At 41.1% G+C, this 71,805-nt stretch overlaps 2 protein-coding genes across 2 annotated transcripts; one reads left to right on the plus strand and one right to left on the minus strand.

Annotated features, from left to right (window-relative positions):
• Window positions 1–1,497: 1,497 nt before the first annotated feature.
• PHAX (phosphorylated adaptor for RNA export) lies at window positions 1,498–18,327 on the minus strand. Its single transcript, XM_004420254.3, has 5 exons — window positions 18,182–18,327; window positions 16,056–16,669; window positions 13,496–13,616; window positions 11,857–11,940; window positions 1,498–2,763 (listed from the first exon to the last, which is right to left on the minus strand). The coding sequence occupies exons 1-5, from the start codon at window positions 18,275–18,277 to the stop codon at window positions 2,494–2,496; spliced, it is 1,185 nt and encodes a 394-aa protein (XP_004420311.1). The 5' UTR covers window positions 18,278–18,327; the 3' UTR covers window positions 1,498–2,493.
• Window positions 18,328–22,661: 4,334 nt separating this feature from the next.
• ALDH7A1 (aldehyde dehydrogenase 7 family member A1) lies at window positions 22,662–60,144 on the plus strand. The gene is made up of 18 exons (XM_004420255.3): window positions 22,662–22,883; window positions 24,177–24,230; window positions 24,788–24,853; window positions 30,150–30,230; window positions 30,562–30,685; window positions 33,935–34,067; window positions 35,954–35,998; window positions 39,192–39,269; window positions 41,334–41,431; window positions 43,560–43,601; window positions 46,065–46,159; window positions 48,184–48,268; window positions 49,486–49,592; window positions 51,301–51,417; window positions 52,486–52,583; window positions 52,800–52,873; window positions 56,073–56,148; window positions 57,774–60,144. Exons 1-18 carry the CDS (start codon window positions 22,692–22,694, stop codon window positions 57,826–57,828), a joined length of 1,620 nt encoding a protein of 539 aa, XP_004420312.2. The 5' UTR covers window positions 22,662–22,691; the 3' UTR covers window positions 57,829–60,144.
• Window positions 60,145–71,805: the final 11,661 nt, after the last annotated feature.

The raw sequence follows: 71,805 nt of genomic DNA on the forward strand, positions 1-71,805 counted from the left end.
GATCCAAACCTGCGAACCCTGGGCCGCCAGAGTGGAGCGCGTGCACTTAGCTGCTGCACCACTGGGCTGGCCCCAAACATCATCATTCTTATCATGAACAATTAAAAAATGAGGCTGCTTGCAGGCTTTGACATAGAAAATATATTGGGGCCGGCCCCGTGGCTTAGCAATTAAGTGTGCGCGCTCTGCTGCTGGCCGCCCGGGTTCGGATCCCGGGCGCGCACCGACACACCGCTTCTCTGGCCATGCCAAGGCCGCGTCCCACATACAGCAACATACAGAAGGATGTGCAGCTATGACATACAACTGTCTACTGGGGCTTTGGGGGAAAATAAATAAATAAATATTTAAAAATATATATATTGGATTAAACAATTATCGTTCACAAATAACTACTTCATATTAAGATTCTGTATTTGCCCTTAGCTGATTTCCCTCTATATATTGCCCATGGTTGATGTGTCCCATTTATGCTTCACCAACTATTTAGACACACACTTGAGTATAAATCAAATTTGCTTAAACCCAAAGCAATTCAACCCATTTATCCCCTAAGATTTGAGTTATATTGCAGAAGATTTTAGATTACAAAAATTCATTTTAATAAAGGTTATGAGTGAGGATGAGCACCTGAACTACTAGGGTAGAGAGGTGGAGGGGTATTGTTAATCTTACTAGCCAGCAAGTAGGAAAAAGGTTAGGGTGAGCAGAAATTACTGCAAGATATACTGGTTTGGTGCGAGTATTAACTGAATACAACAGTTTGGATAGGCATTCCTAGATTTGGATAGCCAGAAAGGTTTAGAAAAGTGATTTTTTTGTCGTTGTCGGTGAGGAGGATCAGCCCTCAGCTAACATCATTGCCAATCTTGCGCTTTTTGCTTGAGGAAGATCATCCCTGAGCTAACATCTGTGCCAATCTTCCTCTATTTTGTATATGGGATGCCGCCACAGCACAGCTTGATGAGTGGTGCATAGGTCCACGCCCGGGATCTGAACCCATGAACCCCAGGCCACCAAAGCAGAGTGCGCAAACTTAACCACTATGCCACGGGGCTGGCCCCAGAGAAGAGTAATTTTAATAGCCAAAATTTTAAAGAACTTTAAAAACTGAAGTGTTGGTTTCTATACACAACATTAGGGTTCAATACAAACCAGAAATCTGTGTGGTTTCCAAATGTTAAGGAAACTATTTATGAAAATGAACCAGGAAGGTACAGGGGTAGAGCAATCCATTTAATGAAGATAAAGTAGCCTCAGGCATTAATGCCCTTCAAAAACCATAATTTCACTAGAGAAATAAGCAGTATTTACATGAATATGTGGCATTCAGATTTCTAAATGTTGATTATCTTTCTAATGTACTATACCTTTAACATCACCTTTCATAAATAATTTCAGGAACAATATCCAGTTATCTATTTAAAAATTTTTTTTTCCTTGGTTACAGCAATTTTATGAAATATTTGAGATTAAAAGAAAGTCACTTGAAACTCATTAAGGACTGCCAAAACTCTAATTTTATTTTTGCATTCTTTATGAATAAAAAGCAACCAATAACCATTTTCCTCTTCTTTTCCCACTTAGATCCAACTTCAATGCCATTTCAGGAACTACTGAAAGATTTCAAGCACATTGTCTGCAAAGAATAGTTTATAATTGCTTCCTACATATTTTTTCTTAATCTATTTTATAAACTACAGTCAACTCTTGGAACATCTTAAGTAAACTACTTTTATTTCCTTCAATAAAAATGCATAATTTAAAACTTCATGCACATGTGACATTTTTAATACCTAACGTCCTTAACATAGGGTAAGACAGTCTTAGGCAGGCCTTCACTGGGAACTTTTTAAATGTCCATGGTAATTACAAAGGTATGGATCACACTCAGTATTTAGTATATGACCAAGTTAATTAATAAGAAGTCAAAAACAAAGTTAAAGTTAAGAAGCAATGCTTCTTTGAAAATCTTCTGATGTTTATTTACTTCTGGACATAAGTGGGAAAAGCCATCAGTATAACCCTATTTTAAAACTGCCTAAGAGTTCTTAGAGCACAGAAAACCTAAATTTGAATGCATTTGTAATAGCTTAACAATTTATCTATCTTATTAGGATCTTTTAATGGAATGTTTTGAAACCAATCATAATTCACTGCAAAGATAAATCAGAAAAAGAAAACAGACTTTTGAATGGCATGTTATAATGACCTGGACAAAAGTGATTATCAACTAGTAATAATTAGCACATGCAACAGATTGAGAAACTAAATCCTCCACTATGTACTTTTCACTATTTTATGAGACATAAGATTTTTACACGTTTGTATCAATTGCATTCATCTCCCCACATATTCAATTTTATTTAAAACAAGAAAACAGTTCTTTCTCTCCAGATTTTCATGTTTATCAGTGCAAAGTAAAATGAAGCAATCTCAGTAGAAATGGTTTATCACAATGTTATTTTAGAAAGCCTTATTCCTCAAAATGTACTAAAAGATGTCCAAATCGTGTGAATGATCAACCTCAATGGCTTCCTCTGCATCCAACTTTGTTTCTCCATGTCCTTCCTGTGATTCATCAAGAGAGGCCAGGGCCTCATTTGTGTCACTTGCAAAAGTTTCTCGTGATGTATCATCTTCTTCTTGAAAATTTAGACTTTTAATAGCTTGTTTCATCTTTTTCCCCAACACCTGTGTTCTCCTCTTCCTAGCAGCTTTTTTATTTTCATATTCCTTTTGATTTTCAAGGTAGAAAATGTCCTACAATAAAGGAACAACTTTAGTAAATAAGAACAATCATTTATTAGAAGTTTGTTACAAGTTACTACAAGTTTGTTTCTTTATATTCCACTTCTCACCAAAACCAAGCAAATATTATTAGACTTAGAGTCTAAGATACTAATTAAGTCCCCACTGCAAGTAGCAGATGAAGCTATGATTCAAACTCAACCTACTGTTAGGTCTAGGGCCCACGGTATTCTACCATAACACATCTCTGTAGTTAAAGGTTTTCTGAATGGAAGGATACAGTAGGAAAATCATGTTGTTTAGGATTTAAATAAAATATAATTTATCATGATAAAACAGAAGTCTTTGGAATAAAGATTTACTAACTTTGAAATGTCATCATAATCATAGGTGATTGCCCATGCTGAGAAAGTGAATTGTGTGACTAAGTATGATCACGTAACTGATAACAATGCAAGAAAAATTCCATTCCTTAAAAAACATTACTGTAATCAATGTGTGAGAATGTAAATCTTTTTCAAAAACTTTTATCACATGGCATAAAAATAATATAGTCAGCACTGGGATACATTCCAGAATGCCTGAAATGGGATTTTATAGCATGAAAATATGAGAGTCTTCTAGACACGGTTTCCCAACCTTGGCACTACTGAAATTTCCAGCTATATAATTCTTTGTTGAGCCAGTCTGCTGTGTGCATTGTAGGGGATGTTTAGCAGCACACCTGGCCTCTACCCACTAACACATACCCACCCACCCCAAATTGTGAAAACCAAAAATATCTCCAGACATTGTCAAATACACTCTGAGAGGCAAAATCGCCAGCAGTTGAGAACTGTTCAACTAGAAAATACATTCCATTAAAATATTACACAGAAAAATATAAAATAACACCTGGGAACCCTGATACAGAGAGATTAAGTATAGTTTCAGAGGGTAGAAAAGAAAGGAAAGTAGGGTAGGGACCTAAAGAGAAGGCCAAATGACCATGCTAAGGCAGAGAAGGTTCAAAGGTTTAAAATAAAAGCTAGAGGGCCGGCCTGGCGGCATAGTGGTTAAGTTTGTGCGTTTCACTTTGGCAGCCGGGGGTTTGCAGGCTTGGATGCCGGGCACGGACCTATGCACTGCTTATCAAGCCATGCTGTGGCAGGCGTCCCACATATAAAGTAGAGGAAATGGGCACGGATATTAGCTCAAGGCCAATCTTCCTCAGCAAAAAGAGGAGGATTAGCAACAGATGTCAGCTCAGGGCTAATCTTCCTCACACACAAAAAATAAAAAACAAAAAATAAAACAGAAGCTAGCATAGGCAGGACACACTTCTGACACCCTATTCTCTTCTGGGAAGGGACTCTTAAAAGCTGTAGCTAAGCCAGTACCTAGTATACTCTTAAAGTGCACAAAGTACAAATCTCTTGTTTATAAAAAGCATTATGGAGGACGGTGAGATGCAAGAGGCCCTCTCTTTCTAAAATTTATGCTAAATAGTCATAAGCAGCACACAAAATTGGCAGAGGAAGGAGTAAGGAGCCCTGAAATTAAGGGAATAAGGGACAGCTTCAGAAGATGTGCTTTGATGAAGAAGAGGAATAAAAGTATTTGCTACAGAAATAAGGAGGGATTGGGGGTGGAAGAGGGTACATATGTGAGAATAAAGTGCAAGAAGGACAAAAAAGGTGAATGCAGAGGAAAATGAGGCTACCTACCATTTACTGAATGAGCACTTATACGCCAGGCATTATGCTGAGAACTTCACACACATGTTAACTCTTTTCAATGTCAGAAGAACCTTATGAGGTAGGTATATTACCCTTGTTTTCACATGAGCAAAGTGAGGCACAAGATTACAGAGCTAACATGCGAAGGTATGAAATCTAAACTTATACATGATTTCTCCAAATCCATATTCTTAAACCCTATTATGTTGCCTTCACAAAAGTGTAATAATTCACATTTTTTTCAAGAGTCTACTTACCTTCAAGTGGAGAGATAAAAAAAGCTATAAGTAGAAGTATTTTCATTTTATATGGAAGCACATCCAAATATCTTGATAAAAACAATTCTAAGAAGTGAAATGCTTGGCAACACTAAGTAAAATTATGAGTTCTCCTTTTCCCACCAAATATGGCAAGCCTCATTAAAAAGGAACATCATTTCCATGGGTTATAAATTTAAATAGAAAAAATTGGGGAATGGCCCAAAGAAATGTTGTTGTAGCCTATTGTTAATGTTTTTACAACAAATGTGGACAACAGATAACTGGAGAGCAATTTTATTTCCCCATCTGTCTTTCTATATAATTAACTCTACAAGTTAAGAACTGAACTGTATACTATTTGCAGAGGAAGACCATTATAGCTGAGCTTTTTAAAAACACATGGCAGGGGCCGGCCCCGTGGCTTAGCGGTTGGGTGCGTGCGCTCTGCTGCTGGCAGCCTGGGTTTGGATCCTAGGCATGCACCAACGCACTGCTTGCCCGGCCATGCTGAGGCGGCGTCCCACATAGAGCAACTAGAAGGATGTGCAACTATGACATACAACTATTGACTGGGGCCTTGGGGAGAAAAAGGGAAAAAAAGGAGGAGGATTGGCAATGGATGTTAGCTCAGGGCTGATCTTCCTCACCAAAAAAAAAAAGCAAACTGAGTGATGTCGACATCATAGCACAGTGAGCTGTGCCCTTTGTTTCGCCCCTCTAAGTGACAACCAATAGGACACCCACTGACCAACACAGGCTTCCCTACACAGCTCAATAGGCACATAAGAGATCCACGCATCTATACAACCGAAGGTTGGAGTAATGGACTGCTGCAAGGTAGCGGAACTAGGGTAGCAGCCCCTTCTCCCTCCCGTGGCAGCAGTGATCCAGGGCGTGGATCCTCATGCTGACAGGCACACCTGCTAGCGGTTGCTGCAGGAACAAAAACAGCAGGAGCCACAGTTTGCGCCGCTGCAAGCGTAGTGGAGACAGCAGGCACCACAGCTCACACGGCTGCAAGGGGACATGGTGGGAGCAGAAAAAACAGGTACAGCTTGCTCCTTGCCCATCTCCCAGCAAATCCAGTGTGCACACAGCCTCCCCCTCCCTTGGCAGTGCCCAGGTCTTTCCAACAGTAGGGACAATATACAAAACTTGGATTTTCCTGGCCGAGGTGGGGCACCCTGACCTGAGTTTTCAAAACACACCAGCTAGTGCCAGAGACCAGAGGCAGCAGAGTGAGCAGTAACAACAACCTCTCTCTGCTTAGCCCCTGCCTCCCCAAGCCCCTAGTGGTGTCAGGGGAACCTGCGACCAGAGGCTTCAGGAACCACAGCAGAACCGATGACCCAGCCCCCAGTGATGGCACCTCTGATGGTGGCTCCACCAGCATCATCTAAGGGGGCTGCATATAAGTCCCTGAGTTCCTGGGCCCCCAGCAGCGACAGTTACACCTGTGAACCCAGCACCCCTGACAGCAGTGCAACCAGCACCCCCAGACAACCCAGGAGCAACAGCACAAGTGGTGCATGGGGCAGCAGTATGCAAACAGTGGAAAGCCCATGGAGAACCAGTGGAGGAACACGAGACCCAGGTGACCCCAGAAGCAGCAGAAGTGCTCGCAGCCTGGTGACCCTGGTGGTGACATGTGAGACTGCAGCGACATTATAGGCAAGGCACCAGCAACCTCAGAGGCACAAGCGATAAAAGGAGGGCACTGACAATGCCTCTAGCTGAGGCAGTGGAGGGTGGAAAGTGCAGGCTCTCAAATACAACCAGAAGCAGCTCAGAACCAAAGTAACCAAAGCCATACCCAAATAAGAAAGGTGTCTGCTTTCACAAACATGCTGGCAGAGGATCAATTCAACTTCAGAATACTGAAGTTCATGAAGAACTTCAGTAACATGGCAGAAAAGAAAGAGAATGAGAGCTCTCCAAAAACCAAACTTGAAGTCAAAGAAGATTGCAATCTACCTGACACAGAATTCAAAATAGCTGTTGTATAGAAACTCAGTGAGTTACAAGAAAACTCAGAAAGACAGTTCAATGCGGAACTGTCAGGAATAAAATTAAGATGGAATGAACAGAAGTACTTCACCAAAGAGATTGAAACTCTAAAAACAAAAAACCAAACAAATTCTAGAGATGAAGAACACAATTAATGAGATGAAAAATAATGCAGAAAGCATTAAAAACATAGCAGACCACATGGAGGAGAGAATTAGTGAGCTCAAAGATAGAAACCTAGAAATGATTAAGGTGGAGGCAGAGAGAGAACTAAGATTTTTAAAAAAATGAAAAAATTCTTCGAGAAATATCCAACTCAGTTAGGAAAAGTAACATAAAGATTATAGGTATCCCAGAAGGAGAAGAGAGGGAGAAAGAAGCAAAGAGCTTATTTAAAGAAATAATAGCTAAAAACTTCCCAAACCTGGGGAAGGAACTGGACAAGGAAGTACATGAAGCTAATAGAATTCCTAATTACCTCAATGCACAAAGACCTTCTCCAAGGCATACAATATTAAAACTATCAAAAGTCAATGACAAAGAAAAATATTAAGGGTAGCAAGAGAGAAGAAAATAACCTACAAAGGAACCCCCATCAGGCTTTCAGCGATTTCTCAGCAGAAATCCTACAGTGAGAGTGGCTAGAGGAGAGAGGCTACAGGAGAGTGGAATGATACATTCAAAATACTGAAAGAGAAAAACTATCAGCCAAGAATACTCTATCCAGCAAAATTATCCTTCCGATATGACAGAGAAATAAAAGCTTTCCCAGACAAACAAAAGCTGAGAGAGTTCACTGCCACTAGACCTGCCTTACAAGAAATGTTGAAAGGAGCTCTCCTACCTGAAACGAAAAGGCAAAGGTCTCCTAAGTTTTGAGCAAGGAGATAAATAGAATCAGAAAATTGCAGCTCTATAGCAGAACAGGTTAGTAAACATTTAATTATAACATAAAGGATAAAGGGAAAGAAAGAGTCAAAAATAACTACAACCACTTCAATTTGGTCACAAACTCACAACACAAAAAAGAATACTTTATGACAACAAAAACATAGAAGGGGAAGAGGAAAGGGATGGAACCTGCATAGGCTAATGGAGATAAGAGGCCATCAAAAAAAGGACTATCTCATCTATGAGATCTTGTATACAAACCTCACGGTAACCACAAAACACAATCAGAGCAGAGTCACAAATCATAAAATATAGCAAATTAACTTTTAACTATTCTTACTTTTTTATTCACAAATTTTATATTTTCTTTCTTTTTTTTTTTGTGAGGAGATCAGCCCTGTGCTAACATCTGCAAGTCTTCCTCTTTGTTTGCTGAGGAAGACTGGCCCTGGGCTAACATCCGTGCCCATCTTCCTCCACTTTATATGGGACGCCGCCACAGCATGGCCCACCAAGCAGTGCGTCAGTGCGCGCCCAGGATCTGAACCAGTGAACCCCAGGACGCCACAGCGGAGCGCAGGCACTTAACCACTTGCACCACCGGGCTGGCCCCGACAAACCTTATATTTTCTAAAACAAAACTTAAATAATTACAAAGTCACACACCAAAACAAAATCAAATGTAAAAAAGGGAAACAAGCCCACTCAGTTCAGTTCTGGCTTCCAAGTTCTACAGACTGTGACTGTTGGCAATATAGCGATTAAAATAATAACTATAACATCATCATTTGGATGGCATATAAAATTACCTATAATAAAATTCTGTTTGCCTTCAGGTTTTTTCCTCTAATAACAAAGGTACTCAATCCATGCACATGTAGGAAACTTGGAAAAACACAGAAAAATCTTAACAGCCAAAACATTTATAATCTCTCACAATAGACCAAATCACTGGTAACATTTTGGTGTTTTACATACCAATCTATTGTCTCACTCCTTTTTCTTTATAAATTTGTACTTTGCCTTAAAAAAAATTCATTATTATTGCATTTTCTCATTTTCTTAAAATTGCTTTACAAAAATAGAGGCTACAAGATAGTCCTTTTAAGAATGTCCCCATAGGGGCCAGCCCCGTGGCTTAGCGGTTAAGTGCGCATGCTCTGCTACTGGTGGCCCGGGTTCGGATCCCGGGCACACACCGCCGCACGGCCTCTCCGGCCATGCTGAAGCCGTGTCCCACATACAGCAACTAGAAGGATGTGCAACTATGACATACAACTATCTAATGGGGCTTTGGGGGGGCGGAAAAGGAGGAGGATTGGCAATAGACGTTAGCTCAGAGCCAGTCTTCCTCAGCAAAAAAGAGGAGGATTAGCACGGATGTTAGCTCAGGGCTGATCTTCCTCACAAAAAAAAAATAAATAAATAAAAATTAGAAAAAGAAAAAAAGAATGTCCCCATAAGTCAATATTCTCCCATTATTAGATATTCCAAATGTTTCTATTGTTTGTTATAATGCAATGTTTCTGGTAGTTTAACATAAAAACCAATGAACATTAAAATCCCCTTTTCCACAATGCGTTAGGAGAGTGGAATTTCAAGACGTGATTCAGTGAAAACAACATGGGTTTTAAGTCAGCATTCTGTGTAATCCCAGGCATATCACTTTTATTACTCTTCATTTGTATAACAGGGTAACACCCACTTTGATAGACTGTGGTGAAGACTAAGTCATAGAAATATTTGGCCTAGTGCCAGGCACACAGTGAATGAATGTTATTTTCTCCTCTCCTGCTTCTGGAAATTGTTTGTCCAAGGTTTTATTACTTACAAAAAGCTTTTCTAGATATTACTTTATTTAATCCCTTTATAGCTCTACTAAATAAGCAAGGCACATATTAAAGTCTCCACTTCATAGATGAAAAAACTGAGGCTGAGGGAGAGTAAGTGATCTGCTCAGTCATATGATCACCAAATGGCAAAAATATTAAAACCCAGATTTTGATTAGAATTCTTTTCATCATATCATGTCATTTCTCTGAAAAGAGTGACATTTTGCTATCAAACAAAAACTCATGAAGAATGTTCCTTCTAAGTACACACTTTTGTCAGGGGTTATACTGGGGAAGGAGGAGGAATATTAAGGTATAAACTCTGTTCTACCACTCAATAGTTGTGTTCCTAAGGAAATTTACATTGTTACAAATTTATGTTATCAAAATAATTGTTCCAATGAGGGAAAAAAAAGAAGTTATGAACTAGAGATTTCAAATGTGCAGTTACAGTTATTACATTTCCTGTAGGAATTTCAATAACAGATTTTAAAAACATGACTGGAGGGGCCAGCCCGGTGGTGCAAGCGGTTGGGTGCGCACGCTCCACTGCAGCGGCCTGGGGTTCACCGGTTTGGATCCCGGGCGCGCATCGATGCACCACTTGTTAAGCCATGTTGTGGTGGTGTCCCATATAAAGTAGAGGAAGATGGGCACAGATGTTAGCCCAGGGCTAGTCTTCCTCAGCAAAAAAGAGGAGGATTGGCATTGGATGTTAGCTCAGGGCTGGTCTTCCTCACAAAAAGAAAAAAAAAAAAACATGACTGGAAGTGCATAGCCAGAAAACTTAAGGCAAAAGAAACATTGAGCTGATGCAAAATATGATCACATAGAGCACCAGCTCAAGAGAAATGGCTTTATTTATCTGTCATCATTAGCATTATAATTAGCATAGCAAAAACACATTCCTATTACCTTTATTCCCCACTGTTATACTAAAGAGAGTACAAAGCTTCTCACGTAGAGCAGCTGTGTTGCACGTGCATCACCTCTTTCCTATGCAAGAAGCTAGTTCTCAATCTTGATTATATCTGCTAAATGCAAATCATGTTCCTTAACTAACAAATTAAAACATATCAATGTTGAATGTGAAAATCCACTGTAGAAAAGTTCCCATATAAGATACCCTAGTAACACAAAAATGATTAAGAATACCAACAAGCCTAGCTTCTAGTTTATAAGAAATATCAGAGGGGTCAGCCCCAGTGGCATAGTGGTTAAGTTCACGTGCTCCGCTTCAGTTGCAGGGCATTCGCAGGGTCGGATCCCAGGCATGGACCTACGCACCACTGATCAAGCCATGCTGTGGTGGCAGCCCATATACAAAAAAATAGAGGAAGATGGGCACAGATGTTAGCTCAGGGCCAATCTTCCTCGCAAAAAAAAAAAAAAAAAAAAAGGAAAAGAAATATTAGAGATAGAGGAATGAACGAAACAAATTCTTGAGAAGACAATCACCAGACTGTGGTACATTCTATAAGATAACCATCAGGGGGCTGGCCCGGTGGTGTAGCGGTTAAGTTCCTGTGCACCGCTTTGGCGGCCCGGGGATCACAGGTTCAAATCTGGGTGTGGACCAATGCACCACTCATCAAGCCAGGTGTGGCAGTGTCCCAGATACAAAACAGAGGAAGACTGGCAACAGATGTTAGCTGAGAGCCAATCTTCCTCATTAAAAAAAAAAAAAAGATAACCATCTTGGACTCTTGAAAAGGCCCAAATCATGTAGAAAAATGTAGGATTAAAAAGACCAAAAGAGATATAACAAATGAAATGTGGAAATCTAGATAGGATCCTGGTTTGGGGGAGAAAAAAGGTATAAAACACATTCTTGGGACAATTCAGGAAATTAGAATAAGGTCTAGATATTGGATACTATGAAAATGTCTTTATTTCTCTTAGGTGTACCTATGTACCATATTGTCATTATTGGGAGATCCTTGTTGAAATAATTAGGGCTGAGTGTCATTATGTTTGCCACTTATTTCCAAATGGTACAGAAAAAAAATTGTATAGGCAAAGCAGGAATGTCAAAATATTAACCAACCCTGCATCTAGGTGTAGGACATATGGGTATTCATTCTACTATTCTTTCATCTCTTCCACATGTTTGAAATTTTTCATTACCAAAAAGTTGTAGGAAGGCAGAAAAAATAATTACATGCTCAGAGACTAGGAAAAACTGCCATAAAAGAAATCTTGATCTTGGCTCTGAAAGGGAAGAAAAAGAGGAGGCAGAGCTTCACAAAAGGCCAAGTTTTACTTGAAATCAGACAATGACAAAATTGGTCAATCCAAGGCAGAGCAGGTGATAGAGATTAACAGAAAATGAAGCTAGAGGATGAGTGCAAGCCAAATTATGATGGATCTTAAAGTCAAAGACATTATCATTTTTACCTTAATTTGTTCCTCGCTGATACTAGGAGTGTTTTTCAGAAGATTCAGAAAAACTCCACCCGGTGTTCTTCTTCGACTACCATTCTACAAAAAGGAACAGAGAAATTATACTGTATAGACTCTTCCCATAAATGGTCCAAGTATCTTTTAAACAGAGAAGTGCCTAAGGAGATAATAAGGTCTACCCTGACAACTCTAGTTTAACTGCAATGTCCTCCTCTCCCCTCCTCTCTATTCTTCCATTTGATCTATTTCTTTCCCCAAAGCATGTATCACTTTCTAACATACTTGAAAATATTATATTTATTCTTTATAGACTATCTCCCTCCCACCTCCAACTACAACGTAAGCTTTCTTGTCTAGAACAGTGCCTGGCACAGAGCTATAAATAAGTGTACAAGGAAAGAATGCATCAAAAGAAAGTGAATTTGGACTTGCATCTTTCCAACATTCAGATTTGCATTAGCTCTCTGGAATATAAAGTTTTATTACTGTGGTATTAAAATATTGATGAATCTGTAACTTTGTGCTGAACTAAAAGAAAATCAAAGCACCTTAACAGTGACACAAACAAGGGTGCCAGTACCTTCATGATTATTATAATTTGTTTTCTTGTTAACTTCTGTTTTGACTTCTGTAATCTACGTTCACAGGCTGTTTCCTCAGCCAGTGCTATCAATTTTAACTGGTTTCTTTTCTCTCCATTTCTACAGCATAATATTGATTTACTCTCTTGTGATGTTACCATTCAGATTCAGGAGGAGCAAATAAGAAGGAAGTCCTTCAAACTTCATCCTCATCCTGTGGGGAAAGCTGGATTAAATGAGATCTGCAAACCAACTTTACGAAATCAACTGCCACTGCCTGCGATCTGGCCCTAGCCAAAGAAGGACTCTTTCTGCCATTCTCAAACAGTAAAGGGTTTCTCAACCTTTTTGTGTTCATTATTGCTTCCCTTACTCCAGGAGCCTTTTTAGACAATTTTTCTCCTATTCACCCCCACCACCCATGAAATTTTAATACTCAAAGATATACTGTATATCTACCTGTGCTTTACAGATAACAAGATTTTTTTTTTGCCCCCAAGAACCAACTGTCAAGAATGCATGAATCAAACAAACCACTGCTAAGTGCTGGGCACTGTGGTAAGTACTTCATGTGCATCATCTCAACTAATCCTTATGACATAGGATTAATCCCCATTTTACAGTTAGGAGGCTGAGGCTCCAAGAAGTCAAATAATTCAGCCAAATCTCACACCTAATAAGCTGTAGACTCAGAATTCAAAACAAGGCTCTCCAAACTCCAAAACCCACCTTCTCAAATCTGAGCTTCCAGGATCCCCCTAGACTCTTTTCTTAAAACTTCAGCCCCTACCCTTAACGAATCCTATAAGAAGTGTGTTGTTGACTGTACATAACAGGCTACAATTTATGTATGTTTTTTTGTAAGGAAAGGATTAATTGCAAAAATCATACTGAATTTTTTTCTTCAGTCTTCATTGTTAATGAAGTTTTTAAAAATCTGAAACACACTGAAATAATTTATGATAAATAAGATATCCAACAGAGACAAGTTTGTTTTGTAAAACTCACATGAAACAATACAAAACAGGAAATAACAGAGCAATTAGTCTTACCATTATAAAAAGGCCACCGTTTTGTTCAACTTCAGCAGTTTCCATCAAAAGTTCAATCGCCTTTTTGTTCCCAATTATCCTCACTACTCGGGCTATCAGATCTTTCTTTGGTTCCTGCAACCTGATACGGAACAAATAAAGTAATATTAACCACTTCATTTCTTGTATAAAGTTGAAGAAATCTACCTTAGTTTCCAGTTTAGTCCCTAACTAGAAGCAAAATCCTATTCTAACAACATCTTCTTTTTGAATTTTTTTTTTTGTGTGAGGAAGATCAGCCTTGAGCTAACATCCATGCCAATCCTCCTTTTTTTTTTGCTGAGGAAGACTGGCCCTGAGCTAACATCTGTGCCTATCTTCCTCCACTTTATATGGGACGCCGCCACAGCATGGCCTGACAAGCGGTGCATCAGTACGTGCCCAGGATCCGAACCTGGGCCACCAGCAGCGGAGTGTGAGCACTTAACCGCTATGCCACAGGGTCGGCCCCCTGATATCTTTAATATTTAACCTTGAAATCACTGACATGGAAACATTCCTATCTCGGATCCACCAAGCAGACAGTAACCTCAAGGTTCCATCTCCAGTCTCATAACTGGCCTCTTCACTTTGCCTTACTGGATTATGTCAGATTTCAAAATAAATGTGCACATACAGCAAGGGGAACGCAAGCATAAAAGCAAAAGGAGATAAAAGCAGTCCACTCCTGTTAACAAACATATACCCTGCTTTCAATTACTATGCCATAAAGTTAGCTCTCCTAACTCCAGAGATGTCTGGGAGCTTTAAAATGGATAGGATCTTTCCCTCACAGACTCCCTGCCTCAGAACAAAGGATATAGCTAATGTTTACTGACAGCTTATTATGGGAAAAGCACAATCCTAAGAACTTTATATGCATTATCTCAGTTAATTCTCTCAACAACCTTATGAAGTAGGTTCTATTATTTTCGTTTCACCATTGAGAGGTAAAAACACAGGCAGCCTAAGTAACACTTCTAACATCAGAGCCTACACTCCACAAAGATGAAGGAGGATTAATATTGCAGAAGTCTTACCAGTTCCCTAACCAGACCTGGTTTCCTCTGTTTCTTCTCAACAGAAGGCAGTGCATTACCGTGGAAAGAGCACTAGACTAGGAACAAAGGGACCAGAGTTTAGTTCCAGGTCTGACACTTAAATTTGTGACCTTGGGAAAGCCACCTAACTACTGGGCCTCAGTTTCCTTATCTGTAAAGTGAAGGCTTTGGTTTACAAAATCTCTAAGTTCCTTTCCAGCACTCAAATTCCAAACTTGCTCAGTATTTTAAAAATCCAGTACTAGTGTTGACAGGCTTGCCTGGAAAGTAAATACTAGTTTTCCTACCAGCTATATCGCTCTTGAATCGTATCTGTTTTCAAATTTGTAACACTGTTCATCAGTGATTTAGAGCTAATGACAAGTTAAACAAAATTTGAACTTGTTAAAAATACACGAAATATGGGCCGGCCCCGTGGCTTGGTGGTTAAGTGTGCGCGCTCCACTGCTGGCGACCCGAGTTCGGATCCCGGGCTCCCACCGGCGCGCTGCTTCTCCGGCCATGCTGAGGCCGCATCCCACATACAGCAGCTAGAAGGATGTGCAGCTATGACACACAACTATCTACTGGGGCTTTGGGGGGAAAAAATAAATAAATAAAATCTTTAAAAAAAAAAAAAAAAAAATACACGAAATATAAATTTACCATATATCGAGCAATTCTACTCCTGCAGTTACCCGAGAAATTAAAATACATGTCCAAAGATCTGCATGTGAAAATTCATAACAGCATTCATAATAGCCAAAAAGTGGAATAGCAAGTCAATATGAACATGTGTACACGTGTGTGTATGTGGGCGCATGCACATGTATAAGCAAATCAACAAAGTGTTGCTCCTGCTATAACACGAATGAATCTCAAAAACACTACACTAAGTAAAAGAAGCCAGGCACATGTGCCCACACATTGTAAGATTCCATTAATATAAAATGTCCAGAAAATGCACATTTATACTAACAGAAAGTAGATTAGCAGTCATCTGGGGATGGGAACAGCAATTAACTTTAAATGGGCATATGGGTACAAGGGATCTTATTGGGGTGATGGAAATGTTTTAAAAGAGATTTATGGTGTTGGTGGTACAATTAATAAATCTATTAACAAATCAACACTTGAAAAGGATGAATTTTATCATGTGTACAATATGCCTCAATAAAGCTATTAAAAAAAAAGTCACGGGTACTTGAAAACACTCAAAAAAACACATGACTAAAAAGACGTTTTTATCTAAAAAGCTCTATAGCACTAAATGGAAAGAGATGCTTAAAAGTTCATAAAAGTCTGCAAAATTATTTTATCAGGCCTGTCCAAATTTAAGAAAACCCAAATACATTCATATAACCAAGTAAGCCTGGAGTTCACTCCTTAAATTTAAAAAATCTCACTAAGAAACATCATTATTAATGTATCTGGAATCTATTTCCTATAAATGGAAGATAGTTGGTTAAGTGCTCATTTGTAGGACAAATTTAAATGCTCACCTGAAAGAAATTTCATCAGCCACTTTCTCTTGAGAATCGTCCTCTGTGATCTCATACCGGCCTTTATAGTTCATTTCTAGTCTGTTCCCTAGTCTGTCTTTGATGGGTCGTTTCCGTTTAAGATGACCTTGCCCATTTTCCTCTTCCTTTGATCCCATTTTTTTGCCATCATGCATATATTCATCAAGTTCTTTGTCTAATTCTTTTGTATGTTCTTGAGATTCCCTCCTCAGTTTCTTAGCAAGCAAATAATTGTAGGTCTCGGATTGTCTGCTTTTGTCAATAGTGCCCTCCATTCCCAAGATACCAAGTTCAGTGGCCACTGCATCCTGGTTCTGCTCTTGCAGCACAGCACCCCATATATTGTTAACCTTCTTTCCTCCAGCAACAGGTGCTTTCTGGCTGCTCTGGCCAAACTGAAAAGGCTCTGGTTTGGGAGGAGGGTTGAAACATTTCTGTCGCTTGCGTTTCCAAAGAGAGCTATCATCATCTGAATCGGAAAAACTCTCTTCACTCGAATCCACACTTTTAACAGTCCGATAATGTGATACTGGAGCACACGCTGCTGTAGCATCCTGGAAGGGCCTCACTGCGCTGTCCCCACCTAGTGCTTTCTGCAAGTGAAAAGAAAGACAATTCCACAAACACATTAACTCCACCCACTGAGCGCTATTTAAAAACAATTATCTAGGGATTCAGCCGGATCATTCTGAAGCAGAACTGATCTTCAGAAATCTCTGAAACCAATCTAGTCCCTACTTTTCTGAAGTTCCACATGGAATTTGCCAATTTTAAAGCCACAAATTCTATTTTTTAAAATTATTTTATTGAGGTCACATTGGTTTATAACACTGTGTAAATTTTAGGTGTACATCATATTTCGGATTCTATATAGACTGCATCATGCTCACCACCAAAAGTCGAGTTTCCATCCGTCATCCTACATGTGCCCCTTTACCCCTTTGCTCTTCCCCATCTTCTTCCCCTCTGGCAATCACCAACCTGTTCTCCTCATCTATGTGTTTATCTTCCACAAGTGAAATCACATGGTATCTGTCTTTGTCTGACTTATTTCACTCAGCATAATACCCTCAAGGTCCACCCACGTCTCAAATAAAACCACAAATTCTTATTTCTATAGCTAATGCAGCACTTAGTTCTAAGGCCTCCTTCTAAAAAATTACCAAAGCTCTTAATTCTCACCTTTAGAAGATTTTCAATCTTTTCAGTTATTGTCAAAATGTTTGAAAATAACATACACAATAACTGTTACTAGCAGTTAAAACAGAATTTGTTTTCTTTTTTTCCAAAGATCCCTGTCTTGCATTTGGACACATCAACTTCATTTATTTGGTTTTGTGACTATACTCCTTATAAAACCCCTGACATATTACTTTTAAAACTGCAGAGGCCATGCCATTAAGTTTACCAAGTCATGGGTTAATCTGTGCAAAACAACCTGAAAGAGATTGAAAAACAAAACATCTTGGTACCAATTTCCTAAGACATTTATATGCAAAAGGAATCACCTTTGCTTTTTGTATTAAACCAAGTATTTACTGAGGTCCCATTTAAACTCCCATTTACAAAACTGGGAGGCTAATGCAAAACCTGGTGACGCCTTATCGCATAACGAAGCTAGGTTCGACGGGAATACGAAAGAGCAGGCCCCTGAGCAAGTGATGAACTTCACTCCCGGTCCTCAGTCTCCCTATCTGCCCAGGGCGAAAATGAGCGCCACAGGCTGTTTCGGGGCGATGTTCCCAGGTTCTACATTTTTGGCAAAATCTGCCCTTCCGGGACAACCTAGCGGCGCTGGAGTGGGGGACTCGGGTAGGTTCAGAAAACGAACAAGGGCGCGTGGAAGGCGGAGAAGAGCCGGCTGCACGCCGGCCTCCAGGAGGCCGCAAGGCTCGCGGGCCCCGCCTCGCCGCGGGACGCCGGGCCAGGCTCCGCACAGCCGGCTCCGCTGCCCTCGCCAGCGCCGCCCCCCGCGCCCAGGCACCGCGCGCCCGGCCGGGAGACAGCCGCCGTCCCTCACCGCAGCCCGGGCTCCGCGCGCCCCTCAGCCTCACCGCCGCCCGCCTCCCACCGCCCAGGACCCCCCGCCCGCCCCTCACACTCACCGGCACCTGCAGCGGCCTGTCGCTGGGTGCGACCGTCATGTCGGAATCCGAGTCGGAAAGCTGCCCGTCTTCCATGTCGCCGGCCTCCTGCGCCATCTTCCCGCGGCGCGGCGGGTCGCGAGAGCACTTCCGGCGGGGTGGCGGGAAGGGCCGGCCGGCGGCGGCAGCTCGGGCGCCCCCGCGAGGGGGCTCCTCCCGCCGCGGCAGCCTGCGGCGGCCTCGCCGGGAGACCTGGGCCAAGACTGAGCGATGTGCATCGTCATTGCAAACCACTCCTTCCAACGACTCCGGGAAGACGAATCCCTTTCCCCGACACTTGGGCGCATTTTCTTCCAAACTTGGTTTTCGTGCAAAATTTGGGCCCGGACAGCGGCCATCGGGATTCCTCCCTTGGCTTCACACTCCTCACCTGGATGCTCCGGGCAGGCCTTCCTGCTTCCATTCTTGCTCCTGCGCAATCCGCTCTACACGTGGCCTTTCAGGCAGTACCTGAGGTCACCGGCCTGCTCAGACCTTCCAGGGGCTTCCCTCCACACAATAAGGCCTGAGTTCTCAGCACAAGGCCGCTGGCCCCGCTCTGTGCCCCTCTCCAGCTGCGCTGCTGCTGCTCACGTTGTCGTTCCTCGGCACCATTTGTTCTTTACTGGCTCAAGGCCTTGGCGGTTGCTGTTCCCTCTGCTTGGCCGACCCCTCCAACACCCTGGACACCCCATTCTTTGCACAGGTTGTTCTCTCACATGATTCAGGTTTCTGATTAAATGCTCCGTTCTCAGAGAGGCCTTCTTGGACCACAGGATCCTCTATTGTTAGTTTTGAACTTTTTTTTTCTTCACGGCATCAATAGTCATACGTGTATTCGTTTTGTTTTTGTCTGAGTTCTCCACTAAAATGTCTGTTTTATTTACTGTTTCCCCTAGTATCCAGCCCACTGACTTCTTGTATTATAATTAGTGACCTATTATTATATTTTCTTGACCTATTATAATGGGTGATCAAGAAATATTTATTAAATTTTTTTTTTACATGAAAGGAATCTTATTATTTATACCTTTTACTATTCTGTAATCTGCTTTAAAAAAAGGATGTAGCAGTGTATCCTGGACACCTTTCTATACCAAAATATAAAGACCTAGCTCCTTCTTTTTAATGATTCCCTAGTATTCCACTGCATGGAGATACCATCATTTTTTTAGTCTCTGATGTGTACATTTAGGCTGTAGCCAGTTTTGCAATTAGCATATATTTTTACAAACGTTTTATAATTTCTTAGGATATGTTTTTAGACTGCATGGAAAAGAATGAATCTAGATTTTTGATATGTGAATTTGAGACCTATAAAAGAACTTAGAAATTACCTTGTCCAATCTCTTATTTTGACAAATGAAGAGAGGTTACACAGCTAAGCTACTGAAGAGCTGTCTTGACTCCAGTTTTCCTAACTCTTAGACAACTTTATTGTTTTATCCTTCCTACATAGATTTACAATCCCCCTGGAATTGATTTTTGTGTATGGTGTGAGGTAGGAGTCAAATTTCATGCTATAATTAACATTTTACTATGTTAAAATATAGTAAATGGGATGCAGCTAAATATCGTATAATGCATAGACCAGCCCTTCACATTAAAGATTTTCTCCAATGTTTTCCTCTAGAAGTTTTAGAGTTTTAGTTCTTATCTTTAGGTCTGTGGTCCATTTTGAGTTAGTTATTGTATATAGTATGAAGTAAAAGTCAAGGCTCATTTTTTTTTGCATGTGAATATCTAATTAATATAGCACCATTTGTTGAAAAGACTATCATTTCCCCATTGAATTTCCTTGACACCTGCATTGAAAATTGACTGTATATTAGAGAGTCTATTTCTGGGTTCTCTATTCTGTTCCATTGATCTTTATGTCTATCTTTACACCATCTTTCTTGATTACTGTAGCTTTATAATAATCGTAAAATTGTTATAATAATTGTTAAAATTAAGTAATATAAATTTTTTCTTTTTTTTCCAAAATTGTTTTGGCTATTCTAGATCCTTTTCATTTCTATTTAAACTTTAGAATCTGCTTGCCAATTTTGGAATTTTGATTGGGATTGCATTGACTCTATAGATTAATTCAGACAACTTGATGCCATTAAACGCTAGAATCATATATTGTTAATTAACAGCTCTTCTTCTGATTCTGGGCCCATTAAACAACCAGATAGGTAGTTTGTATCCTGGGAGAGAATGCAGTGATTAAAGGAGGTGAATGGTTGGTCCTTTCTGAAGATAATTTCCCTATAAAATAATATGCCAGCATTCTAGTTGTGGCATTACTTTTTGTGAACTTGATTAATGGGTCTGCCCAGAGCAATGGTGTCGCTCACCTATGCTTTGACAAATCAGGTTCTGAGTTTGCAATAATGAAATTATATCCTGGGTGGTGGTGATTTCTCCAATTTACTGCTGCCTTAGGGCAAGCATGCATGTTCAGGTCACATCCCTCTGCCTCGTGGCCAGCTATCTGTGAAGAATGAAGACAGCTAGCATTCACTGAGGACATCCTAAGCACAGGTCATTTGTACCTATGCTGTGACTCCAGACTCCTTGCTTTAATCACCGCCCTATATGACGCCTTTGATAAGTCATCTGAAAAGCTGAATTGGCCATTTGCAAACTCTGCCACTTTTAATTGGTTCAAGGTATCCTGAGTTCAGTAGGGCAGTGCAGTTTTATATATGCTTTCCTATGTGATTGTCTTTCATATAGGAAATGTGATTTCATATGATTCATTTAATTCTATCTTTTCTTGCTCTGCCCCATCAAAATTCATTGTTTATGATTTTTCCGACCTCCTGTTGGGCAGGGCAAAGTGAGTTTTGAAAAAAGGAGGTGGAGGAGAGATGCAATCCCTATTTTCAATGAGGGTAGTTGCTGGTGTCCATCTTCCCAGAACTAGTTTAGAGAGACAGTCATGAACCTCTCCTTGACTTAGTGAAGAGAAGGAAGCTAACATTCCTTGAGGGCATTATGTGTTGCTCCTAAAATTTAGTGCCACTATAAATGTCTTTTCATTTTTTGAATCAAATGGAGGAGAAGGGAAGGAAAGGCATGGTGTTGGGATATATGTACAAAGAATCTTGCTGGCAGCCAGAAAGTGAGGAGAATCAAATTCTTAGTTAAAAAGTCTGAGAATTAAAATGAAGTTAGTGCCTCAGTCCTAGGGATAGATGGAAGATGACAGCTGGGTTGTTGATAGAGATTACTGATGCTGGACAGGGTATCCATGCTTACTACTCCTGAGGTGTGTTCATAGGTTCGTTTGTTCATTCATTCATGTAAGGGGACGTGAGCCTGGTACAATGCAGGGAATTGGGGAGCCATGCAAGGATGAGTGGGAGATGGTCCTTGCCTTAACCAGGAAAAATATAACATTTACAAATGGAAGCATCATTCATGTATCTCCAGCACTTACTACAGTGTCTGGTAGCTGCTTGATACATGCCTAGTATTTGTTGAAATCATTTGTGCCATAAGGGTGGAACAGACAAAGCTCAAGCTCGAATGCAGAGATGGAAGGACAGGTTTTACAGGTGGAGAGAACAGCAAGGGCAAAGATACAGGGGGAGGAAAACACAGGCTTTGTGTAGAAACATAAAGTGATTGTCTGGCTGCAGTGTGGAAGACCACAGGCAAGTAGTGAGACAAGTAGAATTTTGCAAAAGTAGTCTGGGAATCACTGAGACACCTATTAATTCAATTGATTTGAGCGTGCGTGTATATTTTTAACTCACGTCCAGATCATGCTGATTGAGATGTTAGTATTTCCGTTATATAGGGTAGGCCTAGTTATTGTGGAATTAAATGGGAGATGGCATGGTAAGGGAGGTTTGGTGAAAAGGATATTGCAGGAAGATAGAAGAAACGGAGAATGAAGGAAATTAATCAAAACTGTCTTTGTTCTTCAAAAGCAAGAATATACCCTGGCAGGATATTTAGAAGGAAGTACCATAATTTAAAATTTTTCATTAATTAGAAAACTCTAATTTGTAATTTAACAAACCAGTGAAAACAAAAAACCCTCCGTGGCTACTCCACGGAACAGGAGCGTCACCATCACTCGGGAGCTGGTTAGAAATGCTGACTCTCAGACCCCCGTCCAGACCCACTGAATCAGAATGTGCACTTAACACGATGGCCGAGTGACTACATGTACTTTACAGTCTGAGAAGCCCTGCTCTAACCTACTGTACTTTACAGCCAATATTTTGCTGAAAAGAATTTCTAGCTGGTGCCGCGGTTCCCGGCGTCTCTCACCAGATGGCAGTAGCCCTCTCGCTCACTCTCGGTGGCACCATCAATGTTCCTGGCCGGGCCTAAGCTCCGGGCTCCTCCGGAAGACCCGGGGCGGGGCGGTGGCGGGGGGCGTGCCCGGGGGCGGGGCGGGGCCTGCCCAATGAGCTCTCCCGGGCGGGGGGCGGGGCTCTATTTCAGCGGCTCTTCGGGCTGCAGGCGTGTCGTGCGTCCGGTGCTCAGTATGTGGCGCTTTTCTCGCCAGCTTTGTGTGCACGTTGCAAGGGGCAGCAAGCTCTCCGGACTTGGGAACAGGCCTGCTGCCTTCATGTCCACTCTGCTGATCAATCAGCCGCAGTATGCTTGGCTGAAGGAGCTGGAGCTCCGCGAGGAAAACGAGGGCGTGTATAATGGAAGCTGGGGCGGCCGGGGAGAGGTATGCGGGCGCCCCGGGAAATCTCTGCTGCCTCAGTTCGCCCGGGAGGCCGGGCGGGCCCTGCCCGACCCCACTCCCCGCTGGCGCTGTAGGGATTATACTGGATGGGAAGTTTGGACTCTGCACAAAGTTTTCTCGCGTAAGGTGCTTTAAAAATGCTCTTAGATTTTAGGTCCTCGTGTCGACGTCATTTTGGAGTTGCTAGGGGTTAAACTTCCCACGCATACGTAAAACCTTGTAGCAGAGTCCTGCTGTCTGTAGTGAGAAATGCTACAGGCTTATAGCGGTGGAAATTGTCTTAATTTTGAGCTTGACTGTGGCTCCTCAGATGTGACATGCACCGCAGGGAAGGCTCTAAAGTGTAGTTTTATGTTGTCGTCTTGCCTGAAATCCTTTGAAGTTTGCAACCTCGGACTTGCTGAAATCGTGTCATGTTTTCGTTGGGCTCTGAGCCTCCTTGAGAACTGGGTTTTCAGCATTTCTCTATTGCCCAGAGCCTAACACCATGCCTGGCACCCAGTTAATGCTCAATAAAATATTTTACAGAATACGATAGAAAGGTGTAAGGTTATTATCGCCCAGAGTTTTTGACAGCTGCATACAAAAGAAAGCTTTTATAAGAATATGTTATATTACATCCAGCAAGCTTTGTTGAATGTTATATATTGAACCTGGTTTGTTAGAGGAAACATCTTCGTTTTGGTTATCTGTGACTGCAGCAGATGCAGATGGTTTAGTTATTCCCCAAGTCACCCCCCCCCCATTCCCCATTGGTAGTTTCATTCTGTTTTTCCTGTGGCATCTAATCATTAGGTTGTGGATAAAACATCCTCTCCTAAAGGCCTTTTTTTTTTTTTTTAGCTACTCATGGATTTTCTTTCTAATTACTCTCTCTAGTTTGTGTGGACACAGGTCTTTTCCAGTTGTCCAGCCTTGGCTGTTTCACCTTCTGACCCCCGGGGGTGGGCAGAGTGAGCAAGAGAAGGAATAATTATAACTCATCAGTTTGGTCTCTTGTTAGTGGAAATAGAGGTGAAACAACAGGTTACATTCAGGCTTTTGTTTATATACTTAATATTTAGATGGCATGGGTGGGTTTTGCAGAAAGGTGGTTCTGAATACCAGCTCTGTAGAGTGGGTTATTAGTAACAGAAGTTAACATAAAGATTCCGAGTTTAGATATTGTATCTTAGTCATTTTTTTCCTCCTGTTTTTCTTCCCCCATTTGGTCTGTTCCCCCAATTTGGAAGAGATTACATTTTCTTTATATGGTGGTCATCTTTTTGTTTTAAGGTTATCACGACCTATTGTCCTGCTAACAATGAGCCAATAGCAAGAGTCCGACAGGTAAGTGTTTTTTTTTTTTAAATGCAAACTGCCCACAGGGAGTTTGTGTGACTGATAGAGCAATATAAAATTACAAAGTCAAAGAATAATGTTACTTTTTCATTTAAGAATGTCTGGGAGAGACTGTGCACTCTTTGAGTTGGGGAGTGGGTGCCCTAGAAAAGGTGAACCATAGAGAGGACTAGGGAGGGGGTTCATTTAAGGCCGTGCTTCTGAATCACCTGGGGACTTTGTTAGAATGCAAGTTCTGACCTCTTAAATCTGGTTTGGAGCCCAAGGTTCTGAATTTCTAATACACATCAGGTGTTGTTCCCAGATGAGGCTAATGGACTTTGCTTTGAGAAGCAAGGGTTAAAAGCACAGTTAAATTCTAACTTGTCTTAGTGGGTTCTAGTGAGTTTTTGGAAGTGTAGGCTGTGAAAATCATTCGAAACCACAAATCTTAGGATCACTCAGAGATTTTCCACTTCTTTTCCAAAAATAATCTGTGTGTTTTTAGGAGGAGATTGTCACTTCTCTCTTCTTTTCCCTTTGTCTCCCCCCAATCTTTAATTTAGGCCAGTGTGGCTGACTATGAAGAAACTGTCAGGGAAGCAAGAGAAGCATGGAGAATCTGGGCAGATGTAAGTATGGAGGCCATGGCAGGATTACCTCTTGTAATTGCAATGAGATAAGGAAACAGCTGGTGATGAGCAGGTCAGTGCTCCCTTGCTGAAACGGGGGCTCCTTGGGGGCTGTGATAATCTCCTCTGCTATAGTCCAAGGACAGTGCCTTTTCCATACTGGGCCTTCAGTAGATGGGTGATTTCAAATGGATTAAAACTCTCTACTGATACAGCGTAAATTCAATGAACACTCTTATCCTCCAACTGAACTTACTTGAATTTATAATTGAGCGAAGAGAAAGGAATATCTATGCTAAAAATACCTGTTTGCTCCTTCTCCTCCCTCCCCTGCCAGCTTTATGGTGGGGGGAGTATCTCAGCAATAGATCAATATTCCTGGTTCAAAGGGCAGGGGCTCGAGTTCCTCAACTGACTGATCAGGCTATGGGGCAGGTTCGTCCTCTTCCGTCTGTCTCCACCAGGGGTTATATGAGCAAGTGTAGGAACTGTGGCTAAAGCTGGGCTGGCCCATTGAGCTGTCACTAGATGAGGGCCAGGCTCTGGGGGAGGGGAGAGTAAAGAACAGGGATAGTCTGAATTTCCCAATGCCCGCCTCCCCTCCCCCCATCCTGACTATCCCTTTTAGTCTACTACCAAAGAGTCTAGGCCTGAGGCTATAGGAATATCCTGGATGGTTGATCCAGCTCAATCTTTCGGTAAATTACTTCACCTCAGTGTACTTTGTCTTATAAAAAGGGGAGACCAGGGTGCCTACCTCCCGGAGTTATCATGAGGGTTAAATGACTTAACCATGTCAAGTGCTTACCGAGAGCCTGGCACATGGCCTACCACGGTACCTGCTGGTTATGGAACCAAGTGCTGCTGGGTTTGGGACTGCCAACCTTGGTTTTCTCTGAGTCAGTGATTGCTAGTGGGACTTGGGGAGGGGCAGACTCTCCTGAAGAGCCCTGGGTTGGATGTAGCTTTGTTGTCAGCCCAGAGACCACCTCTGTGCAAAGCATGAAGAACATCTTTCCTCTACTTTAACTGATTTTGGCTGTAAGTTTGGCTTCTGCACCTAACATCCTTTCTCATACTTTTTAGACCTCCCAGTAGAGTAGGGGTGCTAAGGGGGAACAGGTTGCTTTCCTGGGTGATGGTAGAGTCAATTGGGGATCCCGCTTGTTGGAATTTGAGTTAAGCAATTGAGAAAGGCAGAGCCTTTTCTAACTGTGCCTGTGGGGCTCCTGCCAATGGGGCAAAGACTTAGGGGCAGCTGGTGCCTCAACCAAGAACAGACCAAAGCTTGATCCCTTCCTGGTTTGCGTACTTTCCCTCTTGGATCCCCACTCATGCGGGGCTAGTTCTGCTTGGCCCTGATCCTTTTGGCTGGCCTTGCCTGTGTGAGGATAAACCAGTGTTTCATTTAGTTCATTTGTGTTAAGCCTGGAATTTTTCAAAGGGAATGTTTTTCTTTAAGGGAAAAGGAAACAAAATATAACAATATGGGATGGTAGTTTAGAAAAACTGATTTCTTCCTCTTCACTAAAACTAATCACAGAGAACCTGGTGGGAAATACTGGCTCTGCTGCTTGCTTCCATGAACTAGTTTCAGCTCCCCTGCATCCCCTCTGCATCCTCATTTTTCCTCTCCATGTCTGGTGAGGAAGGGCCAGAGTCTCTTCCCTCTCTTCAGGACAGGGAACTGTTAACAGGCCATCTCTGACTAAGTAAAGGAATACCTGATGCCTGGTAGCTCGTTAACATGGAGATCTTTGTATTATTTCCCCAGAGGCTCAGCTCATACTTGCGTCTGTGCTCATGGTTCCCTTCTCATGGCTGTCTTTAATGCTCATTCTAAGTGTGACTTCACCGGTGAAATGTGCAGGGATGAGGACTGGTGTTGCCCCTCTCAGGAGGGTCTGAGGTTACTGATGCCCTGTCATGCTGGGACCAGTCAGCTCAGATGGGAAATGTGGCTGTCTTCCTTGTTTCCTACTCCTCCCTCATTTCCCTCTCCCCAAACCTAATCCCGGCTTTCTCAACTCTTTCTGCTCCTACGAATCATCTGAGAAACTGGAAAAAAAAATGAAGATGCCAGATTTGAGTGTTCTGGGATGGAATCGAGCCTAAAAGTTCCCATGGGTAGTGATTCTAATGGATAGCCAGGGTTGAGAATCAATCAATTACCAAGTATTGAATATCTTAAATTACATTTATCTCTATTGCCATTTTTGTAGTCTAGACAGCCACCATCTCTCCTCTGGCCTAATGGTCTTCCTGCCCGAGTCTATTTTCTACGTCACAACTAGAGTGATATTTTAAAATGCACTGTGATTTCCCCCTCATCATTTAAAACCCTCTAGTAATTTCCCCACTATTTTTTGGATCCTTTACGTGGCCTTTTGCAGTGTGGCCCTTACTTGCCTCTCCTGCCTCTTTGAACTCCTTATAATTTTCCAAAACCGCCCTATTCTCCCTTGCCTTTGGCTTTACATATGCTATGTTCTCTGTCTCCCATAATTTTCCTCTACTTTCTGTACCTCTTCACCTGGAGAACACCAATCATGCTTTAGGTCTCAGGTCTTTTATTGTGTGTGTGTGAGGAAGATCGGCCCTGTGCTAACATCTGTCAATCCTCCTCTTTTTTTTTTTTTTTGCTGAGGAAGACTGTCCCTGGGCTAACATCCATGCCCATCTTCCTCCACTTTATATGGGCCGCCGCCACAGCATGGCTTGACAAGCGGTGCGTCGGTGCGCGCCTGGGATCTGAACCAGCGAACCCTGGGCTACCGCAGCGGAGTGCGTGCACTTAACCACTTGCGCCACTGGGCTGGCTCTCAGGTCTCAGGTCTTAACTCTAAACTTCTTTAAAAAGCCTCATTCCTCCCCCTCTATCCCCAAATGATGCTAAATTAACACTTCTACCTGCTCCAGTTGTATAGTCTGTCTCCTCCCTCGTGGCACCTGCCACATGAGATTGTAATTGTCTGTCTCTTGTCTCTGTCATCGCTGCTGGACTGTCGGCTCTGGTGGGCATGATTTTTAGCTGCCTTGTTTCCCTAGTATCCCTGAGGATTAGCACAGTATCTGGCACACAGAAAGTGCAATAATTATTGATTGAAAGACTGAATAAATATGCACAGAATGGGAGGCAAAAGGCCACATGTACTGGCCATTCTGAGTTGAAATTAAGCAATTTGCTTATAAATGTGTGGGCTAAATTCAATTGAAACATCATTAAACCATTCTGTGCTCCAGGAAATGTATAGGATCTGGGCTGATTCATTTAACACTATAGTTTTTGTTTCCTGTATCCAAAAGAGTGCATGCATCGTAAGAATGGCAAATGTTGCAGACGTATAAAATGTGGGGAATGAAAGTCTATTATAATTCCATTCCCCAGAAATTACCACTGTTAACATCTTATATATTCTTTCAAATTTATGCATTATTTTGCTATTTTCTATCATCCTGTTATAGCTCTTAAACGTTTTTCATTATAAATCTATCTTATTCTTTGCAGAGAGTGTGAAGTACTCCGTTTTATGGCTGTTCCATAATTAACCAGTCTTGTGCTGATGGACGTTTAGATGGTTTGTTTTTCTGTACTAGGAACAGCAGTGCAATGAAGGTTGTGCCTCTACCTGCGTATGCTTATGTATACACTCAGTTTCCAGAAGTGGAATTGTCTAGTCAAAGAGTAGGAGCATTTTAAATGTTAATAGAATGCCCAGTTACCCTCCAGAAAAGCTATGCTAAGACATAGTGATACACTTGGAAAGAATAGAGAGCAAAGAAGAACTCACGGTCAAGCTCTGGGAGGTGGAACATGAGCAGTGCTGTGATGGCCCTCTTTGTGAGGAGGGAGTGGGAAACTGGCTCCAACCTGGGGGTTGGGAAGGTTCCATGGAGGGGAATGATCCTTTTAGTTGCCTTTGAAGGAGAGGTAGAATTCATCCAGAAGAGCTGGAAGAAAAAGGGGTGCTGATCGCAGTTGGTGAAAGTATGGCTTCATTCATGAATCACGTCACAGACTTAATAGGGCCCAACGTCTACTTTTCATCTCCAATAAACCCTGACACTTCTTCCAAGTTGTCTTCATCCCAGTAATTATACTTCCATTTACCTAGCTATTCAAGCCAGAGACGAGGGAGGCATCCTTAGTTCTTCCATTTCCCACACCTTTCCCGTTAGGGCGTCCTGCCCATTCTACTTCCAAAATAGATCCCGAGTCCACTTTTTGTCTCCCTGCAGTCTTAAAACTAAGTCACCATAATCTTTTGCCTAGGCTACAAGGATATGTTCTTAGTGGGTCTCCCTGCTTCTACTCTTTTCCCCTCCAATTTATTCTCTACCCATCTGGTAGTGATCTTAAAGGGTAAAGCAAATCACCTTATTCTGCTCCTTAAAACCCATTAAGGACTCCCTATTGCTCCTGGAGTAAGATTCTGACTCCTTAAAAGCTTATCTAGCTCTAGATGGGCTGGCCTTTTCCAATCAGCCCCTCAAATACAACTAGCTTTTATTTTTCATGGATCTTCATGTTTTTCTTTTCCCTGGGAAGAATATTCCTATGGTTGACTTTTCCCAACCTTGGCTTTCAGCTTAAATCTCACCTTCTTGGAGATTTTGCCTTACAACATCTTAGATAAAGTAACTTACCCATTTATCCTCCAAGCCTGCTCTTTTCTCTGTCTTAGCACCCTGTTTATTTCCTTGGTCTTTATAGCCCTTGTAGCAATTTGTAATTATTTGTTGCCCGTTTTTCCTCTGTTATTGGTTCCATGAATGCCACTAGATAGTAATTAGCTCCACCAATGCCTCACTTATTTTAACCCCAGTGCCTCGCATTACTCCTTTCACATAGTAGGTACTCAGAAAATATTTAGTGACTGAATGGTATGATTTGAATGGATTATGGAATACCAGTTTACAAGTAAGCTGAATCAAGGGTTTAGGCATGCAATCAGTTTGACCCATAAGAAAACATCACTGGGACTCTTGAAGGCCTGTAAGTGTTGAAGGTATTTTAAGCTGTCTGGAGTCATCCCAAAAGGTTGTGTTCAGTCTCTGAATTTCTCTCAGTACTTGGCACAGTCCTTTGCTTGCCATGAACCTATCATCTAGATATTTTCTGGCTTTCTGGTATTAGTTTTAGGGCCTGCCATATCATAGTCTTGATGTGATTAAAAAAAAAATGTGTCTTTGATGTGCTTGTACTTAGTTCTCTTACAGCACATTTTTTTAATGCTGTGTTATAGACATGAGTTTACACTTTGAATCAGACACTAAAATTCCGTTCTTTTCTTAGATTCCTGCTCCAAAGCGAGGAGAAGTAGTGAGACAGATTGGTGATGCCCTGCGGGAGAAGATCCAAGTACTAGGAAGATTGGTAAAGTATTTCTGTAGTAAATATACAATTCTTGGAGTGGGGAATAAGGCCATCATGCATCTCTGTATCTAAGAGTGTGATTTTTAAGAAAAGCAATTTATACATTTCAAAAGTCTTTTCTTTAGAGGAAAGATGAACAAGATGGACGGGAAAAAGTGAAGACTATTCTTGGGTTTTAAAATTCTTCAGAAAAATAAGAACAAACTTTCTGAAGTTTATCACCTTCATAAAACAGACACAGAATATGTTTTGCTTTTTTCTCCCTTATCAATTTAATGTTTAAAACATGAATTCTGTTGGAAAAATGCTGCTTGGCTTTTTGTATTTTTAGGTGTCTTTGGAGATGGGGAAAATCTTAGTGGAAGGTGTGGGAGAAGTTCAAGAGTACGTGGATATTTGTGATTATGCTGTTGGCTTATCACGGATGATTGGGGGACCCATCTTGCCTTCTGAAAGTAAGCAATGAAGTCAATTAAGCTAAGGGTTTTGTTCTCCGTTACAGAGAGCTCCAAAAACTGCTCTGGCTATGAATGGTTTGCAAAAGAGGAATTGTAAGTGGCATATAAATATATAAGAATATCTTTAATTTTTCCGCTACGAAATGCAAACTAAAGCAGGTGAAAACATGAGATCAAGACATTTAAAAATTTTTTTTATTTTTATTTTATTTTATTTTTTTTATTTTTATTTTTTTAAAGATTTTATTTATTTATTTTTTCCCCCAAAGCCCCAGTAGATAGTCGTATGTCATAGCTGCACATCCTTCTAGTTGCTGTATGTGGGACTCAGCCTCAGGATGGACAGAGAAGTGGTGCCTCGGTGCGCCCCCGGGATCCGAACCCGGGCCGCCAGCATCGGAGCGCAGGCACTTAACCACCAAGCCATGGGGCCGGCCCAATTTTTTTATTTTTAAAGGTAAAACTCAGTGTGGCACATCCATGGATAAGACAGTTTTTTATAGGGACTTGTGGCAAAGTAAGTTGCCAATCCACCTGGAAAACATTTTGGAAATAATCCAAAGAGCCTCCTTACATTTAATACCAGTTCCAAGAATCTAATTTAAGTAAATAATCTGAATTGTGACAAAGGTTTGTGTGTAAAGATATTCATTGTAGTATCAATAGGAAACATTAGAAATGACGTAAATGTCAAATTATAAGACAAAGGTTAAGCTAATTTTAGTAGTCTATTAGGAGATACTGAAGATCATGTTTATGAAGATCATCTTCCGTACCGCACACTTTCATGGGAAGGTTGTATTATTTTTAAGTTTTAATGTTTTTTTTAGGAGGTGATATATTCATATCACAAAATTAAAGAGAAATAAAAGGGTAAAGGATGAAAAGCTCCCCTCCTTACCCCCGTGGACACTCCATAGTATACCCATGGAAGTAGAGAATGTTTCTGGTTTCTTGTATATCTTTAGAGCTTTTATTCACTTTCAGGCAAATATGTGTCTTTTTGGGACACAAGCATTAGCAAGCTATACATTCTGTTCTATACTTTTCCCTAGTTAATATGCCTTGGAAATTGTTTCATATTATTACAATACGAGGCTTCATTCATCCTTTTTTATGGCTATTTGCTGTAAAGATACTATAATTTATTTAACCAGTTCCCAAATGATGAAGATTTAGGATGTTTTCAATCTTCACTGTTCTGCTGTGTTGCAAGGACCAAGCTTGTACTCTGAGGAGGTTTCAGTGATGAGGCTAAGGACTTATGTGATTTGTAATGTTTTCAGTGTTAATGGAGCAAAACAAATGACTGTGTATCTGCACTGAAAACACAAAGGATGGAGGTCTGTCTAAGTGGTAACGGTGGTTATCTCTGTGTGGCAGAATTATTGATTGTTGTTACTGTCTATTTTTCTGTATTTTCCAAGATTTTCCTTGATGGGAATTATGTTACATTTATAATTAAGAAAAGAAATGTATTTTTTTAAAGTGCATGTTTTTCTTGGAATGTTGTGCAAATTCCCCACTCATAGAAAGATTTGAGGGACTCTTTTTAAATGTACAGTTAATGTACTCCGATATGTAACTGCAATTCGTGTTATTCAAGATTAATTTTGTGTCATTGAACACTTTTAATAGGTTTTTCCAGTTGAAAAAGTTAGTAAACTGTCCATTTGAGGAAGTATACATATGCAAGCAAGTAACTTTGATTTATACCTGTATAATGCCTGCCTTACCAAATAAAATGTTTTTCATTTGTTTATACATTTTTGAAAAAGATTAGATTATTCATCAGTGCAGAGGCTTTGGGGTAACTTTGACTACATTAATGCAATAAATAGTCATTGATTGTCTACCAGGTGATCTAATAGTGATACTTGATCAATAAGGCATAGTCCTTGTTCTCAAAGAATTTATAAGCGTATAGATTCCTTACATTTTAGAGTGGGAGATAAGTTAAGGGGTAATTATAATAGAGCATAGTGAGCACTGTGATGGGGTGGATAGGATGGTCAGCCCCTAAGCCAGCCTTGAGGGGGACAGTCAGGAAGGGCCTCCCAGAGAAGGTGATCCAAGTGAAGTCCTCAAGGAAGAGGAGGTTAGAGGGCTGGGGCAGGGGTGGTTTTAAACAGGGAAGAAACCTGTGCAAAAGCTTAAAATGGAAGAACGTGGCTTATTTGGGAAACTGTATTGCTTCAGCTGAGGGCACAGTGTGAGGGGGGAGATGGGTGGAGAAGGAACCTTGGGAGGGGGCTTTTCCTGTCAGGAAGTTTGGACTTTATCCTGAGGGCAGCTACAGTAGTGGTCCCGACACCAAAGGGTTGTAAGCAAGGGAGTGATGTCGTCAGATCTGCACTGGCCTCCTTGGGGAGAAGGATAAGGAGGGGAGGGCAGGAGAGGAGGAGGCAGGCCCTGCCAGGAAGAGGCTGTGCCAGCCCATCATCTCAATGGAGATTAGGATGCCTAGACTAAAGGAGGGCCTGGGAATGAGGTGCAGCAACTGGTGGGTTCCCTGCTCCTAGCTAGCAGTGAGCGTGACCAGAAAGAAGGATGAGTGGGAGCACTACCTTTCCGGTTGTCTGTGGTTTTAACCAGAGTTTGGGAACTGTCACAGTCCCTGCTCCAGCTGCCTGTGATTAAAATAAGCCCCTCGTGGGATTGTGGGTGACTTTAAATTTTCTAATTTCAGTCTTCCTATAATGAATGTAAAGATTTGTGCAATTCATTCAATATATATGTAATTATTAGAACTCTTTTTTTCTTATAAATAAGCCACCTTACCTTAAATTTGGAGAGGTTAGCTGAGGGCTTCGTCAAGCAATGTAAACAACCCTGAGAGTCATGACTCCTGTGTTTTCTGGTCATGTTCTGCCCTTTGCCATCATGTTACCTAAGGCACCTCTCATCAGCTCTCTGAAGTCTCCTTGTTTTCCATATGGGACTGATACTGCCCTGATCCACACAGAATTCCTATGAGGATCAGAGGCCTAATGGATATCATTATGGTTTATAAGGTAGTGTAGAATTAACAGCTTTTGTTGTATGCTTAATTGAGGTATCAGTATCCCACAGCTGTGTAAGGTGATCCACTACAAGGTATCTTACATTTTAGAGTGGGAGACAAGGGGTAATTACAGTTACTCAAGTGGGAATCCCTACTTAGTCCGGTGTACCTTTGTTCTTATTGACTTGGCATGCATTAAATTAACACGCGTAAGCATGTTCCATGCCTTCCCCTGCTCTCAGGACCTGGCCATGCGCTCATTGAACAGTGGAATCCTGTAGGCCTGGTGGGAATCATCACTGCATTCAACTTCCCTGTTGCGGTGTATGGCTGGAACAATGCCATTGCAATGATCTGTGGGAATGTCTGCCTTTGGTAAGATCTGCTCACTTTCTTATCCACTAGTAACATGATAAAAGTAGCCATTTTCAGGTACTACTACTAAAAGTATTTTAAATGTATTGAAATGTTTTCTACTACTCTGCTCTTTCATTTAACATGTTAAGTCACACCTGCTAGTTGTGAAATATTTATCTTTTTGACACAGCCTTGTCCCCCGATTCCTCCCAATTGTCTCCACCCCAAGCATGTGTACTGTAATTAAATTCTGACACTACCTGAATTTAGTGTCTGACTCCACATATTTAAGGGCTCAGTCCTCCACAAGACTGCCCCCACTTTAGATACAAGCTGCAAGTGTCCCTGGCTCTGTAGGTCCCCAGGACACCTGCAGTTCTGACTAGTCATCTACAAATTTGGAAGTTCCCATGAACCCTCGGTTTCAGTTGATTCATTAGAATGACCTATAGAGCTCAAGAAAGCACAAGACTTAATGATTACAGTTTTATTATAAAGGATGCCCATAGGGCAAGGCCTAGAAGGGGCCTAGATGCAGAACTTCTGTCCTATCTCCCTGTTAAGTCAGGACACGTCACCATTGCAACCAGGAGACTCCACTGAGCTCCGGTGTCCAGAGTTGTTATTGGGGTTTTATTACGTAGGCACGATTGATTAAATCATTGGACGTGTGATTGACTCAATCTCCATTCCTCCTTCCCTCCCCATGGTTGGTCTTTCTGGTGACCAGTGACCAGCCCCCATCCTGAAGCTGTCTAGGGGCCCCCACAAATCGTCTTGTTAAGCATAACAAACACACTTCTATCACTTAGGAAATTCCAAGGGATTTTGAAGCTTTATGCCAGAAAGTGGGGACAAAGACCAGATATATTCTTTAGTATACTACACTCCCCAAATAGAAAACTGAATAAACAAAAAGAAGAAAAAAAAAGAACTTGCGATAAGTCACAACATTCTTTTTAAAGTTTGACTCTTTTTTTTCTTCAATAAAAATTTGATAGTGAATTCCCAAGTGATTATGAGGCACTTAGCCAAAATTCCTGTTGATGCATTAAATTTTCCATCTCTATAAAATATTTGATAGTAAAAGTTAGCTGGGAAAATGCCTATATATATATATATATATATATATATATTTTTTTTTTTTTTTTTTTTTTTTTTTGCTGAGGAAGATTTGCCCTGAGCTAACATCTATGCCAATCTTCCTCTATTTTGTATGTGGGTCGCCACCACAGCATGGCTGTCGATGAGTGATGTATGTCTGCATCCAGGAACCGAACCTGGGCTGCCAAAGCGGAGCAGGCTGAACTTAACCACTAGGCCATGGGGCTGGCTCCATGTCAGTATTTTATAGATGACAAAATACTGCTTGTTTTTAGCTTTCATGTTCAGTGAAATAACTTAGGTCAGGAAAATCAGGAGTTGTTTTTGCCTGTTTTGTATCTGTCCCACTAGTTTTGTAGGGATCTTAATATCACGTGCTCAAACACTGTCTACAAAAGCAAGGTATAGTTGGGAGGATTAATGATTTGGCACCATGTTGCCAAAGGCTAGTTGTATAATTTTTCTCAGCTCTGAACCTTCCAACAAGAGTTCATGTTGCTAGGTTTCTGTTTCATTCAGTGCCCATAATTGGCAGAGGTTAGTGTAACTGTTCCTATGATCAGTGCAGCAGCAGGTTCAAAACTGCTTGGTGTCATTTTTATGTTCATGAAAGTTTTGTAGTCCTTTAAGTCCCAGAGACACCAAACTGAAGGACAGATTTCTGTTTTAGTTACTAGATTCAATTGTGTCTAATTGGACAGAACTTTTTCTCACAAACTTTTGCTTCTGCTTGATAATCCTTAAAAGGTATTTATGATTTCCACCAAGTTAAGTTGCCTCTTTTTTTGCTCCCTTTCAAGGAAAGGCGCTCCAACAACATCCCTCATTAGTGTAGCTGTCACAAAGTAAGTATGCATGGCTTTCTTATTCCTGGGTATGAAATAATCACGAAAGGCGCTGATAGGCACTGAATTTTTCATCTGACACGAAAGTGTCATATTTATTTAAGTGTGGCATTTGGATAACCTCTTTCTCCTTTGGTTATAATAACATTTTTATATCGTTTTATAGTTTAGAGCTCTTTCAGAGCTATATCATTTAACTCTTTGGAAACATGACATATTGATATGTGTTGAACTGGAGCTATGCTAAACATTTTTTGTCACTTGCAAAATAAAAACAAATCCAGTGGAAAGGAAATATCCTTGCAATTTATGGGCTATATTTTATAACTGTTCAACATGTTAATGGTTTTCATTTCTACCCAGTTAATACTTTTATTGCTTTTGTTTAATAGACTGTTAGCAAAACAGAAAGAAATGGTTATTATACTGTTCCACTGATTCTGCTGTCTAAAATATATTTCATCTTTTGATTAAGAAATTATTATTGTTTTTCTTATTCATATTTGAGAATGGCCATAAAATCAGTGTTACTAATTTATCAGTCTGAATGTAGAGAGTGTATAGGAGAGGGCCCCTTCCCACACAGGGTGATGAGGCACCCTTGATGTTCCATCGTTGCGTGGTCTGCATGCTCTGATTTAAGAATTGTTGGTAGAGAGCTTATGGTGGAATCTATATGTAGGAGGGTCCTTAATGTTGGAAAATCATTTAGGAACACTGGCTTAGGAATTGAAAAGGGGGCTGAAAAAGAGAGAGTAGTATGTGTTAGTATTTACTTGAAAGGAATATGTAATATTGAGGAAAGGATATTGTCCAAGGCAGGGGTGTTCAAATTAAATATTAAATAGAACTTTGCTATGCAAAACACATGAGAATGAGTTTCTTCCAGCAGTTTTTAAGAATAAAAAACCTTAAAAAAAAGCAAAACAAAACAATGTAAACATAGTGAACTAACTTGCCAATTATTATTAAGCAGCTTGTTAAAATATCAATTTTAATATTAGTTTCAAATGTTCTAAATTATTGTGGCTTTGAGCTTTTTTTTTTTTGTGAGGAAGATCAGCCCTGAGTTAACATCTAATGCCAATCCTCCTCTTTTTTTTTTTTTTTTGCTGAGGAATATCGGCCCTGAGCTAAGATATGTGCCCATCTTCCTCCACTTTATATGGGACACTGCCACAGCATGGCTTGACAAGCAGTGCATTGGTGCTCGCCCAGGATCCGAACCTGCAGACCCTGGGCCACTGAAGTGGAGTGCCCGCCCTTAACCACTTGCACCACCAGGCTGGCCCAGAGGTTTTTTATATTTATTTGCTTTAAGCAGTTTGAAGGATTCGAAATGTTCTTATAAGAACATGGCTGATTTTTTAGACAATTGAGAATATCATCTGATTTTATAATGGAAGACAATAAGTATAAAATGATGCTAAAATTTGCCGGAATTAACGAAGGGTGCAGCAGTGTCCATCAGGAGTTCTTAAATTCAACTACACAGTCAGACTTGCAAGATGACCGCAGGCCACATATTGTACTTCTGTCTATTCAGAAGGATATAGGACAGGAACATATAGCGTCAGATATTCCTCTTTAGTCGGCATCTTTGTAGCAGTTTATGCAGGGTAAGGAGATGAGATCTATATTGGGCAGGTGTGGGGGTTGCCCTGGCTTAAAAGCCTAATGCCCCCCAGGAGCCAAAATAGCTTGTAAGAGTTCTATAGGCATAGCTTTGAGCTACCCACAGGGACTTGCAGTTACAAGAGTCATTGCACTCAGGGAAGGCCAAAAAGCATGAGGTTCCCATTTATAGTTCTAAGGTAGTTATCCCAGTCCCGATGCAGTTGACCAGTCAGGGGTCATTTTTACCATAAGCCATGTCTATGTAGCATGTTGACACTCGGACATTTATCAGGTAACGTGGGGAACAGAACTAGAGAGTTAACCCGAGGTCAGATTCTCATGCATTAGAGGAAAGGGTTTTGTTAACCTTTACCCACAGGCACAAAGCAAAATCCCCACCCTTCAAGAGCAGTCAGTCTACTTGTGCAGACAGTGTATGCGCCCTAAGTCCCTGGAAAGAATTGTACTACCTGACACCTTGTCTCAGATGTGACAACCACAATGTGTGATCCTTGATTAGATGGAAAAAAGAAAACTGCCATAATGGACATTTTGGGGGACAATTGGAGAATTTACTGACATATGACAATGGTATCTTTTATGGAAGTGAGTGTAGGATTTGGATCTTTTTGAAATTAAACAAATTTGAAAGTGTCCAGCAAGTTGGGGTGATTGGTGAAAAGGACCTTTGCTCTATTAAGGCCCATACTCCTCAAGAAGCTTAAAATGAATGGAAGAACCCTGTTTCAGAGAAAGCAGAATTACTGGAGCCATTTTTTACAACTCAAAATCAGATTTAAGTGGCATTGAACTATATTTATCATTTTAACTCTAATAGCATAGGTTGTAGGAGACTAATTCAGAAAAAGCTGTGCTTGTTCCGCAATGCTTTAGTCTGGAGGGGCTCATCTTTCCTGACCAAAAGGTTTGGTGTGCATTGGGTGGGTGCTAGTCCTGAGCTTCTGTGGGGTTCTGCAGGTAGGTCCAGCTCCCCCTGCTGTTTCTCCTCAGCATCTGCTCTAGGTTTTGGGGATCTCTTTCCCTTTTCATTCTTTACCACTTTTATGGCTCGCTCTGCTTTGCAGAGATGTGTTGAAACCTCTCATTTGTTGATGGAGACTACCTTTCATTTTCTTCATCTTTCTAGGTTTTATTCATTATTATTTCCTTTTTTATTTCTTTACCATCATTTTAATGGATTTGTGGTCCAAGGAAAAAAAAAAGACACCTGCAATCAGTCTGCCATCTTGAACCTGATGTGTCTTCGTAGTTTGGCAGAAAATACTTGAAAACAATGATCATTTGAACTACCTAACCATCGCTTTATGTCTTGTATTCATTTCTCTTGGTTTTTTCTTCTTCTTAAGATTCTTTTAGGAAAAAAAAGAATTCTACTTTTAAGTGTTTGAAAACCTCATCTCTAATATGTGAGGAGAATTTCAGGCCTGGATATTTGAGGGGTGGGGGAGAGAGTTGAAAAAGGAAAGTCAAGTGGTTGGACTTTATTCCTAGTTTTTCAAAAAACCCTAAGAAATTAAATTATTTCCTTACTTAGTAATTGCTTTTTCCTTTCTAGGATAGTAGCCAAGGTTCTGGAGGACAACAAGCTGCCTGGTGCGATTTGTTCCTTGACTTGTGGTGGAGCAGATATCGGGTAGGTTAATAGACCGAGAGTATCTTTTCTGTTGAAGGGCCCTGGGTTGATCAACTAGAATCATCTTTACTAGGATAGCGAAACCCAGTCCAGCTAAGGAAGTGAGAATGATTTTTTGGAATCATTGTTATTATGGACCTCACTGGGCTCTTACTTTATTGATGCATAGCCTCTTTTGAGGGATAAGTAAGAATTGGCTTTTTATTTTTCTAATTTTTTGTGTGTGAGGAGATCAGCCCTGTGCTAACATCTGCCAATCCTCCTCTTTTTTTGCTGAACAAGACTGGCCCTGGGCTAACATCCGCGCCCATGTTCCTCCACTTTATATGGGACGCCGCCACAGCGCGGCTTGCCAAGCAGTGCGTCGGTGCACGCCTGGGAGCCAAATGGCGAACCCCGGGCCGCTGCAGCGGAGCGCACGCACTTAACAGCTTGCGCCACCGGGCCGACCCCAAGAATTGACTTTTTAACTGCCCAGAGCTACTACTGTAAGGTGTTTAAATCGTAAAATAGCAAACTGCTGTACCGGACAGTCCATGGCTTCCTGACACTTGATTTATAAAGGTCGTGTTTGCTTATAAAGCAAAGCTGTGAGATTGTAGTCTGGTGTTTCACTCTCCCCTGAGAACCTATCCTATTGTCTGGGTTCTTCAGCTGACCAAAAAAGGAGCCCTGGGAATATAGCTTCTTTTAAGAAATTTATTGTTTTTTAAAAATCGCCATACAGTTCACATACCATAAAATTGTACATTTAGAAATGTACAATTTAGTGGCTTTTAGAATATTCACCATGTTGTGTAACCATCACCATTATCTTATCTTATTCCAGAACATTTTTATTACCCTCAAAAGGAGCCTTGTACCCGTTAGCAGTCACTTCTCACTCCCCCTCCGCCCCTAGCTCTTGACAACCCCTCATCTACTTTCTGTTTCTGGATTTGCCTTTTTGGGACATTTCATATAAATGGAATCATACAACATGTGCCCTTTTGTGTCTGGCTTCTTTCACTTAGCATAATGTCAGAGCCTCTCTCTAAGCTGGAACTGACTATAATTGCTCTGAACCATGATGAAAGCTGAGGTTGTTATTACTGGCTTAGACTTTGATTAGATGAGGTTTCTATGGAGTCAAGTCTTATAAACTTATACTGGTGTGGTTAAAATCTTAGTCTCCCTCTATCGCTTTAACCATACTACTGTACTTACTGGGCAGTCTCAAAAAGGAGTAAAAGATCAGTCTTTTTTTCATAGGAATGAGAAAATATTAGAAAATACAACTCCCAATTAGAGTGCATAGTGAAGTATTATCTAAATGTCATTTAAAACATGAATAGTCTATCCTTTGACCCACTGTGTTCTTGGGCATCCAAACCCTTGCGTTGGCTGTGGAATAGCTCAAATAATTACGGTAGCATATGCAAGAGTGCATTAAGCAACAGGCACCTTGAGTATCAGAGCTCACGTTTGCTCGGCTGACCCTGGGGAAGCCTCCATGTGTGATCTCATCAAGCTGTTCCAGCCCTACATTACTCTGATGCTGTGACTGCCCTGCTTGGTCCACGCCAAGCCCTTTGAATCACTAAACGATGAGCAAAGAGGTTCAAATCGATGGTATCTCGTCTACATTCCTTAGGAACAACTGGAAATCCCAGCACAGCCTTTATAAGTCAGCTTCCATGAGGGATAATTAGGATGTTTTCCTAGTCTTTAGATTTTTAATTCTTAAAGGAATTAGTAGTGTAAGAGTCTGCAAAATAACTGGGGCTCTCATCAAGGAAATGCTAAGGTTGTGTTGTCCAGTCACCCACTCAGTACAGGAAGGACTTTTTTCCTTAACAACATCCTTGAAGTGATTTCTGTTTATAGAAAGCTCGCGGAACAGGTTAGCCTGTTCTGCTGTGTGGTTCATTTTCACGAAGACCTCTCCTTGCTCCCCTGGCTTAGACTTCCTTGTGTCTTTGACTGACTTTCCATGACAAGGGCCCATGTCAGAGTTGTCTAGTCTGTTAGGTGCTGCCATTGCTGGGTTTCTCTGCTTGGGTGACCGTGTCTGTTCCCCTGCAGCACGGCAATGGCCAAAGATGAGCGGGTGAACCTGCTGTCCTTCACTGGGAGCACTCAGGTGGGAAAACAGGTGGCCCTTATGGTGCAGGAGAGGTTTGGTAAGTGTTGGCTTTCTAGTGAGATTTTAATTCCCTCAGGTATGGATGTGAAATCTAAAAGTTGGGGTTTTTTTCCTTGACCCTTTCCATGAAGACATCAGCCATATTTATTTCAAAGTCCAAGTAAAAGAAAGGGTACAGTTATTAGTGGGTTAATATTAGGGAGATCACAAATTTAATAGAATAATTTGGAAAAAGATGTCATTATCCCCCTAAATGACTATAGTAGAATCATATCAAATATATTTATCAATTTCTATCAGACCTGATTGGCAAATTAGAAAAAGAAAACTCACAATTTAAACAGAACCAGTGGGTATACAGGACCTAGAGTGAATGTGAAATAGAAGACTTACATCTGTTCTTCTATCATTTATATTTCATGTATATGTGACTGAAAAGGGTTGTATAGACATAGCTTTGTATGCTCCACTTTATGGCTCATTAAAGAGGTCTTCAAGGATAATATTGACTGTCAGTTATTGGCTATTCTGAATTTAGACTCTAACCCTAGCATAAGATGAGACTTGACTAGTTAATCTGCCAGCCATTTTGAGGCAAACGAATTTCAAATCTTCGTGCTGGGGCGTGTAAAGTAAGAATGGCATTCATAGCCTGCTGTATAACTTTCCTAGACTGTAGGTTGGCAATGTATTTCAGGAGCTCTCATATTCATACCCTTTGGCCCTGACCTAAGTTGATAATCAAGAGGTAAATAATCAATAACCAATATATTCAACACTAGAGAAGTAGCTAAATAAAACTTGGTACATCACCATGATGGAAGATTATGCAGTGATTTTTTTTTTAAACAGCTCTAATAACTTAGGGAAAAGGTATAAGATACTAATCATAAAATAAAGCAAAATTAATTAGATAGTATGATCTCAACTAAATATAAATGCACAGGAAAGAGATTGGAAGGCACTATACCAAATTGTGAAGAGAGATTTTATGGTGACCTATGGGACATAGCTTTTTGCCTGCTTGATACTTACTGCTTTTTAAAAAAAAATAATGTTCTAGAATAAACACATAATTTAACTGTTTTTTTTTTATGGTGGTAAATATATCTATAACATAAAACTTACCTTTTTAATCACTTTGAAGTATACAGTCCTGTGGCATTAAGTACATTTACATTGTTGTGCAACCGTCACCGCAGTCTGTCTCCAGAACTTTTTTGTTTTCCCAACTCTGTAGCCATTAAAAACTAACTCCCCATTTCTGCCTTTTCCCAGCCGTAGGCAACCACCATTCTACTTTCTGTCTCTATGGATTTGACTACTCTAAAAACCCTATATAAGTAGAATCACACAATATTTGTCCTCTTGTGTCTGGCTTATTTCACTTAGCACAATGTCTTTGAAGTTGGTCCATGTTGTAGCATGTATCATAATTTCCTTCCTTTTTAAGGCTGCATAATATTCCATTGTATGTATACACCACATTTTGTTTATCCATTCATTTGTTGTTAGACACTTGGGTTGCTTCCACCTTTTAGGTATTGTGAATTATGCTGTTATGAGCATGGGTATACAAGAATCTTTTCAAGTCCTTGCTTTTCATTTCTTTTAAGTACCCAGAAGTGAGATTACTAGATCATTGGTAATTCTGTGTTTAATTTGTGGGAAATTGTCATACAATTTTCCACAGTGACTGTACCATTTTACACTGTTTGGAGTTTTTTGGGATATAATTTCAAACTTAGAGAAAAGTTACAAGACTAATGCAAGGAATTCCTATATTCCCTTTAATGAGGTTCACCAATTGCTTACATTTTGCCCCACTTGCTTTATCATTTTCTCCCTCTCCAGCAACACACACACACACACACACATACATATAGTGGGTGCATATTATTTTTGAACCTTTGGGAAAGCTGAAGACATTGTATTCATTTACCACTAAATATTTGGATGTATTTCCTAAGAACAAGGACATTCTGTCATATAACCATGGTACAATTATTAAAATTGGGAAATTTGACATTAATGCAATGCTCATGCTATGTTTAAATCAGAAAATAGATTGAAACATAATTGGGATAGGCTATGATTTGAGGCCGTCTAGCAGTGTGCATTAAATACTGAAATAGGCATTAATTTGTGTTTATATATTTTTAAAGGAAGAAGTTTGTTAGAGCTTGGAGGAAACAATGCCATTATTGGTAAGGCTGCCGTTTCTTTACTTTTTTTTTGCTAGTTTTTCTGCTCAGAGTATCTGCAGTAGCCATCCTGAATATACAGAACTTGTTTGTGACGAACTCATCCTTTCTATGTTGTGTGTGTCTAAGACCTAATTCCCATGTTAGGAATTTTACTTGTGAGACAGGACACAATGGTTTGAAGGCAGAGGTAACTAGGAGGGAAAGGTATTCATGTTTGGAAAATGTTACCTGGGGCTTAGAATCTGGGTTTGAGACTTTCTAGTATGGCATTGTTTCTTGTTGTTTTTCCTTCTCCTATTTTCTGAAAACTGGCCACATGGTTCTCTAGAATAAGGAAGTAACTCTTACATGACTTGCTGATTTCCTTTAGATTTCATAAACATCTGTTTTTCTTTAGTGGAATAGTAAGTGCTTTTATATTGGGAAGGAACACTTCCTTAAGGCATTTTATCACTTACTTGTAGGCTTGGATATTACTTAATCCTCCTTTTCAGCTGTTTGGCACAGAAGGAAGTAGTCTACCAGCTTAACTTCTGGACAATGTAATGAACATCGGTAGGTTGAGACTTAATAGAAGCATGGATTTTGTGATAAAAAGCAAAACTTGCTAATTGGTATATTGCTATCATTATCATCATGCTTTTTTGTTTGTCTGTTTGTTTTGCTTGAGGAAGATCTGCCCTGAGCTAACATCTGTGCCAGTCTTCCTCTATTTTGTGTGTGGGTCGCCAGCTTGGCTGCCGATGAGCGTTGTAGGTCTGCACCTGGGAACTGGACCTGGGCTGCTGCAGTGGAGCACACGGAACTTAACCACTAGGCCACGGGGCTGCCCCCTATCAACATGTTTAAATAAATGCCTGTGTGTTAGTGGTATATACCAGAAGTTTCAAAAGTGTATGGTGAAGGATTTGTTCTGGATGAACTTCTAATCTAGTTAGAGGGAGAGTTCATTTAAACATATAGTTAGTGTTGAGTGAGCACTGGGCGTATTTGTCAGGTACTGTGCTCAACTGTTTCATATGCATTATTTCATCTAATCCCCACGATAATCCCTTGAGGTAGGTACCATTATTAATCTCATTTGAAGGTCACACCCTGAGGCTTAAAATGATTATGTGCCTGAAGTGACAGGCTAGCAAGTGACAGAGCCAGCATTTGTATCCTGGTAATCAGACCCCAGAACATAGCTCTTTCCTTAACTCCTTACCATCACCTATTAGTACCTCAGACATTGTTATCCATTTTATGGATGAGGAAACTGAGGCTTAAAAAGGTAAAATAACATAATTAAAAAGTGGTGGAGGGCCGGCCTGGTGGTGTAGTGGTTAAGTCCGTGTGCTCTGCTGGGGCGACCCAGTGTTCGTGGGTTCGGATCCTGGGTGTGCACTGACACACTGCTTGTCAAGTCATGCTGTGGCGGCATCCCATATAAAGTAGAGGAAGATGGGCATGGATGTTAGCGCGAGGCCAGTCTTCCTCAGCAAAAAGAGGAGAATTGTCAACAGATGTTAGCTCAGGGCTACTCTTCCTCACAAAAAAAAAAAAAAAATTAAAAAAAAAAAAGCGGTGGAGATGGATTGGTCGGTTTGGTTACACAAGCCACCTTCTTAACCATCATGCTAGTCTGAGAATGCTATTAAATTGGACAGGGGAAAGTTGAAGATGTAAGAGGGGATTGTGACTGTAAGTTTCTGGAAGGGATAAGAAGGAAGGAATTACAAATAACATAAATGGAAGTGTTAACCTTGTAAGGACTATGTAGTTTTTTCTTCTGAGGGCAGAAGAGGAGGAGGAAGGAATAGACGAAAGTAGAGAGGAATTTGAAAGTGATTTTGCACTGATCTCTTCAGAGGAAGCCGGAAAGGGCCTTGTGTATGATCACTTAGAGATTTTCCACGAGGTTGGGGGTGAGGTCATTTAGTGCAGGACTAAAAGGCTTGAGGGGTTTCAGAGATTTGGAAAAGCTTCTGTAGAGGGGCAGCAAGTGGTGTTTAAGGGAATGGACTGATGCAGATGAGGGTGTAGATGTTGTTAGAGAGCATGGTTAGACGGCGATGATAATCAGAAGAGTCCCATTGCCCTCTCTATGGGCCCAGGGAAGCTGGCATCAAAATGGGCCATAGGGTGGAGACTGGAGGCGAGTAGTTGACAAAGAGGGTGGTGGTGTTAGAGAAGAGACCACACAAGGAGGGTACAGAGGAGGCTTAGTATGAAGAAGTTAGAGGAGGGAGAGCCTCCATATACATCTGTACTTGGGTAAAGATCATAGGTCTCATTGCTCTATTCTCATATAATCTTCCTTGGGAGAAAAGTTGCCTCTGCAATGTGAACATGCTTATTTTACAGGGAGAGTTCTGATGTTCTCTTACTGCGCTTTCTAAAGGCATCGTTTTATGCCAGTTAGCAAGTACCTTGTCTGCCTACTTCGTGATACTGATGAGTGTGTGTTTGTGCTTCTCTAAGCTTTTGAGGATGCGGACCTCAGTTTAGTCGTTCCATCGGCTCTCTTTGCGGCCGTGGGGACAGCTGGCCAGAGGTGTACCACTGCAAGGCGCCTGGTGAGTGTGTCTGCATAGGCACCTGAGACTGTCCTGCTCTTCAAACACTTTAACAAATTGTGCTGTTAGGGAGGTGTCATAGAAGTACTGCTAGAAAAATGTATTCTCTGGACGTGGTTGGCAACTATGTGGCCCTGCTATCTTCCGTGCTCACGGCAGACGTCGCTCATCGACCAGAGACTCTGCCTTACCCCCCAACTCCAAGCTAAAAATAGTCTCACACCAATTGATTGGAGTTGGACTAGGCGATGAGACCTATTTTCAATCCTACATCTAGAACAATACAGACAAAGTCCAGTGTCACTTGGAGAATCAAACAAGCTAAAAATTTGAAAAATTCAAAAACTATTAGCTAAAAGATAGACAGCCTTGGCTTTTTTATAGAAACATTTTAAGTAGTAAAACAGTTTAAAGATTTTAATTTTGGGTCTTAAGTCTAAGTCTTAGACTTGATGTGGCATGGTTTATTGAAAAGCAGATGACTCGATGTATGTATGTTCTCTCTATATAAATATATAGTCTGACTCCTCATATATAGGGCACATTAATACTAAGTATACGTAAGGAGATATGGTTTAGCTTCAGTGTGTGGGGTTTGGGAATTTTAATGTCCACACTTAGATTTGAGCTGGATTTCAATCCTGTGTGGGGTACAACCTTGATTTTCATGACTCTTATGGTACTGAAAAACTATGTATACTGCAACCAAACAAGTTTTGGTTAGGTACAAAATTGGGCTACATTTGCCATTTTTTTGTTGTTGTTGAGTTTTCCTCCTGTAATTAAAAAAAGAAACTGTTTACAATTAAATTACAGAGGAATTGGTTTTGAGTTTTTACTGTCACCCACAATGAGTTTGATCAAAATCCTTATAAGGTTGACATAATCTAAATTAATTAGAATAAAAAATTTGTGCAAATTAAGTCTTTACTTTTCCCATGACTTTTCATTTTCGTCTTTTCCTATATTTTACAACAAATAAGTATCAATCTTTCCTTTGTTTTTATATTACTCAGTTGAAAGTTCTCAAAAAAGTCTAAGGTACAATATACTTATCTTGTAAGTACTTATTTACAATTTATTAAATTTTTTTACCTTAATTATTTATTACATTAATGCTAAGAAGGAAGCAGGGATACTCCAAAAGATGATAACCTTCAGTACATGGTCAAATAAGAAATGACATAAAAGTCAAGCATTTCTCTATTCAGCCGACTTTCATTTTTCCTTTGTGTCTTAGAGCAAATATACATAGCCAGGCTTTATATTTATTTAGTGCTAAATATTAGAGGATACTATTAGTCATTGCCCATATTGATTTCCATAGGGATAGTTAGTGGTTTGTAGAAAAAACCATTCCGGTACTGCAGACTTCTCCATGACTAGTTCTCATAATGTCAATCCATTCGTTACATGGAGACCAACCCAGAGAATGGATGGTTTGACCAGTTCACCTCTACCACTGGGAATGTAGCATGGAGCTCACATCCTACCTAGAATGAGTCCAAGGGTTACCCTCATCTGATTAAGTCCTCACTCTGGAGATCTCCTCAGCCCAAGGCTAACAGCATGCTGTTACTTAGCAGAGGTAGGCTGACCAAACCGTTGTGGTATGTGTTCACCATGAGTCAAATGGTTACAGTGTGGGACAAGTGTACTTTGTTGAGGTTCCCTGCTAATTAACACTTCGAATACTCTAGAACAGAAACAAACATCACTGATTTGTGAAGCTTAGCCAAATAAGTCCTTAGAAACTTGATAAAGACATAGCTTTTGATTGTATTCTAACATTCACCTATAGGAAATTATTGTCTTCATGTAGTTAATATTAAAATTAGAAATTAAAAAATTATTAAAATATTTTAATATTTAAAAATTATTAATAAAAATAAACATGCTTCTATTTTCAGAGATCACAATATCTCAAAAACTATTAAGTATTAATCAGTATTAAAAATTCTACATTGTTAACAAATTTGTACATTTATTTTACTATTCCCATGAGTGTTTCTTTTTTCACTTAGTTTTTACACGAAAGCATCCATGATGAAGTTATAAATAGACTCAAAAAGGCCTATGCGCAGATCCGTGTTGGGAACCCATGGGACTGTGAGTACTGATTTCAAAGATGTTCCTTTTTGGCAGCCACTGTTATGAGTGTTCTCATCTTCTTTGTTTTTTTTCCTTTTCTGAGCTGAGGGCGTCTGAAGCAGGTTCTTGGGCATTTGGAGGGATGTGGCTGCTCCTAGGTTAGGATCCTGAGTGCTTGATGTGGGCTAGCGGGTGAGCCTGGGCGATGGTGTTTAGATGGGACGAGTTTGATGAGCTTTTCTCTCTTCACTACCGTTACCTCGTCCGAGCCACCACCATCCTCTCTCCTGGAAGGCTGTAAGAGTCACCTGGAAGGCTGTAAGAGTCACCTGACTTTCCTGCGTCCACTTCTGCCTTCCACAGTAACCAGAATGATTTTTAAAAATGTAATTAGATAACTCACTCTCCTGCTTAAAACACTCCAGTGACTTCTCATTGCTTTTAGACTAAAACCTAAATTCCTTCTGAGTCCCTCTTTAGCAGGTTTATAATCTTTGGTGATCTGACCCTGCCTCTTCCCCTGCCCATCCTCTGACCCCCTGTGTACCATTTGCCCCCTTGGCCTGAGCCCCAGCTTCTCCAACCTTCTTTCAGTGTTCCAGGAATTCCAGGCTCTGTCTTGCTGCTCTCTGCTGGAAATGATCTTCCCCCAGCTCTTCCCACAACTGGCTCTGCTACAATGCCACCTCCTCACTGAGGCCTGTTTAAGTCTTCCTCTTCTGTCCCCCCGGGGTCACCTTTAATGCTGCTGCTTTTTGGCAGCCATACTAGGGCAGCATCGTTCTCTCCCCCTTAAATTGCACACCAACTGCCAAGTCTGAGTTGATCGCACTGAGAGTGATCACACTGTAATCAATACACAGGTCCTGTATTTTTAATGCAGTGCTCTGATTAATTGGTAGCCAGTCCTCTAAACCAGGGCTTGACCAACAGATTTGGGCCGCTACCCATTTTTGTAAAGAAAGTTTATCAGCACACGGCCACACCCACTCGTTTACATATCTTCTGTGGCTGTTTTCACACTACAGTGGCAGACTTGAGTAGTTGTGGCAGAGACCACACTCATGCAAAGCATTAAATACTTACTCTCCGGTCCTTTATAGAAAAAAGTTGCTGACTCCTGATGTAAATTGAGGGGATATATGAAGGGATGGATCTGTTCATTGGGAAAGCTGTTAAAATAATGAAATGATGCCATTTAGGGTGAAATGAAGAGCATTCCTTTTTCTCTCCAGCTAATGTTCTCTATGGGCCACTCCACACCAAACAGGCAGTGAGCATGTTTCTTGGAGCAGTGGAAGAAGCAAAAAAAGAAGGTGGCACCGTGGTCTATGGTGGCAAGGTAATGAAAACTGAGATCAGTACTGACGGATTTTTGCTTCTTTTCCCTTAGGCACCAGCAGGGCTCTGGGCAAATTGTTGAAGGGTCCCCAACAGCCATCTTTCTTTCCTCCATCCCTTTTGTAAGGAGGAAATATATGTTTAAAGAATGACAACATAAAATACATGGAACATTTCTGGAAGGACACACAAGAGACTCAGAGCCATGGTTGCCTTTGAATTGAGTCCCTGGGAATTTGCATGGAAGGGAGACCTCTTTTTCATGGTACAGTAGAAGACTGTATTCAGTTAGAACCCACATTTAGTGGTGATTTCTAAAAGTCAGTTAAGGCAGGGAATCAAAAAAATACATACCAAAAACATTTTATCTTAATTTAACACACAATTACATTTGTTTGATTCTTTTGATGTAGAGCCAAGGTGTTTTCTTCATGTGTGGTAGGAATTTGTCTTCATCCTTGCATAAACTATGCCTATAATTTATTATCTACAATTTGGTTTCACTTTCTTTAAAATCGAGAACTGAGTCTCTTGCAAAGCAATCTGAGAGCAGAATCCTTCTCCTTAGTCATCTTATCGTTGACACACCCATATCTAATTGGACAGAGGTGTGTATGGATATTTGTGTATTTTTTTGGCTACTCACTTATATTGAGTTTTTTCTAAAGCATTCAACTTAATCTTTCTTTCTTTTGTGTAATATTTAAGTTATGTAATGGAATATGGCATTACAATAACAAATTCAACTGCCACGCCCAGGATTGGGAGTAAATGCAGCTGACTCTTGGTAAACACACAGCTCAGCGGGTGAGAGCAAAATTACACAGGCCACTGGAGAGCCAACCACCAGCCCAAGCAGCTTGCTATGGGCATCAGGATATTTTATAGAAGGAAAAGTGAGCATTAGTTAAGTGAACAGGAGCTGGTAAGGTGGTTACATGGAGATTGGTTAAAGAGTGTCTACAGTATACCCTTTGGGAGCTTCTGATTTTTGTACAATGTGTATTAGTTTGCTAGGGCTGCCATAACGGAATACCACAGACTGAGTGGCTTAAACAACAGAATTTTTCTTGCAGTTCTGGAGGCTGAGTCCAAAATCAAGACGCTGACACAGGCCTCTATTCCTGGTGTGCAGACGGCCACCTTCTTGCAGTGTCCTCACATAGCCTTTTCCTCTGTGCATGGAGAGAGGGAGTCTCCCGTGTCTCTTCCTCTCCTTATCAGGAAATCAGTTCTATTAGGTTAGGTAGGGCCCCACCGGTATAACCTCACTTACCTTTAATTACCTCCTTGAAGGTCCTGTCTCCGAAGTCAGTCACACTGGGGGGTTAAGGCTTCAACATATGAATTTGGGGGTAGGGAACACGATACAGTCTATAACACAATGGGTATAGATTACCTATTTTTTAATGATAGAAATTTTAAAATAACCACCTATAACAATGTTTTTTCACTGTAACTTGGTTGTGACACATGCACAGCTCTCTATCGTTGACTCGTTTTTTGTATTTTTCTCTGATCAGCTAAGTTAGAACCAATGGAAGGCAGAGAAAATTTTCAATCATGATGGGAAGTCATTGTGGAGAAATAATTCACCTATAAATGGTGTTTATATTTTTCTCATAAGTATTGGCAAAGTTTGTATCCTCTGATCCAAGTACCAGAAAACAAAATGCTTTCATTCTTTTTATTTCATTTCTCTACTGAAGGTAATGGATCGCCCTGGAAATTATGTAGAACCAACAATTGTGACAGATCTTGCCCACAACGCGTCCATTGCACACACAGAGACTTTTGCTCCAATTCTTTATGTCTTTAAATTCAAGGTAAAAATGAATTTTCTTTTCTCTAATGTTGAAACAAATGAGAAGACTAGAAGAAAATGATGGTGTATTAAATTTCACTCAATTAGCAATTAGGGAGATTTTAGAAAGTCACTCTGTTAGAAGAAATTTGAAGATTAAGGATAATCTATGATGAGAGTAACACGTTAAGCTATAGAGCATGTCAAGCTAGCTGCCAGGGAAACCGAAACAAGCAGAGGACCAATGTTGGAATTTATGGAGAATGTGGCCCTCGTCTCCTGTCACCTGATTCTGAGCTGTGTGGGCCATAAAGACAGCTTCTACATAGAAGGGACCAGATAGTTTGATAGCCTGGGTGCTAAGTCTCAGTGGACAAAAGGATGCAGGGGCAACCTAAAGACCTTCAGTTACCACCTGTGTATCAGAGGACAGGCTGCAGAGGTTTTAACAGATGAAAACTACAGCTCTCCTTCCCCAGCATGAGACTGGCCCTAGCCATGCCAGCAAATATTTAGAGATTGAATCAAGGTTTGAATATGCCATGACGAACAGTTAAAGAATAATGAGAATTGCATCTCGTTGCAATTATATGATTGCATTTTTAAAAATCTTGTTTTAAATTGTCTATCATTGTTTCACATAATGTAACTAGAGAGCATAATTTCATGTTCTGTAGTGTGTGTGTGTGTGTTTGACTGTGAGTTCTTGAACAAATTATTTAGCCTCTCTTGCCTAATCTGCAAATTGGGGGTAATATAAAACTGTGTCATAGGGTGAGTTAAATAACTAAATGCATGCTAAGTGCTTAGGTCAGTGTGTTATGCACAATAAGAGGTCAATAAATATTAGCAATTACGTATATGCAGTAGCTTGAATGGAATAATGTATTCATCTGTTTCTCCAAGTACAACTAAGGGGAAAACTCCACAAAGCACTATATAAGGGAAACATAGAATTAGTAAGATGTTGACTCTTGAGTTTCCTTTTGTGCACTAAAATCATACTGGTACATGTCATGAGTTTACCATCCGTGAACTTTGACCTGAACACTGTGTGTCATCTAACAACTTCCAACATCTGTCCTTTTAGAATGAAGAAGAGGTCTTTGCGTGGAATAATGAAGTAAAACAGGGACTTTCAAGTAGCATCTTTACCAAGGATTTGGGCAGAATCTTCCGCTGGCTTGGGTATAACTTTGTCTATTTTGAAAACTTATGTAAGTCTGATTTGTGTGGTGAATGGACTTTAAAAAAAGAAGATGAAATCATCATAGTTGAAAATCCATTTTTTAGCATTGAGAGTCTTAGAGGTTTTGTTTAGATTTTTTATTTGTTTTTGTTCTTTTGCTTTGTTTTTTACTCTGCTATCCATTGCTCTCACGGTGCCTCCCTTTTTACACACAGACCGAAAGGATCAGACTGTGGCATTGTAAACGTCAATATTCCGACGAGCGGCGCTGAGATTGGAGGTGCATTTGGTATGTAGAGAGTTGTTTCTCCTTTTCCATGTTGGGCAGTGTATTAGTCGGCTAGGGCTGCCATAACAGGATACCACAGATTGAGTGGCTTAAACAGCAGAAATTTATTTTCCCACAGTTCTGGAGGCTGGAAATCCAAGATCAAGGTATTGACAGGTTTGATTTTTCCTGAGGCCTCTCTTCCTGGCTTGCAGACAGCCGCCTTCCTCCAGTGTCCTCACGTGGCATTTTCTCTGTGCACACACATCTGTGGTGTCTCTCTTATATGGACACCAGTCCTGTTGGTTTAGGGCCCCACCCTTATGACTTCACTTCACTTTACCTCCTTAAAGTCTCTGTTGCCAAATACAGCCACATTCTAAGGTATTGGAGGTTAGGACTTCAACATATGAATTTTGGGAGGGGACACGATTCAGTCCATAACAGGTGGCAGAGGAAAAGCACTGGTAGCTTTTTAAAAAGTTTAATGAAGAAACTGAAATAATAACTTATCTGTTCTAACATGCTTGAGAGAACTTAACGTTCCGTATTTGGAGTTATTGTCCAAGGTCCTACGTTTTATTCTCAGACACAGCATCACATTAGAGCAGGGGCCCTTAACCTGAGATATGTGGACCCCAGAAACAGTGGCAACTGTTTTCTGGGGAGAGGGTCCTGACCCAAAAAAGATTAAGAACGCCTGCTTTAAAGCCAGAAAATTTCACACAAAAAATTCTGGTTTTTAATTTGCAAAGTGGGCATAGTACATGTTAAGTGTTATCTTTTATCTTAGATAAAATCCTAAGTTGTTTCTTTTCACTGGGCCCTGCTCTTATTTTCTCTTAATAAGCCTTTAGTTCTTAGTGCTTAAACTTAGTGATAGTAATAGTTAAAAAAAAAAAAACCCTTCCCAACAATCATATATTAAGTTTTACTTGTTAAACTTGATCTAAAATATAGTAAAAACAGATTGCCTTGGGGTTTTTTAAATATATGTAGAAGCAAAAGAAACATGCATTAATACCTGTAAAAGTTTGAATAATTAGTGGCATTCTTTTATATGTTTTTGACCAAACACAATAATTAGTATTCATTGTTCAGAGTTTGACAAAGGTTCACATTTTCATTTCAGCCCTTCACCCCTGCCCTCCACTACTTAGTGGCCCGAATATGAGTCTATCGCTCCTTCTGTAGGCCTTAATCCCTGTTTCCAGCCCACGCCTTCTCTCCACGTGACTCTTCTTCATTTCAGCCTTCACAGTTAAAGTTTTTTAAAAGTCTTAAAATGGAAAAAGCAGTTCTGCTCACACTTTTCTCTTCCTCCTCCTGTCCCAGAGGCAACTACTTTAAGATTCTTTTTTTTTTTTTTTGGTGAGGAAGATCAGCCCTGAGCTAACATCTGATGCCAATCCTCCTCTTTTTGCTGAGGAAGACTGGCCCTGGGCTAACATCCATGCCCATCTTCCTCTACTTTATATGGGACGCTGCCACAACATGGCTTGGCAAGTGCTGCATCAGTACGCGCCCAGGATCGGAAATGGTGAACCGCGGGTCGCTACAGCAGAGTGTGCGCACTTAACCGCTGCGCCACCGGCCAGCGCCTACTTGGAGATTCTTACTGAAAGAAAAAAGTAAATTGATCTTTGAATTTACTTCAATTTTTCTAAGTCACGTACTTCAACTGCTCGCTCTTTCACAACTTGAGACATTCTATACTTGCCCTCTGTTAAGACAGATTAACCTTCTTAAACCCTCCCTCTCTTTCCCTGTACGTGATATGACATTATTGCACAGGTGAGGCGAAGAGGAAACCAGGTACAAGTCTCTAAGAGTCTTCTCCCAGTGGAGTCACACAAGATGTGCTTAATTCTTCCAGCAACGGATTGTGGCAACATACGTGAAATGTTGTCTCCCAGGAAAGCTCATGAGGGACTCGGTGACCAGGGCTTTTACTGGGGCTGGTCACGTAGGCACCCTCTGCCCAGCACACACCAAAATTCCAGACTCCCAGAAGGAAAGCAGGGGTTTAACATAAACTGCATTGTTTATACAAAAACAGTTTAAGTCTAGTGTGATACCCTTGTCCTTTAGGGAAAGTTTTATATTAGCATAGGGAGCTGTTTTTCAGCTAAGTTCCCAGATGCTGGCCACGCTGCAAGTAGACCTACTATGCCTTTTATGCCATTTCTGTAGTTTGTAATAATTTTTCCTCAGAATTTTGAAGCTATTGCTCATTTGTCTTCTGGTTTCCAATATTGTGGTTGAAAAGCCCAATCTATTTTGATATCTGATATTTTTTTCCCCCGTTTCACAATTTTTTGGGTCTACCATGTATGTCTGATGTTCTGAAATTTCACAGTAATAGCACTCAGTGGAGATCTTTGTAAAAATTTTTGTTGGACAGTCACTGGGCCAGTGATTGGCGTTAGAATATTGGGACTCAAAAATTTTCAGTTCTAGGAAGTTTTTGCTACTTTTCTTTTCTTTTGGTAGTATTTCTTCGATAACTTTTTTCCTTCTATTTTGTCTACTTTAATTTCTAGAATTCCTATTATTTGAATGTTATCTCTTGAAGAATTGTCTACTTTTTATATTTTCCCTATTTTCCACCTCTTTATTCTTTTTTGTTTTTTATATGGAAGGTTTCCTCAAATTTTTCTTCTGATCTTTCTATTAAGTTTTTTCCTCCTCTGCTGTTATTAAAAACAACACCAAGACTTATTTCTTGTGCTTTGATGGCACACTTTTAAATAGTATCCTTTTCTTGTTTTATGGAATCATTATCTTGTAATCTCTCTAAGGATATTAATATAACATTTAAAAATATTTTATTATAAAAGCAGTTTATGTTGTAGAAAATTGTATATAGATAAGCATAAATGAGAAAATAAAATTATATTTCCACCTTCCAGAGGTTTCCACTCTTAACAACTTGGTCTAATGGTAAGGTTTTTTTAAGGTTCTCTGTTGCTTCCTGACATATTTCTGTTAACTCTTAATTCCTTTTATTTTATTTTCCCTCTTAGTTCCTTTTTCCTGTTTATTTTGGTCTCTGTCTTTTATTGATGTGTTTGCAGAGGAGATGCTCTGGGCTACGTGTGAAGTAAGTGGTCGGGTAGCTCTGGTCTCCTTTCGGTATCTTCATGTTAGGGATACCGAGTAGGAGCCCACACAGAAAGAGACTGCTCAAGAGGTGTGAGCTGCTTTTATATTTCTCTAGGAGGAGAAAAGCACACTGGTGGTGGCAGGGAGTCTGGGAGTGATGCCTGGAAACAGTACATGAGAAGGTCTACTTGGTAAGAAAAGGCTTTGGGAAGGCGGGTTTGGGCTTCAAGTGGTTGGAATGTGCTTTTACATTCTTCTACTTTCTGCTCTGTCTTTGTGCGCTTTCACTTGATTTTATTTGTTTGACCTTCCTCAGCTCTCCCTTCCCTGAGCATCGCTTTTGTACCATTGTTTTTCTCCCTTGTCCAGCTTCAGCTGGTGCCCAGCACCCGACTGTGAAGCTTTCTCATTGGTAGTTTCTGTCTAGAGAGAGCATGGGAGCAGGACACGTGGGGTCAGTCTGCAGGAGAAAGTGGGAGCAGCTGTCCTTTTGGCTTTCTCCCTGGGTGCAGTTACTCCCTTGCAGACTGTGGAAGCAGTAGGTGATGGAGGAGGGCAGGGTGCTGTGGGCCTGGCTGGCAAGCTGGGGGATACCAGCTTTGGGAATAGAGAGCATGACCCTTGAAAGTGGATTAGCTTGTTCACCTAGCACATAGGTAACTGGCAAGGGAGGCTGCTTCTGGGAGATTTTGACTAGGAGTTGTTTCTTTTACTTGTATTCTGTTTTTCTCCCACTTGGGTAGAAATAGCTTCATCCAAGTGCAATAAAACAGAATATGTGAGTTTGGGCTCATGTGGTGTTATGTTGTGGAGAGCACAGGTGAGAGACAAGGGCACTCATCTTAGTCTCATTTACTTCTTCTCACTAGCTCTGTAACCTTGAGTGAGTGTCCCAACCTTGGCTCCTTAGAGACTCGGCGACTTTATGTCTGTCAGGAATTCCTGAGGTGCCTTTGGCTGTGGCTGGTTAAGTCTCAAACACATGTACATTCTGCCTGCTTCCCATTCTTTGAAGTCAGTCATGTTCCTTGTACTTTTTCTTTCTTTCTTTCTTTCTTTTTTGTGAGGAAGATTGGCCCTAAGCTAACATTTGTTGCCAATCTTCCTCTTTTTGCTTGAGGAAGATTGTTGCTGAGCTAACATCTGTGCCCATCTTCCTCTATTCTGTATATGGGGCGCCACCACAGCATGGTTTGATGAGCAGTGTGTAGGTCCGTGCCTGGGATCTGAACCCGTGAACCCTGGGCTGCCGAAGCAGAGTGCATGAACTTAACCACTATGCCACCGGGCTGGCCCCTCCTTTTACTTTTCTTGTGCACTTGAGATCTAGAGTGGCAAACATTTAGCAGTGGCTTTTTTGTAACCCATTTAATGGGGACACTTTTCCTCTCAGGAAAAAAATCAAGTAATTAGTTAATAGGGAAGCTTTTATTTTCTGAATTATTATAGTTTCCTATTTTATTTATTTATTTACTTATTTATTCCCATCAAAATGAGAATATGCATGTTTTTCCTGCTAATTCAATACAATTTACTGAGAGAGATAAAGAAGAAAGTTACAGTCTCCATATTCTTATGCCCTGAAAACTATAAATGACATGTATGATATATGTCATCAGACTTTTGTGTTTCTATCCCTTTTTTTTCTTTTATAAAACTGGATCTATATTAACATTGTTTTGTTTTTTCTTCACCAACTTGTAACTTTGACATTTCACCTTGTTAAATCTGCCAGATGTTGTTTTAATGGCATAAAAATATTCTATATAATGTATGTACTATCCTTCATATAACTTGTTCATTTTCTCCTCCCTAGTACCATCAACTACAGTAAGGACCTTCCTCTGGCTCAAGGAATCAAGTTTCAGTAAAGCTGACAGTAAACTGACTTCAAGTCTTTCAGGCATTCTTGCAGCTCTTTCTTCTGAAGAACACAAAGGAAATTAAGATTTACCCTGAATAAATGCATCAGTTTTAATATGACAGTGGCTAATTCCATATCTCCAGAGGCAATGATTAAATCAACAGACTCATTTTTTTAAAAATAAAAATAAAATTTTCACAACATAGCCATATTTAGTAAAAGATAGATTAGATGGATTTTTATGTTATTTGTAATTCTTGAGTTTTTAAAAATTTATGATTATAGAAAAGATAATAGATGTCATGGTAGGAATTTGGAAAACAGAACAGAATGGAGAAGAAAAGAGAAGGCTTCTCAGTAGATGCAGGAACATCTCCTGAGTGAGTAAAGAATTTTGTAGCGAGTATTGATTCCCATTACCCTCACATAGCATCTGTTGGAAAGGGTGTGATTGAAAGGGAGTCGTATCCCTTACACGTAGAGGACCGCAGCACAGTATCCGTGTGGAATGACTTGGGTATTCATCACCATTGTGGCTTCTGTTGCTCATGATGGCTTTTGTCACCATAGGAGAGATTTGCAGGGTGGATGTATGTTTTGCTCCTGCCCTAGAACTTACACCTGGTGAGAAGTCTGCCTGTGCATAATTCTATTGAAGGCACATCTGGATTTCTTATGCAACCTTAGACCATTTTCTTTGGCCATTAGCTTCTATAGTTGCCCTTGGATTTGTTCTTGGAGAATAGCTACAATGTGTGTGGCAGCATGTGTTAGCAGTGAACTGGGGGAAAATCACTTTCTTTTTGCTGAGAAGCTGCACTGGAGCCTTTGGAGTGGTTCAGCCCGGGGCCTCTGTCAGGCCACGCTGGCCCTTGCAGTTCTCCTGTCTTCCGGGCGGTCTACACTCCCCTGCTGGGTAGCAGCCACCACTCCCTCTACTCCTGCCAGATTGGACCCCGGCAGAAGCCTTTGAAGAAGATGACGTTTGTAGATGACCTGATGCCTCAGGATGTGTGGAGAGATTGGGGCAACTGGTGAAGAGTTTGGGATTGAGTTTTGACACAGAAGCAAGCAAATGAAAAACTAAGCAATTATAAATTTATCAAGGAAGGAAGGGGATTCATGATACGTTCCATGGCCCAGCTGTGACTAGTGTTCACCTAGGTATGCTGTTGTCAACCTTGAATATTAAGTCAGATACCAACAGTATACCTATTTGAGAGCATGTTGGCAGAAAGAAGTCAGGGATGTGGGTAGATCAGAAAGAGAGGTAGTTGTTCATGTTCTGTAGTGGAAAATCAATAATGCCTAAAATTACAAAAGCAAGAAATACTAGGCTTATGAAGGTAGAGGGTAAATTCTGAAAAGAAGCATTGCCTGAGGGGAGGGCAAGGGCGGGTGGGACATGGAGACAGGAGGAATTGCTGTGTTTCATAACAAGCCTTGTAGAGCTATTTGACTCTTTAAATCAAGAGAATGTATAACTTGGATAAAAATTAAAACCAACAAAAACGAACATGATGTTGGAGAATCAGGTACTTAGAGTCCAGCATTCTCAGACCTCCTTTCCTCCACCCCCTCCCCAGCACACACGTACACTCGTCTGCTCGCCATTATTGGACTCGGGACTCTTTAAATGTATCACGAAATGATCCTACTGAAAGCCAAAATTTCTTCCATATGTTAAGGTTCAAAATAGACTAGATTATGCTATATTTGAGATACATATACTTTTTACAATAAGCGGTTGCTTAAGAAAATCATGCAATTTTGGCGTTAACTTTAAAAATCTTCATGTGGTTTTTCTTTTTAGGTCACAATGTTTAAGTATTCTAGCCCCGTCTTATTTAGTGACTATAATACTGTTTAGAGAAAGTAAAGCACAATTTAAAACATTTTTAGGAATCATGTAATAATAGGCCATTTTCATTTTGTGAAGTTGTGCAAGATTGTTGATTGAAATATTTTCTTATACCTTGGTGTTTACCAGCATATTATTTTTAAACAAATGTTCAAAAATACTAGCTGTATCAGTGTTTAATTTTTAATTTTTTACATTTATAATTTCTCTCCAATTAGGTATTTAAGGAGGCTGTCTGTCCTCCTGTGTATCTGCTAAAGCCACGACATCGTGGCCAATTTGGAAGAATGATTTCTAGTCTGCTGGTTAGAGGGGGTGACTGGCAGCTCTAATCTTAGGTATAGAAGTTGAGTAAAACTGATTCTGAAAGCTTTCTTTGAAACTAATTCATAATTTTTCTACAATTTGTAGCAACAAGGACATTTTTTGTCATAACGTTTATTAAAAAAATTTCCCTTTAAATTGGTCCTCCTTGTTCTTTTTTACTGATTTAACAAATAAGAGTATGTTGTTAGTATTTTTAACCACGAAAGTTAAAATGTCCATTTGTATGTGTTGTCACTGGCCATGTATTCTAAGGTGTCAGGAGTCCTGTACTGCTGAGCCCCTCTGACTCTCCTGCCCCTACTGCCTGCATCCCATGTTGTAGCCGCCATGCCCGTTCCCAGCCTCTGCTGTGAACGCGAGGAGCTGTGGTTAGCGTGCCGACGTCCGCCACTACAGTGAGCCCCGAGTTTCTTAGGATCTTTCTGTACTTCTCCAGTCCCTGGAGAGAGCATCCAATCAGCTGAGCCTAGGATCCTGGCTCTTGTGCCGTAGGAAGAAAGTGGAAGACTTGGTCTTCTGGCTTCCATTTTGGGAGGCAGGCACTCCTGATAAAGACATCACACAGTGGAGATGAGGCAGTTTCTGGAAGGAAATCGGGATGCTATTCTGTCTCTCCTCTCTCTTCTTCTCTTAAGCCTTGCTCTCTCGCTCTGCAACCACAGAACGTTCTCAGTGGCCTTCTCTGTCCCTGGGAATGCTGAAGGGACCAGGAGTCGTCCTTGTCTTTGCTCTTCTGCTCGTCCCTGGCACCTTCAGACCTTTCTCCTGTTGCCTTAACTCTAACTTAAAGATTGCCAACGGGGAAGCTGGTTTGGAATGTTTTCAAGTGTCTCCCATTTCAGTATGTCCAAACAGGGGCATGTACACTTCACTTCATGGTCCCCGGCACCCCCACTGTCTTACTCCTGGTTTGATCACTTGTTTACCCTCTTTGAGCTTTGTTTTCTTATCTGTAATATATGGGATGTCAGTTTGGCTGCTGTGTTGAAAGCTGCAGGAACCAGTTCTACCTTTAGCAAAAATTGGAAAGCATGCTGGTCAGACTCAGTTTGCCCAGCAGATCATTCTCCAGCATTCTCTGACGTTCTCTCTCCTGCAGTGTATCCTCCAGGGCTGACTATGGACTGCTTCAACTGGGCTTTTTGTCCTCTGGCTTTTGGTTGTGTTTGGCCGGTGGTAGACAATCAGCGCAGAGCCGTCAGGTATTAACTTCCCCACTCCCTCCTTGCCAGCCCTTGGTAGTTACCGTCAGTGGTTTTGTTCCTTTTCCTGTGACTGCAGACCCCGTCAGGTGTCCCCTCTGCTCTGGCTACGCGGGATTCTGCGCACACCACTCCCTTTGCCCTTCCGTCTGTGGTTGGAAATGGCATTTGATTGATGCTTCCTGGTTCATCACCTTCCCTCCTTGGTTCCTTACCTCTAGGGGTCTAGCGAGAGGAAGGTAATAATCAACTGTCGTGTCAGGACACTCCTGCTAGAATGAGTGAACTTCAACCATTTTTAGACTTTTCCTTTCTTTGCTCAAAATTAAAAATTTCAAAGAAGCAAGCAGGGATCATTTGCCTGTGAGGTAATTTACCTTCCCCTTGGCTTGGGGAGAGCAGGACACCTGGATTAATAGTCCTCGTGCTGAAGTCAGGGGAATGCAATTCCCCCAGGGAAATTGGAGCAATAATATCTTAGGAAAGGAACATGGATGCTGGTCAGCCAGCAATACATTTCCATTCTATGAGATGGTAATAGTACCCCTCCCACACAATTGGAAAGATTGAAGAAAAAAATTACAGAAGTAGTGTAGTGCCTGGCACATGGTAAGGGCTCAGTAAGTATTAGCTGTTGTTATTAGGGTGTTTCCCATATTTTGTGATTTTAAGTATTTTTACTTTCCTAAATGAAATTTAGAAGTTTTTCAGATTTTGAAAAAATTTCCTTGAGATTTTTGTTGGAATCACGTTACATTTATAAATAAATTAGGAAAGAACCAATTTATAATACTCAGGTGTATTTAAATCTAGGTGTATGGTATGTATGTTGATTTGTTCAAATATTTATGATTCTCAGCAAAATTGTTTATTCCTATATATTCTATGACTTTAGTTATTGTAAATTGGATTTCTCCCTCCTTATGCGTAAACTATTGCAGAGGCCGTTTACTTTCCAAGGTAAATGAGGTTTGAAAATAGAAACATGGATCTGATAACTGCTCAACGTTTGCTATTTGCTGGTTGAAGGTCTTTTCAGTCTGGCAATTCCAGGGTCTAGAAATGTGGCCAGGGTTCAGATATTATCCCATTGTTTTTACGGTGTTGACCTGTAGGTGGCACTGTTGGTCAGAGCAAACGCCTTCGTTTGGCAGGGAGGTGAGTCGTATTGACTCTGGTATCCAGGAGGTCGCTATGGAAAAGGCTTTTCTTTCAGCAGACAGATGTAGTCTGTAGATGTAGTCAATGGTCCACTTTTATGAGCTGCTTTTCATTCCAGCACCGTTGGTAACCCGCCCTCCCTACCTCCCATCCAGTAACTAGACAGATCACCTGAGCTTCAGTGGATTACTCTTCTTGGGTAAAACAAGTCCCAACATGTCAGAGAGAAAATGTTTGGCTATAATTGCGGAGTAATGTCTTGTCTTTTAAATTAAGAGATGTAATTAAGTTGTTCTATTTTCCGTCCTCTCACCCTTCCCCACGGTGAGCATATGTTTGAGGTTGCTCTATTTTGGACACCTCCAGGGAACACTTTGTTTTGCTTACACTTATATGGTACTTACTATATTCCAGGCATTTTTTTCAAAGCACTTAACAAATATAAATGCATTTAATTCGAATGACAGCTCTCGAAGTAGGTACTATTGTGGTCCTCATTTTATTAATGAGGAAACGGAGGTACAGAGAGGTTAAGTAACTTCCCCCAAGTCACACAGCTGATAAACAAGTGGGGCTGAAATTTGAACCCAAGGTGTCTGGCTCCAGAGTTAGTGCTCCTGTTACCAGACATATACCCGCCACACAAGAGGGGCCAAATAAAAACTGGAACGCCAGACTTATGGCGAGGAAAGAGTTTTTTTTTAAAGCTATTTTTATTTATTTATTTATTTATTTTTGTGAGGAAGATCAGCCCTGAGCTAACATCCATGCTAATCCTCTTCTTTTTGCTGAGGAAGACCGGCTCTGAGCTAATATCTATTGCCAATCCTCCTCCTTTTTTTTTCCCCCCCAAAGCCCCAGTAGATAGTTGTATGTCATAGTTGCACATCCTTCTAGTTGCTGTATGTGGGACGCGGCCTCAGCATGGCTGGAGAAGCGGTGCGTCGGTGCACGCCCGGGATCCGAACCCCTGGCCACCAGTAGCGGAGCGTGTGCACTTAACCACTAAGCCACGGGGCCGGCCCGAGGAAAGAGTTTTTATTTCGGGTGACGTCAGCCGGGAGAGGAGAGCTCTCAAATTTGTCCCGTCTACCTGAAAGTTGGGAGGCAAGCCATTTCAAAGGTTGTGAGGGATGTGGCTGCTGGTAGGGAGGGGGAGTCTGTGGCCTTGCTGGTCAGAGCTTTCCCACCAGCCTGCCTTTGGCCTTGTGAGGTTGCTTGCAGGGAGAGGAGGATGAGATAAGGGAATTGCAGGTGGGTGTCCTTCAACCATCTCTGTCTCCATGGTGCTCATGGATTCTGGTGCCAGGAAGCCAAGGAGTTGAGGTCTCAGAAGCTTTAGCTTCTTGATATCAGTTTCCCTGTAACAAACCTCAAGAACTGGTAATTAGCCAAAACATCAGTGTGAGCCCAGCTTGAGGCCACCTGGGCTTTTAACAGTTTGTAACTTCTGTCTGCCTTGTGAAGTTTAGGGATTTAAAAAAACCAATAGTTACATATGAATGTAACTTAGAAGCAGGGAAAGAGGATGAGTGCTTTTGGTTTTAACTCCATACACGCTGGGTTTAATGTAGAGGAACTGATATCAGGGCCAATATCACTCCGGTGATATGAATCACACCCCTTGAAATTGTAGAGCTCTTACAGCACCTTCCTTCCCTGCCTGCCTCTCTCTTAATTGCTGACCTTTCCTTTTGTAATGTTCTTTATTTTTATTTTGACATAATCACAAACTTAAAAATTGCAAGTACAGTGCAAAAACTTTTTTCCCCTAAGCTATTTGAGAATATGTTGTTGACCCGATGCCACATCAACTCCAAATACTTTAGTGTATATTTCCCACAAACAGGGACATTTTCCTACATAACTACAATACGACCATCAAAATCAGGAAATTAATACTATGTTACTAACATTCTAATTCTTAGATCCTGTTGAACTTTTGTCACTTGTGCCAGTAATGTCCTTTATAGCAAAAGGAGCTGTGTTGTCGTATATCTTAGTTTCCTTTAGTCTTTTCCCGACTTTTATGACCTTGATACTTGGGAAATTACAGGCCACTTATTTGGCAGAATATCCCTCAACTTGGTGTTTCCTCCTGATCAGATTCAGGTTGTGCGTTTAAGCGGCACAATCACAGAAGTGATGCCGTGTCCCCTCACTGCGTCCTCGCAGGTGGTGCATGATTTCGATTCATTCGTTACCGATGATGCTAACCTAACATTGATCTCTGGATTAGGGTGGTGTCTGCCAGCTTTCTCCAGTGTCAAGGATTTCTTTTCCCCTTTGTAAATTAGTATGTTTTTTGTGGGGAGGCACTTTGGAACTACCTATATGTCCTGTTCTCCATCAAACTTTCCATTTGTTCACTTATTTATATTTGTATCTTATGTTTTCCTATTTTATCCAATAAGTTATAATCCGTTTATTACATTACTTATTTCGATGCTCAAAATACATATTGGTGTCCCTGAGTTGGCCAGTGGGATTCCCTTCAAGCTGCCTTCTGTGTTCTTTTGATGTGTCCGCATTCTTCTTTGAGCACTTCCTTATTTTTTGGAACAAGATGTCGGAGGTTCTTCTTGTACTTTCACTGCCCCAGCCCTGGAATCAGCCATTTCTCCAAGGAGCCCTGGTTCCTTTTAGTCAAGATCGTAATTAGAAGCCCATGCCTGTTGACATGAAGATGTCACTGTTCCCTGGTCCTCATGGTGGATGGGGCTGGGAAATACAAGTACACACAAGTACAATTATATTTGTAGGGCCGGCCCCGTGGCTTAGCGGTTAAGTGCGCACGCTCCGCTACTGGCGGCCCGGGCTCGGATCCTGGGCGCGCACCGACGCAACGCTTGTCCGGCCATGCTGAGGCTGCGTCCCACATACAGCAACTAGCAGGATGTGTAACTACGACATACCACTATCTACTGGGGCTTGGCAGGGGGGGAGGGGAAGGAGGATTGGCAATAGATGTTAGCTCAAAGCCGGTCTTCCTCAAAAAAAAAAAAAATTATATTTCTAAATCTGTTTATATTGACAACCATGAGTTCATATCAAAAATTCCATATCCAGCCCAACATCACAGGGTTCATTTTAGTTTTTTCCCTTTCCGTATTTGCAACTATCTCTGATAGTAAGAGTCCCGCCTCCCATTACCGTTGATGCTTTTTCTTGGTGTAACCAATCTCCCATCCTCCTAAGGACACCTTCCTAACCTCATTCTGGTTCTGAGGGTGCTGGTCTCATCCCCCACATGGATGTCCTCACCCAACTCAGGCACCCCATGCACAGCTGCCCCTATGTGGGGACATCCTTCTCACCCATCTACTGGCTTTAGGACTGAACTGTTCTGGAAGAAAAGAGGTAGAGAAAGAGGAACTGACCTTTCCTTAAATGCAGAATTTTGAGTCAGAATCAAAATGGTACTTGACTGCCCCCCACCTTGCCTGCCTGCCAGGGAGCTGACATGCCTGGGCTTCAGCTGGATGTATGGGGTGGCACAGTCTGGGAGGTGGGGCACCTGAGTTCTAGGACCATCTCTGATTCTCATGAGCTGAAGGCTCTTAGAGAAATAATCTGACCTCTCTGTGCTCTAGCTCTCTCATCTGTAAAATGAATTGGCTGGACCAAATCTGAAGTCAAAAACTGGTGCACCATGGGCCAAAATTGGCCTAAGTGCTTTGTTTGGGAGTTAGCTTTCAAAAAATCAAATCTAATTTCTTTGGGTAGAGGCTGTGCACTCCAGTTAGCCATAGGTGGGCCAAGCTGAGATTCTTTCCCAGCTTCACACATTTCCTTCCAGCCCAAGGGCTCTATGGCTTTATTCTTTAGGCTCTGATGGCTTAGGCTTGCCTCAAACCACCCCTTCTTGGCTAAGGACAGTGTTTCTACCAAGAAGAGTGAAACAATTTATAGACTTCCAGTCAGGGCTCTGGTATTATTTAGGATATTATGTTAGCTGCTCTAACAGAGACTGCAAAGAATAATGGCTAAACAAGAGAGTTTCTCTCCCTCATTTAACAGTCCAGGTGTGAACAGTCCAGGGTGGATTGGTGACCCCTGGTGTCCCAGCCTTAGGCTTCTTCTATGTTGTTGTTCCGTGTAGTGAAAATGGCTCTTTGCCACCACACATTCCAACCTGTATGTACTTAAAGGAGGGCACCCTTCCATTTAAGGGTGTGACCCAGAAGTTGCATACGTCATTTCCACTCACATCACATTGGCAGAACTTAGTCACGTAGCATACACAGCCTAATGAGGGGTTGATAAACCTTTATTCTTAGGAGCCAGGTATCCAGTCAGAAAGTGGGTGTTCTATTGTGTTGAGAAAGGACAGAATGGATGTTGGGGATTGGGTGGCTTCCACCCCAGTATTTGTTAAAAATACTCTGCTCCGCCCACTGTCTGGAATATCCTCAGTCATGTCTCATTTTACTTCTTTATGCTATCTGATAAGCTGCCAATTTAGAAATCATTTAGATTCTGCTATCATCCCCATGGTGGGTGGTCATTCTCCCTTAATAAAAAGTAGAAGTAATCAGGTTCCAAAAGCAGCCAATCAGAGAAATTTCAAAGTTGGTTAGGAAAGAGTGGAAGGTGGAAGAGAGAAGTTTGGAGAAATGGGACAGCTGGAGGTAGGGTGGTAAAGATGGGGAGGAAGCCCTGTGGGGGGCCAATAGGCCGAATGGATAGAGAGGACACCTGGAAAAGGTAGTGCTGGTAAGAGAAGTGGAAACGGAAGAGACCAGGAACCCGACGTGAGCTTTCTTCAGCATTGCCTCTGCTCCGTTTTCTCCTCTCTGGCTCAGTGGATTCTTAATCTACCGCATCGGGGCTGTCAGAAGTCCGGGATTCACTTCCCAACTCTGGGCCATGTAGCAGTGCAAAAGCCACGTCTCTTCTAAGACCCAATATCCTCCTCTGTAAGGTGGGCATAGTCCTCCTATCATACTCCTCTTCCCAACACTATTATAAAATTCAAAGGTAATGTTGAATGTGCAAACTTTCTGTGTAAAGTATAATAGAGAGATGGTGTGTTTTTTTGTGTGTGTGTGAGGGAGATCAGTCCTGAGCTAACATCCATGCCAATCCTCACCTTTTTTTTTTTTTTCTGAGGAAGACTGGCCCTGAGCTAACATCCATGCCCATCTTCCTCCACTTTATGTGGGATGCCCCCACAGCATGGCCCGACAAGTGGTGTGTCGGCGCACACCGGTCCGAACCAGGGCCGCCAGCAGCGGAGCCCGCGCACTTAACCTCTGTGCCATGGGGCCGGCCCGAGAGACGGTGTTTTCGTTAGAAGTGGTAGAGCTCCCTGTGTTCCGTGTGGAGCTGGTCTGGGCCTGGGCCATCCCAGGGGCACTGGTTTTGTTGAGAGGCTCAGAGGTCTGGACTGATGGAAGTCACCCCTGATTCAAAGGTCATTCTTTCAGCAAACAGGGTCTGGGGGGTTAGGACCCTATTTGGCAGAGCCAGGACTTGGTCTTTCAGAATGGACACCTGTCTGGAGAGGTGGCGAAGAAGGAGATGGGCATGTCTCAGGTGTATAGTCAGAGAGAAACACCTTGGGCTGGGCTACTGGTGGTGTGGTGGGATCTCCAGATCTGCCTCTGGTGGGCGCAGAGTCCCTTTAAGGAAGTCCTAGCCCAGGACTTGTGACAGGGACCCAAGAACGGTGGCTAGAAATGGTTTGATTTTGGATTGCAGTGAGCCAAAGAGCCGTACGACTGAATCTGTGTTTTTGACCTGGTTTGAGCTAGTGAACTCAGATTCCAGTTGTTGGGCTTTCAGCTGTGAAAATCTTCTGAGTGGAAGGAGGAGACATTTTCTCCTGTTGAGGGGGTCATTTAAATATGCTACCAACACGAGTTCATTCAGCTGTGAAGGTGAGATTGCTCACAGTCTCCAACAGTACCTTGGAGAGAAGTTTTGCCTGTGTCCTTTTTTGGGGCTGAGATGACACACTGCCTTATTTTTTCTGAGGACAGTGTCTCAGGGGTGCATCTCACTCTATTTTGGATCCCAACTTGGAGAATCAGATGTTAGTTTTATACTACAGCCCTCAGAATTAACAGCTTTCATTTAAAAAATATAGCAAACTGTTATAAGATTAGTCAAGATGATTCACTGAAGATTTTTCTCTCTTGCCTTGAAGTAATGATGTATTGCAACTTAAAAAATTATGCGTAATCATTGAAATGTTTCCCTGGTGTTTTAGATCCAGACTCTAGATATCCAAAGCTAAGTGATCAAATGATTTTAACCTCTTGAAACGGAAAAGAACCTCTAAAGAAAAAGTACCAGAAATTTTTCTACAGCTTCGGGACTGTAGACCCTGCAGCAATGACTCAATGAATTTCTATTCTTGTAGTTTGCCCTGTGCAAGGAGTCAGACAAAGATGAGACATTTTCTCACCTCTGCCTTCCTCTACCGTCACCTCAGCTGCCAAATAAACAGCAACTCATTCTAGTATTTCCTGTGAACGCAGGTAAACTGAGTGCCCCGCCCCGGGCACTCCATTTGTGTTTTTTGACCTCCACACATTTATGACTTTCTCGTGACCTCACTGCCTCCTTTCCTTCTTGAGGGATTTCATGTTATTCTTGCTCACAGAAAGCACAGAACCACGCTGGCTGCGGCTGGTTTGGCCTTCCCAGGAAGCCTCTCCCCTGTGGCCTCCTGGAACTTGCACCACAGAGTGAGCGTGCCCCATTGTTGAGATCTCACAGCCCACCTGCCTCTCAGGCTGAGTGGCTGGAGTCATCGCGTCCCCTCAGTCCTGCATCTTTATAAATGACCTAGTCAGTGTGCCACCCTCTCTCTCCCCCAGCAAGATTCGTCTCTGTAAAATCCTTTCTCTGAAGTAGGCAAAAGCCTAATTGTTTCCTCCGAGTTGCCTAAACAACTTGAAGGGTTTGGGCTTTTAGTAGCTTTCAGAGACAGGGTATTCCCTCCAGCGAAGTCTCCCTGGCTGACCTTTGTTTACCATTGAGCAGCACAGGGGCAGCTGCACTGTGGCTTGCAGTCAAATAATCACTGTAGGAAATTTGCCTCAGGGTTATTATTGGACTTACAAGGTCTACTTCTGATTTGTTATTATTTCTTTTTTTTGTTTGTCCGTTAACAACAGTAAGGAAGGTTACAGAAAGTCTTTTGTGACCCAAAGTGAAATTGACTTTTCCTTCTTTTTTGCCCCTGATGTTTACGACGCACCCTTATTATTTTTTTTATTTTATTGAGGTCCTATTGGCTTATAAGACTGTGTAAATTTCAGGTTCACATTATTATATTTCAGTTTCTGTACAGGCTGCATTGTGACCCTTATTTTTTGATGTCTGTTTCCCTCACTAAAGGAAAACTCTCTGGAGGCAGGACCTTATCTAGCTTATTCAAGCTCTCTGTCTCTCCCACATCCAGCAAGATGCCTGGCACATTGTATTGAATCAGTATTGTTGAATAGGCAAATAAATGGATGCTTTGTGGAGGTTTTGTCTTCTTTTTGTATATGTAGGGGAGGAAAAAAAAATTTCCTCTACCCTTTTAGATTCTTTCATTGGGACCTGTGAATTAAACTGAAAAAAGATTAACAAGAGAAAAGGAATACAAATTTTATTTGATATTACTATTATAATTTTTATGTGCACAGAGGCCTTCATAAAAATGAAGTGAAGACTCAAAGTGGTTAAGTTTGGGGGCTTACATACCGTTTAAACAAAGAGTAATAAATTGTGGAGAAGAGACAAGACAAAGGAAAAGGGATTTGGGCTTCTAGGGGTGGTAAATTGTGGGAAGGTAAGTATATGGGAAACTAATGGAAAAGAAGGATTATCTAGTAAGGTTTAGTTTATGTAGACTCACCTTGGCACCCTCTCCATCTCCGATGATAAGTGTTCTTCTTCCCTTTCAGGTAAGAGAGGAGGGGGACACCTTCACAAGGGAAGTTAAGCTTTTAGGCAGATGGGGGATGGGCAGAGAGCTTTACCTGTGTCTGCTTTTTCTCAATTGCCTTCAGCTCAAAATAATCCTTATGCCAAAGTGGCATATTTTGGGATGGCGCATTCTGATCCCTGTCATGTGTTTGTTAGAATTTGGTTGTGGTAGAGATGGCTCCTTACCTTCTCCAGCATCCATCCTCTCCCTCTTACAGTGGGTGCATGGCTGCCTGGAGCAACAACAGCATCTTCCAGTCTCTTTGCAGCGAGGTGTGGGGATGTGTAAAAGTCGGCTGGGTTCCTGAGGGCCTCCAGGCGCAGACATACCAGCTCCAGACTGCTGACCCCTCCATTTGTCTCAGATGGAGAGAGAACCTTCTATCTTGTTTATGCTGTTATAATTTTGGTGTTTTGTTTATTACTTGCTGCCAAACCTAGTTGTAACAGGTATGTTGATTTAACAATTGCATTTCTGAGGACCAGGGAGAGATTGGGATTGAAAATCTAAATCTAGCTGGGATGACCATAGAAAGCTATGCCAGGTAGAGGTGTTCAGAATCTAATGACAGCCTAAGCTGAGGTCATTTGCTAATTTATTTCATATTTATCCACTAAAAAGTGTGGAGCATGTCCCCTCTTTCCCTCTTACCTTTTGGCCTAGAAATATTAATAACAAGTTAGTACATTAAACTATTGATGTATTTGATGTGTCCTGTTAGGCTGAAAATATCTGTGCACCTGCCACTGGCAACAGAGCAGGAAGTTTGATATGCCCACTTTCGTGTTTTTTTCAGTCTTAGACATAGGAGGAAGGCAACCAATTGCTTTTTCTTTTCTTTTCTTTTTTTTAAAGATTTCCTCCTATTATTATATTACTGGAGCCAATTTCTTTTTCCTGGTTTCCTTTATAGAATTTGAATTTCTTTATTTCCTGGTTTGACTTAGCTCTTACATAAAAGGACTTCCTTGACAGTGGCATGTTTTTTTATTTCTTAAACTAGTTCTTTCCTATATACACTGGCTGTCTAACCTGTGTTTCGCTTATGTTCTTAACCATAAAGGAACAAGGAAATTCTGTCTTTTTGAAAGGAATGTGGCTGCGGGTGACATGCATACAGTGGGGAGGAGGCAATCTAAGAGCTATACCTCAAGACGAACAGGTTTGTGAGCTGTGGCTTTATGAGAAAATTCTTTCCCTTCATTTTTAAGAGAATAATACTTTTTTTTTCCTATAAGAATTCCCATTAAGCTCAGACAATCATGGAATTGGGAACTTTATCCATGTAATTGGAATTACGGGACATTAAAATAAGAACTTTTATCTGCATGCCCCTGGACCCTGAACTAGTAGGGACCAAAAAACAGATTGGGCTGTCAGGTTGGGCCGTACTGAGAAGTTTCATTGGTTTGGACAATGCCTAGGCTGGCTGCAGAGTCCAAATTTTTAGGCTTCCTACTGAACCCCTAGGTTGAAAAACACCAATGTTGAATCATATCAAATCGC

This window comes from Ceratotherium simum, chromosome 4 (assembly GCF_057802395.1).
Source record: "Ceratotherium simum simum isolate JZ-2026a chromosome 4, ASM5780239v1, whole genome shotgun sequence".
In the NCBI taxonomy this organism is placed as follows: Eukaryota; Metazoa; Chordata; class Mammalia; order Perissodactyla; family Rhinocerotidae; genus Ceratotherium; species Ceratotherium simum.

Excerpts from the sequence above, each read along its gene's own strand:
- PHAX (XM_004420254.3), bottom strand. The coding sequence starts at position 18,277 with ATGGCGCAGGAGGCCGGCGACATGGAAGACGGGCAGCTTTCCGACTCG. Across the intron at positions 11,941-13,495 it reads ACGGTGGCCTTTTTATAATG|AATGGTAGTCGAAGAAGAAC; the intron begins GTAAGACTAATT and ends TCCTTTTTGTAG. Across the intron at positions 2,764-11,856 it reads TCAGCGAGGAACAAATTAAG|GACATTTTCTACCTTGAAAA; the intron begins GTAAAAATGATA and ends CCTTTATTGTAG.
- ALDH7A1 (XM_004420255.3), top strand. The coding sequence starts at position 22,692 with ATGTGGCGCTTTTCTCGCCAGCTTTGTGTGCACGTTGCAAGGGGCAGC. Across the intron at positions 41,432-43,559 it reads TATGGTGCAGGAGAGGTTTG|GAAGAAGTTTGTTAGAGCTT; the intron begins GTAAGTGTTGGC and ends ATATTTTTAAAG. Across the intron at positions 49,593-51,300 it reads CCGTGGTCTATGGTGGCAAG|GTAATGGATCGCCCTGGAAA; the intron begins GTAATGAAAACT and ends TCTCTACTGAAG.